Source organism: Pan paniscus, chromosome 14, assembly GCF_029289425.2.
Source record: "Pan paniscus chromosome 14, NHGRI_mPanPan1-v2.0_pri, whole genome shotgun sequence".
Taxonomy (NCBI): Eukaryota; Metazoa; Chordata; class Mammalia; order Primates; family Hominidae; genus Pan; species Pan paniscus.
Genome location: NC_073263.2, coordinates 91,476,369 through 91,543,670, shown reverse-complemented (window position 1 = coordinate 91,543,670; position 67,302 = coordinate 91,476,369). Strand labels below are relative to the sequence as shown.

At 34.4% G+C, this 67,302-nt stretch overlaps 1 pseudogene; it reads right to left on the bottom strand.

Moving 5' to 3' along the window:
• Positions 1–13,880: 13,880 nt before the first annotated feature.
• On the bottom strand, positions 13,881–20,520 carry LOC100972255 (peroxisome assembly protein 12-like; annotated as a pseudogene).
• Between the last annotated feature and the right edge of the window lie 46,782 nt (positions 20,521–67,302).

Here is a 67,302-nt window from a genome sequence, read left to right as displayed (position 1 = left end):
AAAGACTTGGTAGATCTTAGAGACTTTTCAGTTAGCAAAAGAGATGGAATCAATGAAATTTAGCCATCCTGATATGAAGTGATGTATTCCCAAAAGTTATTAACAAACAGAGGATTAATACTTTAAAAAAATTCCTGTGCTGAAATGAGACTCCACAACTTTAAAGGAGATAACTGAATTATGAACAGTAATAATAAATATAGAACTAATCTAGATAGTGGTGAAACTTTTCATTGTGGTCATTAAAAGGGAAAAAGTATAACAAATTATGAAATAAAAAGGAAAAAGGAAAAAGTCATTATCAATTGATTCTTTTGCTTTCAAGCCATAATAGCAACTCTGGTCACTTAAAGAATATACAACATTTCTTGTAAGCTATAGGGAATCAGCTTCAATAGTAAGGCAAGAAACAGGAAATAACCTATTCTATGATGAAGGCACAGCACTAAAATGAGTAAATCCTAAGATACTCACCTTGGGAAAACTCCCCCTCCCCCCAACACACATATATGTTTTAAAGGCATCAGCCACATAAAAATTACTAGCAAAGGCTTATAAACTCAAGCTATTCACTTAAAAATCAATAATTCAGAGTTGATATTAGTAATTTCTCTGGTATACCACCCATTCCAGATCTCAGATTGGTCAAGGAATCTTGCTTCTTCTAGGGATCCAGATTTCCCCCTAGAGACTGGAACCCTTCATTAATGAGCCTCCATGAGACCCCGTGCAATAGTCTTCTGCTTACCTTTACTATTGGGAACGTATGACCAGGACATACTTCGCTATTATTTATAATTTGTTTATTTTTATTTATTTATTTTTTTTTTGAGGCAGAGTCTTGCTCTGTTGCGCAGGCTGGAGTACAGTGGTGCGTCATGGCTGACTGCAACCTCTGCCTCCCGGGTTCAAGTGATTCTCCTGCATCAGCCTCCCGAGAAGCTGGGATTGCAGGTGCATGCCACCACATCTGGCTAATATTTGTATTTTTAGTAGAGACTGGATTTCACCATGTTGGCCAGACTGGTCTTGAGCTCCTGACCTCAGGTGTTCCACCCTCCTCTGCCTCCCAAAGTGCTGGGATTACAGGCATGAGCAACTGCGCCTGGCCTATTTGTAAAATTTTAAGAAGTTCTGCCCAACTTAAACGATGAGAAACAGTGGATATAAGGAATGAAGAATACAGGAAAGGAGAAAACCAAGTTGTAATTATTTTCCAATAATCTGTTTGCAGTTTATGCTGCTATGTAATATTATATAGTGATTTTACTTTTGTTTTTTAAAGAAGACTTACAGTTTCAGGACAATCTATTCCAATAGCTATGATATAAAATCTTAATTATTCCTTTATAATGAACAGTTTGTAGTGTTTATAGGCTTTTTTTTACATAGTCCATTGATTTATCTCTGTTTTGTGGAAATCAACATTATATTGCTTACGTTACTGTAACTCCATAGGTCCTCACACTATCTATTGGTGGGTTCAATTGTTATTCTTTTTATTTCTAAAAATTGTGTTTAGTTTTTACATACATAGTACTTTATTTGAAATTTTAAATCCTTTCATAAAATTCAAAATAAACATCCACAAACCTATCATTTAGATTTTGATCTGAGTTCAGTTACATCGAACTTCATATATAAGTTCCATTTTTTTAAGTACATTGCCATAATGACAGAATTTGGAACTCTCATTCACATTCATATACAAATGAACATTTATTTGTTACATATTCCTTGAATTGGTCTTTGTAAACTTCAAAATTTTCTTCAAAAAGTTGATTTTGTCAAAGCTAATTTCATATTTTTTGTTTCATTGTTTCCTATTATATTGCCCACCCTGATCATTCTGATATGATTGAAATAGATAAGTATTCTTTATATCAATATTTATTACATGTTGTCACCATATGGAACATTTTATTAATTAATAGCATACTTCAGTATTATAAGAAAGATTGTTAGTAATCGCTTTTCTAAGTTTAAAAATCAACCTAATTTTTCATTTTTTAAGGGACACATTTCTGAACCCTAATGGATTAACTAGCTGGCCTCTCAAGTTGCCTTTCAATGTTAATAATTAATTGTAGCTTGGAAAATGCTCATGTGTAATGTGAAATACAGACTACAAAAAGTAATTATTGGATAATGTGTATAAGCTGCATAAAAGCAACAGAATAAAAATTTTATACGCAGGAGAGTTACACAGATGCACACACACACACAAGCATGTGTGCTTCTGTGCATACCACACAGAATTCTGCAAAGGAAGGACAAGAAGAAAATAAAAAGAAATATGAAAAGTATTTTAACTTACATGTCAAAGTAAATTTTTTTTTTCTAATAACATCTATTCTCAAAATATTCTTAATGTGTGGACCTCGAAAATTTGAGACAGGTCTCAGTTACTTTACACAGTTTATTTTGTCAAGGTTGAGGATGCCTGCCTGTGACACAGTCTCAGAGGGTCCTGATGACATGTGCCCAAGGTGGTCAGAGCACAGTTTGGTTTTATACATTACAAGGAGACATGAGACATCAATCAACACATGTAAAATGAACATTTGTTCGGCCTCAAAAGGCAGGAAAACTGGAAGCAAAAGCCAGACAAATGCAAGTAACTCGAAGTGGGGGGTCCCAGATAGGTGAGAGACAAATGGCTGTACTCTTTTGAGTTTCTAATTAGCCTTTCCAAAGAAGGTAATCAGATATAAATTTATCTCAATGAAGAGAGGGATGACTTTAAATAAAATGGGAGACAGGTTTGTCCTAAACAATTTCCAGTTTGAATTTTCCCTTTAATTTAATGATTTTGAGGGCCCAAGATATTTTCTTTTCACAAATGTGTATCTCTTTACTTGTCAATACCCCCAAATAAACTCCATGCCATTGTAGCTTGCTTTGGTGAATAAGCACAAAGAGGCTTACTTGGATTCGGAAGTCAGACGCACCTGTGTTCCAGCCTTGGCTGTACAACTTACTCGCTGTGTGTCCTTAGCTTCTCTGACACGTATGTGTAGTGCCTGGCTCATGAGATTACCAAGAGCAGAAAGGGAAATTATGAGAGCTAATTGCTTAGCACAGAACCTGCCCAAGGTAGTAAATGGTTTTTGTGTCCATTATGCCTGGCAGCTTAATGAGTCTAGGATATTGACTGGTTGTCTTCAGCTTCACTCTTGGTTTCATTTCCTCAAGCCCCAAAAGGGTGGCACAAAAGAGGCACATTCTGAACTCAGAGTGCTGAAGAAGAAATTAATTGAAAGGACAGGAAAACATGGAAAAACATATGTTCTTGTAAACCAGAAATATAATTCTAAACTCCCAACTGACTGAACGTGAAATCTCCTTTGCAAAAATTATAACTGAGGGAATTTTGATAGAGACATCTAACATGGCTGACTCCATCTTGTCTCTAGATTCATAGGCTGGCTGTCTTTGCTCATTCCTAAGCATGAGCTAAGCTAGCTTTGTGGGAAAAAAAAATAGTTTATAGTTTAAATAATAGCCCTTCCCCAAACCTAAACTCTTCTTGTAAAACTAATGAAAGACCACCAAGTTAGGATGAGAGGGCCTGGAATTTTAGATAATTATCTAAATTATTCTTGAGGTCATAAGATTTTTAACTTCCCCAATTACTCTTGAAGATAACATCTATTATTGTATAGATAATACTATCGTAAAACCTAAGATTAGCCTTTTGAGATGTCTTTTCATGTTTTTGCATTTCTGACAACCAGATGGCTCCATGTGGCCTGTTGTGGCCCCCACCCAGGAAGTGACTCAGCACAAGAGAACAGCTTCGACATCCTATGAGGGTCATTTCAAAACCAACTAATCAGTGCTCCCAACTCACTGGCCCCCTGCCCACCAAATTATCCTTAAAAACTCCAGGCCCCAAATTCTCAAGGAGACTGATTTGAGTAATAATAAAACTTGTGTCTCCTGTGCAGCCAGCTCTGAGTGAATTAAACTTTATCTCTTGCAAATCAAAATGTATCTGACAAGTCTCAATCAATTTAGTAAGTTTATTTTTCCAAGTTTGAGGATGCACTGTGACACAGCCTCAGAAGCTGCTGATGACATATGCCCAAGGTCATCAGGGTACAGCTTGCTTTTATACATTTTAAGGACACATAATACAGCAATCAGTACATGCAAGATTTACAATGGCAGAACAACTTGAGGTGCTGGCTTCCAAGTCATAGGCAAATTTGAACATATTCTGATTGGCAATTGGTTGAAACAGTTATTATTTATAGAAAGAAATGTCTGGGTTATGATAAAGGGTTGTGGAGACCTATGTTTTATTATGTAGACGAAGTCTCTAAGTAGCAAGCTTTTTAGAGAGAATAGACTGTGTTTCTCATCAGACTTAAGGTCTGTGTTGATTTTAATGCTGAAGGGTTATAATAAGGCATATCCAAACCCTACTTCCTGTCATGGCCTGAACTAGTTTTTCAGCTTAAATTTTATGGTGACCTGGCTGAGGAGGAATCCATCCAGATGGTTGTGGGGGGCCCTCAGAAATTTATTTTTGGTGTACACTCTATTGCAATTCCACTGTCTCGAGAAATTGGCTCTGTCTAGGCAGCAGACAAGGAGAACCCATTGGGCAGTTACAAACTGACCCCCACCCCGGGCCAAGGGAAACCTGAAAAATTGAATTCACAACCAAGATGGGAAGAGAGGTCAGGCGTGCCTCATTATACCACCACCCTTTTGGAATTTAGGCACAACTGACCAACATTAACCTTAAAACAGAGATAATAAGGCTGAAAAGACAGATACTTTGTAGTAATAAGACACCAAAATCAAACCTGATTCTGCCATAGCATTATAAATAAGATAGATAGCAGACCCTGAAGGAAATCAAAATACATTTTGAAATGGCCCTTCAAAGCCATATTTTGTGGAAGAAACTTGCATCTGTAGAGAATCTCCTTACTTTTCTAGGTCTTTCCCAGATCTAGGAGAGATTAAATGAAAGTCTGATAACTTTAAGGTTAGAAAAGAGACATTTACCATATTATCTAGGGCTGCTACACAGAGGCTTCATCTACTTAACAAGAACCTTGGCTTTCACAACCTTCCTTATCTTAAGTATTCACTTCAAGTCTTTAGACAGAGCTTAACTCTTTCAACCAATTACCAATTACAGAATCTTCAAATTCACCTATGACCTCTAAACCCTGCATTGAGATGTCCTGCCTTTACAGACTGAACTAATGTATACCTCTATTTAATGTGATTCCTGGTTCATTGTGCCTAACTCCAAAAGAGATGTATTGACTTATGTCTTTGCCTGTAACTTCTGACTCCCTAAAATGTATGAAAGAAAACTATAACCCAACGACCTTGGGCACACCTTCTCAGGACTTCCTAAGACTAGTTTTTGGGACATGGTAACTCATATTGGTTTATAATAAACCTCTCTAAATATTTCACAGAGCCTGACTTTTTCATCAACATTCCTCCAAGTCTCCCTAAATACACTGGTGTCTCTGTCCTTGGTAGTCCTCCCACCTGCTAATTCCCACATTGGTCATCTCAGTAATGCTTAGGTTTATTAAAAGGTGTCAACTCAATGGAATATTTCTGACCAATGTCTACTTTTCTACTGTATATTAAATGTGTTTAGAGTTATGGTGGATTCTTAGGCAGAGCATGGGTGAGGTACACATGCAGGTATACAAAAAGATTACCTACAATAGTCTTGCTGGCCTTCCACTCGACGAATGTTTCACCATTAAATTCAGCCCTTTGAGGCAACCCATATCTTCCTAAAATCGTTTCTGCACTGTGTTCTAGCCAATCACATGCCAGCATTGAAACCATCCCCACAGGGTTAACAAAAATTGCATGCTGGGTTCTGGACAGAGGTATAGTTATAATTAACCATTAGTCAGGCTGAACTTTGGCCGATTTCCTCATTGCTAAAAGTCACATAGCAATAAATACCATTGCCATCCCAATTGTTCCTATAAATAAAATTTCTGACACTAAGGTCATAAGACTGTTAAAGAATTGATTTTCATCTTCATTGTTCCTAAAGACAGGATCTCTGACATTAGAATCAAAACAAAGGCTTTTGTGTAAGGATTGCTTAAGATGTTTCTCAGACTGTGAATTGCAGCAATCACTTTGAAGACCTCTATAGAGGGATGGGATTAGCATGAGAACACAGCTTCTGCATCTCCCTATCCCATGAACTCACCCTGCACTCTTCCTTCTACTAATCAATGATCTCTACACTTCAGCCTACTCCCAAACCCTTAGAAATTCTAACTCTGAATTCCTTGGGGAGGTGGATTTGAGGTTTCCTCCCATCTCCTAGTTTGGTGATCCTACAATTACACCTCTTTCTCTTCTGTAACCCAGTGTCTCAGCTTATTAACTTGCTGTGTGCAACAGGAAATGAACGTATTATGGTTAAAATATTATCAGTTTATTATGGACCCACTCTAATCTCATACCTAGGAATGAGGTCTGGGGAAAATGGATTTAAAAATAGACAAATTCAAAACCAGGGCCACTGGTTGATAGTGAGAAGTCTGAGTAGATTCAAAAGCAGGAAGATGAAGAACTCAGACAGCCCACTCAGATCCCTGATAATTATGAACAGCTGCCCTGCCTTTTATTGCTTCCACTTTAAAGCAGCTCTGAGAATCAACTCTTTTTTACCTGATAACTCCATCATCTTAGTTTTAGAGGCAACAGGGAAAAAAATGGTTCACTGAATGGGATCTGGGATTATCTTAAACAACAGTTCCAAGGTAGAATATTCATATTAATTGAACAGTGGGATCTGAAAGAAATTACCTGATGCGATGCTATCTTCTGTACCTACAATCATGTGAAGTGGTGATTAAGGGAGTTGCTGAAGTAGTGTAGAGGGAAAAAGACTAGCACATAAAAAGCTTTCAGCAAATGGGAGACATGTTTACTCTACCCTTTAATTGTAGTCCCATTTTCAAGAATTTCCTCAATTCCTTAGCCTTCTTCCAAAATCCTTTATTGGAAAAAATAAGGCATTCTCACTTTACGTATTTTCATGAAAATATCACATGCAACATTCTCATTCATTCATTCATTCATTCATTCATTTATACTTGAAGATTTTGAATAGCAAATGGGAGAACTATTCCCCTAATTATCACAAAGTTTTCTTTAGTTCTTTCTCTGTAGTACCTACTTACCACTTGGGAGTATTAATCTTTCAATGCCCCTTCGTTAATGTTATTTTCCCAATCCTTGGTCTCCGGTCTGTTGGGTAGAAACCTCCAATTGCTACTTAAGATTCTCTTGGGGAATTAGGATGGCAACATGAATTAGCACTAAGTATTCCCTCATCTTTGCAGGCTGATAACTCAGAAAACCTCCAGGGGCAGCAAGTCCCGTCTCACTGTACCTTGAATTTATTTGGCCCTGGTCCCTTAATTGATAACGCTCCTCCATATTGAGTGAGGCTAATGGAATACACCATGTAATCAGCCAACTTCTCTCAACATCTTGAGGTGGGGAGGCAGTAGACTTGAGCATTACAAGTTACAGATGAATCATAACAAATACCCAACACCAGATTCACGACACAAGCTTGAGAAGGGTGTTTTGTAGCCACCTGCAGATGAGCTTGAATTAGATGGATTCAGCTTAAAAGCAAAACCCTAAATGTAACCTGATCTTGCTACCATCTGCCTCATTCCCTCACAAACTCACCACCACCCAGAACAGCATTTCTGAGAATTCCTAGCAGGAGTGACACTCATTATGGGGACACCTTTGTTTGTGGGCACAAGTAAGCAAGCTGGTAGAAATGGTTCATAGCCTAATGGGAGACATTCTCAAAGGAGACAAGAAAGAATAATGAATGAGCTGTAAATGAAGTTTTATATGCTATTGGAGAGCAGAAGTGGTGTGAATGCTTTGTGCTAAGAAGCCCCTCAGGCAAGAAGTGCTGCCTCATATAACCCAAGAAATTTATGAAATCCTGGGGAAAGAACTATGCCCAACCACACAGCATTGCATATCTAAAGGCAGGACAGACTGCAACATACATTTTTTTTCCATTTTAAAGTTGAGATATAATTCACATACCATAAAATTAAGTATTTTTAATCATACATTTCAGTGAATGTAGTATGTTCACAAGATTGCATAACCATCACCAAATGCCAGAACATTTTTATCAACCTAAAAGAAACTCCACACCCTTAAGTACTCACTGGCAAGTACTAATGTATTTTCTATTGCTAAGGATTTGCTTGTGCTGGACATTAATATAATTGAATTCACATAATTTGTGACCTTTTGTTTCTGGTTGTTTTATTTAGCACAATATTTTTAAAGTTCATCCATATTATGTACTTCCAACTCTGTTATGGCTCAATAATATTCTACTTCATGGATATAGAATTTTGTTTATCCATTCATTAGTTGATAGATATCTGGGTTATTTCCACCTTTTGACTATTATCAATAATGCTGCTATAAATATTTGTGTACAAGCTTTTGTGTTAGCATATAATTTTTCAGTATTGCTTCACTCTCCTTTTCTGATGCCAGTCTTTGCATATACTGAAGGCATTTAATTTAGTTTAGTTGCTTCTGATTACTATTCCCCCACATTTTCTGATTATACAGTATTAAGAGACACATGACCCATGCCATGTCAAACTGAGTCTTCACTGGAATTTTCTGAAGGACTACTCATAAAGACTGGGCTTATTAAACCTGTAGAATATGAATCTGAAACTATGTAGTAACCACATTTTCAACTGAATGGAGAAATCTGATCCAATAAATCAAAATCAAAGTTAATTCAAATTTTATGATTGTTCAATTTGATTGCCTAAATTCAGTCACATCTGACTAGACTTCCTAATTGTGTGTGTCAGTAATTTTCATCTTGGTTGGTATTACAAGGAAAAGAAGAAAGTCCATGAAACATTGCTATTGTATAAACCTAAAAATGCCAGAATGTCTTGAATGAGCATGGTGAGCCAAAGACCACAAGGAGATCTTACATGGGACATTTTTCTGTATTACACCCATTGCAAATAACTGTGCTGGGCAAACGCAGCAAAGTTGGTAAGAATAATCATAAGGTGGTTCATATTTAAATAAGGGGCACAGAATTAGGTTTAGTCAGTCCCAAGAATCAATGTAAAGTAGGGTCAGGTGCAGTGGCCCATGCCTGTAATCCCAACATTTTGGGAGGCCTAGGCAGGTAGATTGCTTGAGCTCCGGAGTTTGAGATCAACTGAGGCAACATAGCAAAACCCTGTCTCTACTAAAAATATGAAACCTAGCCGGGTGTGGTGGTGTGAGCCTGTGGTACCACCTACTCAAGAGGCTGAGATGGGAGAATTGCTTAAATCTCAGAGGTAGAGGTTGCAGTGAGCTGTGACTGTGCCACTGCACTCCAGCTTGGGTGACAGAGTGAGACCCTGTCTCAAAACAAAAACAAAAACAAAGTAATAATTAAATGCAGAACTAAAACTTCATAATATGACTGCCTTTTTTTTAAACATAGATATCTTCATTCTCATAAGCTCTTAGATATGCTGTCTAAAAAGCAAATCTGTATTAAACTCTTCTTTTATTTACAGAAAAATTAGATATAGACCTAAAATAACTCTGATATTTGTCATTTTAATACTCAATAATTGAGGAATACAGACTATATTCTTAGTGAATGCATTAAAAAGAAAAAAGAATCCATCATGATAACACTTACGATAGTTCAAAAGAGAAGAAAGAATGAGAAAAATCACAGTAAAAGCAGACCATAGAACAGAGACTACAAAGGTCAAACTTTCACACAATACCAACACATATCTTCAAAAATATTCAAGAGATTGAAATTTAAGGGATTGGATTGGAATTTTATAATTAGTTATGAAAAAGACATTTAGAATATTGAGAAAGATACTGTAAGGGGTGACAAATAACTAGTTTTATGATTCAAAGTGCTTATAAAGCATCAGGCAGAAACAGTGAAGATAAATCTACTCAGGAATTAACCCAGTAGAATTTGTAAATTTCAAGAATGAAAGAAAAATATTTCCAAGTGAAGTGATAAGGTTATCGGGAGGTTGGCAAGTAGCTTAGAATGTGTGTTACAACTGAGTTTATCAGGATAAGAAGAATAAGTGTGCAAGAAGGAGAAAATATAGCACAGATGTCAGAGCTTGAGCAGATTAAGCATATCCCCATTAAGGCAGAGTCAGGATACTCTAATACCTCATTAAGCGAGGAGTCACTGTGCTCTAAAGACTAAGTATAGGATTTGTACAGGAAAGAGGGTAAGGGTGAACCAGTGCATAGGGTTAAGGTCCAAACAAGTTAATGTGGCTGCCTCCTCGTAACTGGCGTGAACTCAAGAAGTAAAAATAGATGTAAATTCCTGTGAGTAACTATGAATGAACATTTGTTGTGATATATTTTCCATTTCTTGCCCCCGAGAAAGTCTGGGAAGAGTAACATTCCCCAAACAATGAAACAGCTAGCTTCTAGATTTTGGTTTTCCAGTATCAACTTCCACTAAAATGAACCTCAACTCCTTGGAAAATTTTTAAATTCCAGACTTGGAGCAGGAGAAGTACAATATAATCCTGAATTTTAGAATGAAAAAATATAATTTGGTACCAAAACATAAGAAATAAGTTCAAAGAATGATTCAAATAATGATATGGGACTTGTCAAAAAGACACAAAATCCAGTTAAAGGAGGTTTTCACTGGCAAAATCTGGAATAATTTGAGCAGGAAAATAAATAACAATAATGATGGATTATAACACACTGAAAAAAATAAGAAACTATGAGTCTATACTGATAAGAATAAATCAATGCCTTGTAATTTTCATGTGGAAGATGTTTACACAGTTTCACAATGCCTTAACATTAAATTCTAATTACTTACAAAAGAAGAGAGAATGGTTTTATGGTGGAGATGTCTGGAAGGTACTAATAAATCAAATAACGGATACTAACATAATCAGTAATAGGGCAAAAATATTTGATGCCACCGGAGGGTAGGCAATGAGAGCACAGTGGCACATCTCTAATGTTCCTGCCAAGTATTCCAACCCCAATTAAACCATGAGGAAACATCATACAAAGCCAACATAATGGGCACTGTATAATAAAATTGGTCTGTAGTTTTCAAAATTGATAAGTCCACGAAATTAAAGTCTGGGAAATTTTCAGATTGAAGAACACTACAAACATGACAACTAAATGCAACCGTTTATTCTAAACTGGGTAATTATGTTATAGCAGGTATTATTGATATATTTTTTGTTTGTTTGTTTGTGACAGGGTCACCCTGTCAACTCAGGCTTGATCAAGGTTCACCGTAGCTTTGACTTCCTGGGCTCAAGGGATCCTCCTGTCTCAGCCTACCAAGTAGCTGGGACTACAGATGTGCCATCACATCTAGCTAATTTATTTTTATTTTTTGTAGAGATTGGGTCTTGCTATGTTGCCCAGGCTGGTCCCAAACTCTTGGACTCAAGCAATCCTCCTGCCTCAGCCTCCCAAACTGCTGGGATTCCAGGTGTAAGCCACCATGCCCAACCTGAATCCTGAAAGTGTTCTGAAGGTTAGATGAGAGTAATGTATCAATGTCAATTTCCTGAGTTTGATGGCTTAGTAGTGTTATGTAAGAAAATACCCGTTTTTGGAAAATATATCTAAGTGTTTGGGAGTGATTTTGTATCAGTCAGAGTTCTCCAGAGAAATAGAATCACTAGAATTAACTAGGAGATACATAGTAGAATTTGTTTCTCAGGGAAATCTCATTTTGCTCTAAGGCCTTCTGATTAGACGAGATCAAAGAAGATTAAACGGAGTAAGTGCCTTTATGTAAAGGCAAGTGACTGCAGGTATGAGCCACATCTATAAACTACCTTTATCACAATACCCCTGCTAATTTGCATGCTTTCCCTACATTGTGAACTCTCCCATGAGTCAAATTGACAAACGTGCTCCTTTCATTCTTTTGTAATATCCCTGTATCATTGAATATTTTATATTATAGGATGACTGGCATTTATCTCTAATACATTCTGTGCTTCTTATGGGAGCTAATGTTTAATCTTTCAAGTAGGTACCCCTAACACAGCATCAGACACATAGGAACTGTTTTTAATAATTATGTAATAAATGGATGTTTATAGATATGTGCAAAATAGTCTGTAAATGGCTGTACATGTCTTTGTCAGTAACTGAATTTTCATAATTTCATTTTAAACATGCATAAAAAATATTAAATATTATCAAGACATGGTTGATGAACTAAGGGATCATAATTTCAGGACACTGAGTTGCATAACCATTTTGGGTTAGTAAGTTTTGCTTAAGTCAGGGATATGTAATTAAATGATAAATAATACAATATTGAACTAAGTTGTAAAATATTAGTTTAGAGATATAAATCAGCAGTAACTGGGTTACTTCAAATCATCATATAAAAACCCATATGAACAGTACACAGTCATCATTTTACAATATTTCTATGAGACAAGATGATTAGAAATGCTGTTCTAGACATTTTCATGTGTTATGGATATTACACATTAATAATTTTATCAGTATTATGCCTATAAGGGTTAAATAATTTGGTTGTAATATTGTTTTGTTGCCTTACAACTTGCATAGCCTTGGGGTTAAATCAACATAATCTTAACATCACTGCCAAATCACTATTGCAGTTTTTTTATTACACTCTTGCTATGTTTCAAGAATGATTTCAGTCTTTTATATCTAATTTTATAATATACTTGCAAGGTAGTTATTTCTGTTAATTATTTTTAGATGGAATGATTGATTGTCACAGAAGTTAATTAGTTGCCTTAACTTCTAATTATTGATATTGCTGCAGCCAGGAATAGAATGCATGCCTGTAAAACCGCAATCAAGTCTATTTCCTGGACACTACGCTTTGATTTTGTCTTTGTTTTACCCATAAAATGGATTTACCTACATTAAAAAAATTATATAAAGTAGTTTACTGATAAAGATGTGAGAATTATAGAATCTTAGAAACACAAAGGATTATGACAGATTCTCATTTTAAAGAAATTGAGGCTTATAGAAGCTTTACAAGCTAAGTGGCAGAAATTCCTGGACTAAAATATTTTTGCATTACTTGGAAATTCTAAGGGGCAAACAAATTCCATTTGAACATACTTAATGCCAAATATCTTAGCCCACAACCCACACCATTTTGTAATCATTAAATATGTGTTGTATTGATTATTTACCAATTGCCTCTCAGCAACAGTTCCACCCTGAATTCTCTGCTCTTTCATGGTAGGAACTGAGTTCGAGTACCCTATTCTCAGACTATTTTGCTGGTTAGTGTGCCGAGGTTCTGTCCTCACAAAGCATTGTTCAGAAATTTGAAGGCAAGGAGAAGGAATAAAAGGCCTTATTTCTTCTTGGTTTTAGGTCTGTCAGCATTTCCCTAGCTTCCAGGTTTGTTTGGTGTTTCTTCACTGTGTTTTGCAATTCAATTATCAGATACGTTGAACTTCATCAGAGAGACCACAGTGTGAGCCAGCTCTGCCTCTTCAGTGGGCTGAATCCAGGACATAGGACAATGGGACCCTTTCTCCAAACACTAATATTTGGTGACCTCACTTTCTCATTTCTGTTGCTGCTCAGTGGATGGTGGCTGCTTACTGTTTCAATCATCTATCTTGCTTTCTGCTTTCAAACAAAAGTCGAACCAATTCCCTGTATTCCAGTCACTAAAAGGCAAACAACTGTGATTATCTTGTACTAATACAATAATTTGACCAGAAATATTTCATTCGAAATCTGAAATCCAGTAATTATTTTGTTCCTTCGTAAAGTATTTTATGTAATTTTGTTTTTCAGTTCTCAGGGGAGTAGAATTTAATCAGATGTACTTCTGTTGGATAACCTGTAATGGGACAAGCTTGGTGACTCCTCATATAATGAAACACACAGCTGTAATGAAACACATAGCTAAAAGTGGCAAGAACAGTATCATTCACCTGGGTTTTACAACACAAGGGGCACACAGTCTGCATTTTGGGTAAGAGGGGACAATCAGAGTTATAGTCTAGGTGGACAGGTGGTGGTGGAGTAGGCGGGGCAGTCAATGACTTGATGGTTTCTTGGTTTTCAGATGAGCACCACCAGTCAAGGAACTGCAAGAAGAATGCACTGACAGAAAGGCCAGTAGACAGGGAAAAGGCAACATCCCTCACAGCTTTCTTCAGAGCTGACTTTATCTTCTCACTAACACTTCTGGCTGGTTGCTGTATCATGCTGGCTTCAGCTGGTCTATGCTCCAGAGCTTGTATATCCTCAACTGTCAGTTGACCTAGCTGAACTCCAGCCAGCTTCAGCAGTGGTGAGTGATGCTGAGATTTTCCTAGGATGTATCGAAGTTGTACAAGAAACCATCCTTCCTAGGCCATGTTAACAAATGGGTAGGCTGCCAGGAAGGGTCTGTAAAATCATTTCCAGTTGGAAGAAGGGGGATGAATAGAATATTCATCCTCTTCTCTCAGCTAGAAACCAGCTTCTCCAGCTTCACTTTCAGATAGAAAAGAAGAACCAGGGACATAATTGATTTCCAAAGCTGCTCCTTTAGGAGACCAGCACTAGCCAATCTGTGACACTTGTGAGTGTCCCCCATTACTATTCTCTTCAAGCCACAAAAGTTTTCAGAAAATGAGGCACTGGTTCTAGACAGATAATACTGCTGGAGCAGAAGACGTAGCACAGTAAAGATTTCATCAAACCACCTCCACAAGAAGCCATAGTGGGTGGGATGTGATTCTGCAAGAACCTTGAACACATGCTGACGAGCAAGTCTCACTGCTGTCATTAAACTGTCTTGTGCTACCACCGCAAAGATGGATGGCTGGTCAACAGCCACAGAAGCAGTCGTGATGTGAGCCTGTGTTCAGCCATAGTTTCCTGTGGGTACTGGCTTTCACTTTTCCCACAAACTCGTGAGCATGAACGTTTTGGGGAGGAAGGGTATCAAAATGGTGCTCAGTCTTAAAGGTAAACTTTCTGCATGGTATCCAAAACTCCAAACTCAATGAACTGGGAAAAAAAAAAGATCTGTTCTCGAGGCAGACGGAGTCTCAAGGAGGTTAAGAACAAAGTTGACTCGGACGTGGGTGGAAGTGGTATGTGGTAAGGAGGTAAGTTATCAAATGCTGCATCTCAGGGCAGAACGTGGCTGTGTGGGACATGTATCAGGGAAGGAGCACGATCCTCTGGACCTGCAAACCAGGAATCCCACCCCCACCACCAAAAATGAGAGCTCAAAAGCCAGCGGATTCTGAGGATTCAGAAGTGCCAGTGTGAGTCCCAGACACAAGGACTGGCTCCAGCTGTCTGCTTTGAGTATCCCCGCCAGTGCCCACTCTTGCTCACTGACCCCAGATGAGGAACAAATAATATATACATATGAAAACATGTTTTATATATAAGTATATATAACATATATAACATGTTATATATTTTATTATATATATGCATGTTATATATAACATATATAACATTATATATATATTATTTATATATGCATGTTATATATTTCTATATTATATATTATTTATATATAACATGTTATACTTTTTATATATATATAAATATATAAAAAACATTTTTTGAGACAAAGTCTTGCTCTATCATTCAGGCTAGAGTCCAGTGGCGCAAGCTTGGCTCACTGCAACCTCTGCCTCCTGGACTCAAACAATTCTCATGCCTCAGCCTCCCAAGTAGCTAGGACTACAGGTTTGCACAACTACACCTGGCTAATTTTTGTATTTTTAGTAGAGACGGGGTTTGGCCATGTTGCCCAGGCTGGTCTTGAACTCCTGACCTCAAGTGATCCGCCCACCTCAGCCTCCCAAAGTGCTGGGATTACAGGTGTGAGCCATCGTGCATGGCCAATATTTATATATTATATGGAGTGGGTTTTCTTCTTTCTCAAGCAAAAAGAGATATTTTGACTTTTTTGCATTTAAATGAGGCAAATAACAAAGTATCATAGAGCCACAGTAATATAAATCTCACCAAGCAAATAGTTATGATATTTTAAACATTTCTGGTCGCATGTTCATCAGTGCTCACATCGCAGACACCAGCTAATCCTGACTGTTCCTTGTGTTACCGCTGCTGTTCATGCTTTCCTCTCCCAGTTGGAGTGCCCTTTCTTTTCATCCTCTTGTACACTTTGACCCTTCTCAAACTCAAAGGAAGTTAGCCTGAGGCTTGAACATGAAGCTTCACCTTTCATATTATACTTTTCAGAAATGTAAAGATACTTTATTACATTTTCCTGAAGAGTGACTGTTTCTCCTTTAATTGTATATATTTCAGTATTTATCACAATTTTTATAAAGATGGGGTACAAATTATAAGTACAAAACCCATTTAGTCATATATTTTAATTCCTGAATTCATTTAGCTTCGCCTTTCATGTATTATTTTGAATAACACAAAGATAATATTGCAAAATATGGTAAAAAGCAATGTGGCCTTTTATATCATCAACAATGCTTGCATTCAAAATACAACAACAGTGTCTTCTACTAAATACAAGTATGAAAGCAATCAACCAATTAAAGCCAACTTATAACTGAATAATAATTTAAGATTTTTAGCTCATAGTTCAATTTATTTACCTCTTCTATAAATATAACAAAAAGTTGAGTTTGTCACAAAATACATTGCTAAATTAAAATGTGGGGATTTTCTTTTCAGCATTGAAAAATTTTAGTAGATTAGAAAACTAATCTAAACTACCTGAAGGTGTTCTATGTCTGCAAAAACTAAAAGAAAGCCTTATGCAAACTATCACAAGAAAATAGTACTCAAATTTTAAGCAAAATAATACCCAATTTTTATTTTTTTACTAACTTACATTGATTTTAATTTTCTGTTTACAATATATATATATAGACTTTCAGCAAAACCTACAGCATATCTTTTTTGGACTAGTGTATTTTCTTTCCATCCAGATGAGTTGCTTTTAGCTCTACCCATCTCTAATATGTTACCAAGATATTTTAATAGTTGTTAGATTATGTAATATTTAGAAAATATTTTTCTCCCAGATGAAGACTAAATTTCCCCATTAAGAATATGAACTTCAAAAATATATTTAACTTGTTACTTTTTCTCTTTTTCTCTATATGTAGTTTTTCCCATTTTTCACCCTCAGGAAATGTTTATTAAGCTTCCAGTATTGTTACCTTTGTACATGCAACAGATATTGGTAGTTACGCATCATGTACAGTCTAGGCACTGACATTACAGTGATAAATGAAAGATACTACCCCCATGTTTGGCTTACAAAATTTGGGAAGCTAGATAGAAAACATGAATATACTGTTGATCATGTAATTTTAATTGTGATTATTTCAGAGAACACATGCAAAAAGTCCTGATGCGGCAGGGCGCGGTGGCTCACGCCTATAATCCCAGCACTTTGGGAGGCCGAGGTAGGTGGATCATCTGAGGTCAGGAGTTTGAGACCAGCCTGACCAATATGGTGAAACCCCATCTCTACTAAAAATACAAAAATTAGGGATGGGCGTGGTGGCTCACACCTGTAATCCCAGCTCTTTGGGAGGCCAAGGCAGGCGGATCACGAGGTCAGGAGATCGAGACCATCCTGGCTAACATTTAGTAGAATCCCCATCTCTACTAAAAATACAAAAAATTAGCTGGGTGCCTGTAGTCCCAGCTACTTGGGAGGCTGAGGCAGGAGAATGGCGTAAACCCAAGAGGTGGAGCTTGTAGTGAGCTGAGATCACGCCACTGCACTCCAGCCTGGGCGACAGAGCAAGATTCTATCTCAAAAAAAAAAAAAAGAAAGAAAGAAAAGAAAAGAAAATTAGCCAGGCATGGTGGTGTGTACCTCTAATCCCAGCTACTCGGGAAGCTGAGACAGGAGAATTGTTTGAACTCAAGAGGTGGAGGTTGCAGTGAGCCAAGATTGCGCCGCTGCACTCCAGAGCGACAGAGTGAGAATCTGTCTCAAAAAAAAAAAAGTCCTTTTCCTTGAGTCACATTTCAGGTACCCAAAACATAGTCCATAAATATTATAAGACAAATGATTTTAAAAGGCAAAGTGCTGTTTGATTCCAAAGACTACAGAACTGAATCTTTTCTGCTCAGACAGAAAAGAAAACATCATCCCCCTATAGAAACAAGACAAATATACAAAATTAAAGAACAGTCCGGGAGATAAATTATATCAAAACGATAGCAAAATGTGAACAAAAGACATTTCCCAAGAATCAGTTCCACATGAATTAGTCTGAAAGTAATTCCTCTGGCATTTATAAGATGAAGAGCTCTATTCAAGTTCAAGGGCTGAGGAACTGCTTGTTCCAAAAATTGACGTATCTGAGTTGTAATTCTATGGCAGAGAAGAATTTGTATGGGTGGAAAGGACATTTCTGGGTGTATTTCAGGCCGGTGAAATACAAGAAGGGGAAATCAAAGATAAATTGACAAAATAAACTTAAACAATATAACTGAGAGGTAGCAAAGGGATAATTTTTCACTTTGCTGCTCCTGCTGAAAGTGGCATTTCTTAAGAAATAAGAATTACCTGTAGAATAAAAAAAATAAGCAGTTCTATATAGCAGTCAATATGTTTCTTACAAAAGCATGGGAAGCAAATTTCTTCCATCAGAAAAGCTCTGAAATAAGCAGCAAATGTGAAGATACTTCAGTAAAGAAGAAACAGACCTCTTGCATTTGTATATATGAGGTAATAGAAGTAACAAAATACATAGCAAAACTTACGAAAAAAACATTTGTAAAAGTCCTGGCCTATAAACTCTCAATAGGGATAAAAGGAAAACTGTAACATTGAAAATAATTGACTTTGATGCAAGACTAGTGGAGAAACCAGGAGAGATACAAAACAGAGTAAACAAATAATGGGCAGCAAGGAATGTAGCAGAAATTTTCCAAACTACACTTAATTTATAAAACATGTGAAGACTGTTTTTTATTACACTGTTATTATATCTGATTATGTAAGCTGTTAGTGTCAAGCTGTTTAACTGTATATGCTGTATTTCAAGTTTGTCATAATCCTCAGTGAAAAATAGTGGTTTTATAAAGTCTCAAATTTTAAAAATACTGACTTTTTAAAGGAGCTATACCTAAGCAGGTAGATTAAGTAACCATTGCTAAAATATTTCTAGTTAAATAATGTACACAGCAGCATTTTGAAGAAGAAAATTATATATAACAGAAGGCAGATATACATTGCGGTAGAAACACACATGTTTATCCTAAGTGTTCCATTTGGAAACTTCTTTAATTTTTTTGAGCCTTAATATCTTCAAAGAAGAAGTATTTAAAATTGATAATGCATATTTAATAGTTTGAGGATCATATATAGTATTTTTTACCTTGAAACTAGCATAAGTTGTTATTGAAGTATGATATTGAGTATATAGAAAAATCAGAAAGGTAATAATAGCAAATGTTATTAAGAAGCAACAGAACTCACATAAGTTTCTGACTTTTGAACTGAATTGCATAAAAGTTAATAGTGTGCAAAGCAGCATAAAAGAGAATTGTGATTTGTATTATTTTAAGCCACTGCTTCTTAGGGACAAATTTGCATTTTGATTCAGTCTCTCAAACAAATGTAGCAATATGTAATAAATACATAAATAAACAAAAAATAAATAAATAAAAGCAACAACAAGTTTAGGCTCATTTCTAAGCCCAGGGACAAACCTAAAAATTCCTCTAATATAATTTTTGCCAGGCCTTCTATCCTAGTCCTGCTCTTTCATGTGACCTAGGTTATGAACTCAGCATATGTCCAAATTTTTAACTTTTCTCTATTTTTGGAGTACAGTTTTGCTAATGAAGCTCGGGGGCAAAAAGAGCTTAAATATGCATTATTTGGGATATTAAGATTTTCAAAAATTTTTTACAATTATCATTAAAGGTTATTTTAAAAATATAGTGTCTACCTATTGTTAAAGTAGCCTCTCCAGGATTACCTATTGAACTATAAACCGAAAGAAGAAAAAAATTTCAGTCTCCAATACTTAATTTTTATTCCTACAATTTTGCTCTTCCAAAATTTTGCTTGTGTTTATATACTTCTATATTTAAGTCATATATAATTCATATAGGCCTTAAGGGAAAACTGCTCTATTATAATAAAAGCAAAGTCCATAAAAACTAATTAGAAAATAATTACCAAGAAGACAAAGAAATGAGTAATATTTCAAGCTTTGAAAAATGTCCCTTCTATATTAGTCTTCCACTTTGTCTTAGTAAGCTCAGGCTATTATAATAACATACTAGAATCTGGGTGGCTTAAACAACAAACTTTTTTTTCTCATATTTCTGGACATTGGAAGTTAGAGTGTCAGCAGTGTCAAGGTTCTTGGTGAGGACCCAGTTCTGGTTTATAAAACTTCTTCCTGTGTCCTCAAATGGCAGAAAGAGCCAGTTTACTCTCTGGTTTCCTTTCATAAGGGCATTAATTCCATTCACGAATACTCCACTCTCATGACTTGATCACTTCCTAAGAACCTCACCTCCAAATACTATCATACTGGGATTAGGGTTTCAACATATGAATTTGGGGAGACGGGGGTACATTCAGTCCATTGCAACTTGGTTGTAAGTATGTGTTGCAAAATTCAATATTTAATGTTGATTTACTACAAGATTAAAATTTTGGAGTCATTTCCTTTTTTATATGAAGTGCACTCTAATTTTATAAACTTGGGAATTTGTCTTCAGTCATATTCCATTGAAGAAACAGGTAAGCCCATCTTAAAAAAATCTTCCATCCTACTTTGTAAAGAATTACCCATTTTGATAATAAATTGAACAAGTGTTTTAATTTTAGAATGTTAAATTTATCTCTATTGCCAAAGAGAAGTTATTATAATTTAAACATAAGACGACATTATCAAAAAAGATTTGATAAAAATTTGGACAAACAGCATACATATAAAAATAAAAATATCATTTCTTAATTTATGTAACAGCCAAAGTAACTATATTTGTTTTGGCACATCAGCAAATTCAGAACCATGGCAATGCCAAATGTCTGAACATTTTATAAAGAATATCTTATATATTCCATATATTATCTATAATTAATATTATTATTAATACTATTAATGATAATATATTATTATATATTACATATCTTATATAGATACCAAATATAAAATATCTAAACATTTTATAAAGAATACCTTATATTCACTGTTAGGCTAAAAAGTGAAAAATAATTTCGCCAGGTTTAAGAGCTTTTTTGTTTCTAATTTTTGTTTGTTTGTTTTATAAATAACCAATTTTACATTTATTTCAGGTTATCTTATCTATTCTGATTTACTGTTGAGACTACACATTCCTATTTGGTGTAATAATGTTTTAATTATTTTAGTGGCAACTGGTAAAAACCTTTTTTTTCAAATATGTTTCTTGATTACTATTTTTTACATGGTATGTATGAGTTTAATATGTATGCATTTAAGCTTCAAAAGCTACAACTGGGATTTAGCTTAAAATTTCTAACTATGGCTGGGCTCAGTGGTTCTCTCCTGTAATCCTAGCACTTTGGGAGGCCGAGGTGAGCAGATCACAAGCTCAGGAGATTGAGACCATCTTGGCCAACATGGTGAAACCCCGTCTCTACTAAAATACAAAAAATTAGCCGGGCATGGTGGTGTGTGCCTGTAATCCCAGCTACTCGGGTGGCTGAGGCAGGGGAATAGCTTGAACCCGGGAGGCGTAGGTTGCAGTGAGCTGAGATGGTGCCACTGCACTCCAGCCTGGAGACAGAGCAAGACTCCGTCTCAAAAAAAAAAAAAAAAAAAAAAAAATCTAACCATGACAATTTGTAAACATATTGTTTCTACCATTTTCAGAATTTCCTCTCAGAAATAATGTCTCTTACTCATTATTAAATTGATATATTATAATCCTTGGTAAGTTTTGGTATTATCAATCACCTCTATCAAATACATTTTTTCTTTGGCTGTTTCTGAAGTGTTCTATTTTGGTTATTTAGTGATAAATATACTTTTAAAAGAGTTCTCTTCATTTTAACTACGTCATAAAGCTCTGTATTTTGGCTTATTTTTGTCAAATCATGCAATTGGAAATGTATTACTTCTATGGGCATTCCAATGGATTTCCATATCATGTATATTTTATGATCATTATATATCTATGACCATTCTCTTTCATTTCATGTTTTAACATAATCACCTTAGCATTTCATATTTTAATTGAATTAATATTGATATATTTTAATGTTTATTTTTTCAATTTCCAAGGATTTTAAAAAATATATGTTGCATTTTATCAAATGCTTTTTAATCCCATTTTTAAATTTTCTAATTTTTGTATTTTATGATAGACCACATTTATATAATCCTTAAATATAATTATTACTTGTATTTCTATGAAAAATTTATGTGAGAAATATATTGGCTTTGTAAAGCTTCTGCCAATACACTACTAAATTATTTTAAATATCTGATTAATTTTTATCTATATGGATAATAAAAACTAGTATTTTTTAAAGTGACTACTATACAGCAAGTACTTTCTAGAAAATCAGACAAGGAGCTACACAAATAATTATTAACAAGACAAGCACTGGTTTACATTATGAATTAGAGTTGGCCAGGTGTGGTGGCTCACATCTGTAATTCTAGCACCTTTCCAGCATGCCTGTAATTCCCAGGCAGGTGGATTGGGGAAACATGGTGAAACCACATCTTTAAAAAAAGAAATAAAAAATGTACCCAGGCATGGTGGCATGTGCCTGTAGTCGCCGCCACCCTGGGAGCCTGAGGCGAAAGGATCACATGAGCCCAGGAGGTCCCAGGAGGTCAAGGCTGTAGTTGGCTGTTATTGCACCACTGCACTTCAGCCTAGGTGACAGAGCAAGACAAGAAAAGAAAGAAAGAGAGAGAGAGAGGGAGAGAGAGAGAGAGAAATAAAGAAAGAAAGAGAAAGAAAGAAAGAAAGAAAGAAAGAAAGAAAGAAAGAAAGAAAGAAAGAAAGAAAGAACGAAAGGAAGGAGGGAGGGAGGGAGGGAAAGAGAGAGAGAAAAGAAAGGAAGAGAGAGAAAGGAAGAAAAGAAAGAAAGAAACAAAGAAGGAAGGAAGGAAGGAAGGAAAGAAAGAAAGAAAGAAAGAAAGAAAAAGAAAGAAAGAAAGAAAGAAAGAGAAAGAAAGAAAGAGAAAGAAAGAAAACAGGAAAAGCAGGAAAAGCAATTTAGAGTTTAGAAGAATGGAGTTAACCAGACTTCAAATGATTGGGGAAGAATCATTGATTCTTCCAACGACATGTCTTCCAGTGATTCTGCCAATGATATGTGGCAAGTGTTACATATTCTAAACTGAGCCCCTAGGTTTTCTTTAGAGCATTAGGAAAGAAAAGGTAAATTTGTTTTGTTTTTATTTATTTTTAAGGTAAAGAATAGAGAAGAAAATATACTTGGAAGGAAACGTGAGAAGTTTCCTATCATTTTTCTTCCCATTTTTTAGTGGAAGGAGTGGATAAAAATACCTCCTCACACTGACATATCCTCTTTGAATCTGGGTACAGTGGACACTGTCTATTTCACATACGATTAGCCTGAGGTTTTGCTATCTACCTGAGATGGCTAAACAGGAGAGAGAAAATACTTCATTGGGAGCTAGCTACACGTACATAAATTTGGATTGTACCAGATATGTGCTATGCAAAAAGGGAGCCAAGCTGAGACCATTTAAAATGCTCCTTAGAAATACTATCTGGAGGAATTACATAATGTCAACAACAGGGTGGACATCTGGAAGTCCAGGCACTAAGAAATTCATAAGCAGTCAGCCCAAGTGAATGCATTGCCTCAGTCTGGAAAACTAAATTTAGACATTCTTTGAGCTGGCATGTCTTAAAGTTAAGAAACTTTAAATGTACCTTAATATAGAGTAATCTTTGGCCAGATTCCAAGCCCCAAGAGATCCAAAATCAAATCATTATGCAACCAAGCAAGTGAAAATGTTTTTGCCCTTTAAACATATTTTCTAACTTCCTCCCAGCTGTTTTCCCTGGGAGGTCAAACGCCATGATTAATAAGCAAAGGAGAAAAGTAGGAGAGCAATGTGGGGGATGAAAAAGTCTACCAAATGTCCATTTCCAAATTGGATCTCCAGCCTCATATAAGGCCAAGTCAGTGAAATGAGGAATCTTTAAATGAAACTTCGAGTTTCACTATTACACAGGATAATTTAATTTTTGATTACATAATCTTTTGTGAGACTGAAAGTAACTGCAGAAACGGCTATGTTGTCATTTTGTTGAGTAACTACTAAAGTCACAAGAAATTCCTTTAATTTCATACAACAGAAGAAGAATTAGCCCCTCAGAATGGGTTTAATCAAGAAGAGGTTTGTTTATCTTGCATCAATATGGAGTCCCACTCTAACTCTTGACTTAGAATACAGTGGAAAATATGGCATAGTATTTCTAATACACCAAGACCGATATATTGCATAATTATAATATGCTTCAGCAATAAAAAGAGGTGTCTGGGACTCAGATACCTTATAATTTTTTTTTAAGATGGAGTCTCACTCTGTTGCCAGGCTGGAGTACAGTGGCACGACCTCGGCTCACTGCAACCTCTGCCTCCCGGGTTCAAGCGATTCTTCTGCCTCAGCCTCCTGAGTATCTGGGACTATGGGCACCTGCCACCACGCTCAGCTAATTTTTTTTTTTTTTTTTTGTATTTTATTAGAGATGGGGTTTCACCATGTTGGCCAGAATGATCTCAATCTCCTGATCTCGTGATGCGCCCGCCTTGGCCTCCCAAAGTGCTGAGATTACAGGTATGAGCCACTGTGCCCGGCCCATTTACCTTTACTTTAAAATATATATATACAGTATTTTCTTGCTTAATTGCACCATAGTAAATATAGTCATTCTTTTTTTAATGGAAGTTTGGATGACGTCTTTTTTCTTTCTAATGTTACAAACAAGGCAGCCATGAATATTTATGTACACATCTCTTGTTGAAAATGTTAAGTTTTATTTAGAATGCCTGACATATGCTTTTTCTTATTAAAAATATTAACACATTTTGTTTTAAATTTATTTATTCTATAAAAAATGTGATTAGACCAGTTTTACACTACTATATATAATTTTTAAATGTATAAGTTTCAGAACACATGATTTTTTGTTCTCATAGTGGTCTTTTTTCCTGTGTCATTTATTTAGTTCTAAAAATAAATTTATTTTGTGTGCTTTTTATTGTTTAGACTATATTGTTCTGCTTTTATTTCCTCAGAAATTATCATTATACAAAATGTTTTTATTTTTATCATTGCTACATGTGTAAAACACACATTTAAGATTAACTGTTCTTCTCAAACAAGAGGAGTATTTTTTTATTTTCTCCTCGATAGTATAAGGATATCTTTAGGTTTTTGGAATTTCCAAATACCTTTCAATACAATTTGAAGTGTTAGATAACTATCATGTTTACTAAATGTTAGACACTCCATATCTTCTTTCCTAAGACAAGTGATTTAAAGTGTACTTTATCATTTTCACTTTATCATTTGTTTGGATGTATTTATCTCTTGGTTGCAAGTTACTTAACACTTTGTATGTGTGTGCAACAGGAAGAAGAAATGAAAGTGATCAAGAACAGTACATTTTCTGACTTTCTGTTTATTTGGAAATGCCTTGTGTTTGATTTTCTACATGGGTGACTATTCCCCTGAGTATAACATTCTTACTTTAGAATTCTTTTAGTATTCAAAAGATGCTATCACATTGCTGTCTGACATTTAATGTGAGTGAGTCTAGCCTGATTTAATTTCTTGGCAAATAAAGGAAATATGGGTCAATGCTAATAAAATACTGTAGTTAATTTTAATGGTTTTTTTCTGAGATTTATTTAGATGTTATACATTATGTGTTAAACTAGATGAATTGGCTTTTCTTTCTTCCAAAAAATACATTAATATAATGCTCAAATATCATTACTTACTTTTTTCCTTTTTTATTGTTTGGCCTGAATACATACGCAAAGTTCAGTAAAATAGTATTTTATTGCCAAAGAAAAATAAAAAGCACTAGATGCAAACAACATTATTTTCTTCTTCATATATATAACCAAACTTTTATTAAGAAAAATTTTATTCAACTATATTTAGGTTATTTCTTCTAGTCTGAGAATTAAGTTTTTATGACATGTATTCTTCCAATCAATAAAAATTATACAGATTGTTTGATTTTTTACATGTATTATTATATAAGTATTATTTTCTTTTATTATTATTTCTGTTCTTATTAAACTATCTTGTGAAGATTTGCCTTTTTTAACACTATTTTACTCTTCTAAAATTTCACATTTATTTTCAACTTCCTTCAATGACTATTTTGACCTATTTAATTTTCAATTCTACTTCTATTGTTCCTTTGATTGGACAATATATTATTTGTTTTTGCATTTATTATCATGCCTCTATAAAATAAATATCAAAAGACTTATTATTCAGCTGTTTGTTTGTAATTTACCTTCTTGTATTTTTAAAATAACAATTCTTGTCGATGTATTGATCCTGTTACAATAAGACATTTTGTCACCTCCCTATGAATATACCAAGAAATGTTTTTAAAATATTTTTATACAGTTTTATGGTAAATTGTATGATTATAGCATGATCTCATTTTCATTATTGTGACAATCATCCCTTCCTGGAGCCTTACTTCATCTCCCTTTGTCTGTTTTATCTCTTTTTTCTGTTTATTCATTGATATTAGTATTTGTAACAATCAAAGGCAATATTGACCAAGAGATAAAATCTTTGAATTGTTCTTGATAATGCTCACATTAATTTTATTCTAGTAAATTTATTTGCCAGAAGGGGAGCAAGGGGAGGAGTTTGCTGTGAAAACGTGTTAATCTTCATTATTCAACCTCACAGTTTAAATATCTATACACTAATTTAGTGAATATTTTCAGAGGATTTATCCACTGATGACTTAGACACATTAAATTTTAAATGCTGGACCACTTTTTAAAATGAACTTCCTATGTTACAATGCTCAGCTGGTATCAAATGTATCTTGTTCCCAGTAATATTGATGCTAGGAAAGGTAATGTTTGAATGGTTATTAAAAAAAAAGGATGTTTTTGTGGATTGGTGAGTATAGGAGTAGATCACTAACAACTTTTCAACTGCCCTCTGGCTAATTTAGAAGCTCCTTGAATTAAAAATTGGATAAATGCCTACTTATTTGTTGAATGAAGATAACATGATTCATGGTTTATTCTGTTCAGGCTGCTATAGCAAAATATTATGAACCAGGTGGATTAAAAATAACAGAAATTTATTTCTCATAGCTGTGAAGTCTGGCAAGTCTAAGATCAAGGTCCTGACAGATTCAATGTCTGGGAGTATGATGAGAGTTCTGGCTCACTGAGAGCCATCATTTCGCTATGTCACCACTGGTAGTGTCAACAAAAAGAGGCAAACTCTGTAAAACATTTGAAGAGGTTTATTCTGAGCCAATCATGAGTGACTAATGGCTCATGAAACAGCCCCAGAAAATCCTGAGAACATGTTCCCAAGGTGGTAGGGTTACTGCTTGGTTTTATACATTTTAGGGAGACATAAGACCTCAATCAATATATATAGGATGTACATTGGTTCTGTCAAGAAAGGTGGGATAATTATAAGCAGGAGCTTCCAAATCACAGGTAGATTCAAAGATTTTCTGATTGGCAATTGACAATTGATTGAAAGAGATTTTATCTAAAGATCAAGAATCAATAGAAGGGAGTGTCTGGGATTAAGACAAAGGGTCATGGAGACCAGGGTTCTTATTATGCAGATAAAGCTTCTAGGTAGCAGGCTTCAGAGAGAATAGATTGTAAATGTAAATGTTTCTTATCAGACTTAAAATGGTGCTAGACTCTTAGGTAATTCTCTCCTGGGTTTGAACAAAGACCTGAAAAGGGCAGGTGATTTTCTACATAATGTAGATCTTCCCAACATACAGCTTTGCAGGGCCATTTCAAAGTATGTCAAAAATATACATATATTGGGTTAAAATACTTCAGTTTCTTTCAGGGCCTGCTATTTGCCATGTTGGTGTCTTATTGCTACAAAGAATCTACTTTGTTAGTCCTAAGGTCTCTGTTTTAATGTTAATGCTAGTCAACTGTGCCTGAAATCTAAAGAGAGGGAAATATAATGAGGCGTGTCCAAATATTCATTCCCATTATGATCTGAATTAGTGTTTCAGGTTTACTTTAGAATGTCCTTCAAGAAAAAGTGTCCGTTCAGTTGACTGGGGGACTCAGAATTTTGTTTTTGGTTTATAGTAGAAGGGGTGAGGAAGCTCTCTGAATCCTCTTTTATAAGGGCTCTGCAATTATAACATAATCACCTCCCAAAGGCCCCACCTTCTAATATCATACCTTGAAGGTTACAACTTCAACATATGAATTTGGGGTTGGGGTTGGGCTTGGGGTTAAGGGGCACAAATATTCACACTATGGCAGCTCAGGACAAAACAAAGGAGATGTAAATGTTTTCCAGGACTGTAACACAACAGTGCTACAGAGGACAAGTCATATGCTGGTTAACAGTTTTGCTAATTGTTTCATTTTCATGTCCATTATGGGTCTTCCAGCCAGATTTCATTAATAGTTCGCCGTTTTCTTTCTTTTCTTTTTTTTTTTTTTTGGAGACAGAATCCTGCTCTGTCGGCCAGGCTGGAGTGCAGTGGTGTGATCTCGACTCACTGCAACCTCTGTCTCCTGGGTTCAAGCGATTCTCCTGCCTCAGCCTACAGAGTAGCTGGGACTATAGGCACGTGCCACCATGCATGGCTATTTTTTTTTTGTATTTTTAGTAGAGATGGGGTTTCACCGTGTTAGCCAGGATGGTCTCGATCTCCTGACCTCATGATTCGCCCACCTTGTCCTCCCAAAGTGCTGGGATTACAGGCATGAGCCACCGCGCCTGGCCTGGAGTTATTTTTTTAATATTGTGCATTGTATATTTTTTTCTGTTTTCATAGATTTATTTAGGAGAGTGTATGACATGATGAAACAGTGAGACGGTACTTGGTAGAGCTTAGTAGAGGCCACCTTAAATAGCAATCTCATTCCTTCTAGTTTTTCAGTCAAAGAAGAAAAAGTACAAATGAAATATTTGCTTGCACTAATCAAAACACACAGCAAAAATTCTGAGCAAAAGTGTCTCTGAAAAATTAGAGAACATTTAAATTTATTTCCCAAGTGAAAGAATAAATTCGATAGTATAAGAATAGTAATTAGTATTTGTTTACACAGACACACATGTCAGAAGCATGTGAACCAGAGCAACTCCATCTTAAATAGGAGCTGGGTAAAATGAGGCTGAAACCTACTGGGCCGAATTCCCAGATGGCTAAGGCATTCTAAGTCACAGGATGAGACAGGAGGTCAACACAAAATACAGGTCATAAAAACCCTGCTGATAAAGCAGGTTGCAGGAAGGAGCTGGCAAAAACCCACCAAAACCAAAATGGTGACGAAAGTGACCTCTGGTCGTCCTCACTGCTACACTCCCATCAGTATCATGACAGTTTACAAATGTCATGACAACATCAGGAAGTTACTCTATATGGTCTAAAAAGGGGAGGCATAAATAATCCACCCCTTGTTTAGCATATCATCAAGAAATTACCATAAAAATGGGCAATCAACAGCCCTCCAGGCTGCTCTGACTATGGAGTAGCTATTCTTTGATTCCTTTACTTTCTTAAAAAACTAGCTTTCACTTTGCAATGTGGACTCCCCCAGAATTCTTTCTTGAGCGATATCCAAGAACCCTCTTTTGGGGTCTGGATCAGGATGCCTTTCCTGTAACACACAAACCACCACCATCAACAACAAAGCATTCCTTCTTTATAAAGATACACTTCCAGGCATATACCTCCCTTGGTGTGGATATTTTTATATTTGGGTTGTCTGCTGTAGCTAAAGTAATAATAATTAAGAAGTTCCAAAACAAAGAAATGATAAGGACTCAAGGTGATGGATACCAGAAATGCCTGACTTGGTCATAACATATTCTATGCATGTAGAGAGCTCTTACATGTACCCCAGAAATATGTAACACATTACGTATCAATAACAGAAAAATATGTAAAATAAAATAATTTTTTAAAAAGCAGTTACATATAAAATAAGACCCTATTGATTTTTGTTATTGTTTTATGAATTAGAAAAACAAAGACCAACATCAGCTTATAGTCACATAACTAACTAGGAATAAATTAGAAAAAAAAATGTTTTTTTTTTGTCACAGATATCAAGTTATTCATTGAACAACTATAATGTAAGAAGACTGTAATTACCAAACATTCCTGGGGTTGTGGCAACCATACGGCCCTTATTTGACACGCAGACATTTTAGCTAACTCCTCTTTTTAAAATCCAGTAAATGTATTTAATGCTACAGTGTTATTAAATGAATATTAGAGCTTACAATCAACTGGATCTTAGAATCACAGAAAATTTCATTTGCTCAATGAACTATCAATAGGAACTAAAAGTATAAAATTAGAAACTTAAATTCCAAGCTAAATTTCAGCTTTGACCCACCTAACTGGCAGCTCAGAAACAAGGACCGCACTGCTGCTGCCAGAGCAAGCTCACATCCAGCTGGCACTTCGTGAGAGCTCCTTCCTGCCGGGCACGTGTGAGTTCAGTGCGGGCAAGAGACTTTTATGCACATTCTGTCATTCAAAAGGGAAATGATGCCAACCCCAGATGCAGCATGTCCTGAATGAATGATCTGTAAAATACAATAATAAAAGCTTATAGTTTGAGTAATTTTATACTTTTCATTGTGGTCTGGTCAGATTTTAGTCGGCTTTAAAATCAAAAGGTCACTCAGTCACTCTAATGTGATCATTTTGAATATGGAAATTTGTTATTTACACGCTGTACCTCAAATCAAAGAAAAAGCACGCCTCAATATCACACGTAGGAAAAACTAGAAAATTGTTCCTTTTCCATTTTGCCACCCTGCTCAGTTTTCCTCATAAATGGTTCCAGCTTGGAAAACAAGAGCTTCCCCTCTCAGACAGATGCAGCAGCGGGAGGAAGGGCTTTGGTCTTAAACTAGAAGCTGCAGCTGAAACTCTCCCCGTCTAATCCTGCTGTGTGTATGGCTCACACCATCTTTCCTGAGTGGGGAAAACCGCTGGCACTGAATAGCTGAAAGGTTCGCTGAAATCTGTGCTTCAAGAACGAGTTAAAGACAATACAACAAAACACATAGACACTGAAGGGGTTCAACTAATGTCCATCACTTATTCTGCTAATGTCAGTGCCTTTCAATAAACTTCTCAACATCTGAAAAAAAAAAAAAAAAAAAAAAAAAAATAGGAACTAAAAATAGGTAAGTAATTATTCTTCAGTGTAAGAAAGTTTTGGTCTACTTGAAAAAATATATGCATGTATTATATTCAGATTCTTTATAGATATGTTTGATATATGTGTATATATACTTTTATGTATATTATATTTATGTATTTGTGTATATATGCATACATAAAAAATAAGGAAAGAATAAAACCTAAAAAAATACAATATTAAAATGAATTCTTCAAAATGCTATCTATATTTTAAAGGAAATCTTTTTTACTGAGAAAAATATCCTGGTAAAACATTAGTCTATGTTCTAAAAATTCAAACTAAATCACTAAAGCTACATGTTGTGTTAAAATAAAATAAGTAGTCTCTTTCTCTGAGTTTTATTAGACTGAGTTGAGATTGGTAACAATTCACAAATTGAGAAAATGTTATTATTTCAAAAATTGATGATTATTCGTCCAATAAATAATGTGATATAAATTCATTATTACTCCTCAAAATTTCATAAGACTATGAAGTACTTCATGACTGTCTTTAGATATCATTTCTTCTGCTCCTTCAAAAGAATTTCCACCAAGATGCAATCAGTATTTGTCAAATTATCAATCATTTTATCATTCCAATGCTTGTAAACCTTTAAGCATTATATCTAATCTCACTTAAATTATTCAGAAAAATACTTAACTGTGAAGAAACTATAGATATTACACTATATGTTTGTTGACAAATATTACATTGTTGACAACTTAATTTTTATTATCTAATGTTTGCTCTGTAAGCTCATTTTAACTTTATAAAAATTTATGTAGGAAATGTTATTGGCTATTTAAAGTTGTATTTACTTTCTCTTATTTTAAACTTAAAGTTAGTACTTTTCTCTAAAGTATCATTTTTAACAAAATATCTATTAAGCATGGAATCAAAATATGTGTACACATGTACACTGATTTATCACCAAAATTTTTAGCACTTCCTCTCTCCACCATCCAGACAATATGGTAGTCAATAAGAAAAAAAATTGAAGAAACATAAAATATAGGCCATAATATTATTAAAATTAAGATGACTGGCAAATGTCAGTTAGTGTAATTAAAAGCCTAATTTACACTCAATATGAATAATATTTATCAGATTATTTATTCATTTAGCAAACTACATTATTGAATTTGACATGTGTTATGTACCAGGACAATATTGTATATTATAAAACCTATTCATTAGTTGTCTCTTTAAGAACAGATTATTCTGTTTTCAGGATCGTTCTACTAATCAAAGTATTATGCTGGAGAGCAGAAAGAATGCATATGTCATTTGCAAATAAATGATTAGCAATTCTCAATTCCCCACAATAGAAAAGTAGTTAATATTATCACATAGTTATTATACTGTGCAAGGAAAGAGTGACTCCATCTGGGACAATCATCAGCATCTTTGCAACTATTTACACAAATTCAGTAAAAAAGTAGAGGACTTCCAACATTTTCCTTTAGAGAGATATAATGACTGGCATTATCACCGACTGAGATATCTTTTTTCAAATGATTATTGATCTAGTTTGGATCTGTGTCCCTATCCAAATCTCATGTTGAATTGTAATCTCAGTGTAGGAGGTGGGGCATGGTAAGAGGTGATTGGATCATAGGGGCAGCTTTCCTTCTTTGGGGCTAATCTGGTGATAGAGTTCTTGTGAGATCTGGTTGTTTAAAAGTGTGCGACACCTTCCCTCTCACTCTTCCTCCTGCTTCGACCACATAAACGCTTGCCTGCTTTCCCTTTGACTTCTGCCATGAGTAAACGCTCCCTGAGGCCTCCTCAGCCATGCTTCCTGTACAACCTTCAAAATCATAAGCGAGTTAAACTTTGTTTTTAATTATAAATTACCCAGTCTCAGGCATTTCTTTATAGCAATGCAAAATCAAACTAATACAACAATAGTTTACTACGTAATCCATATTTACTTATGTTCCCATTGTTAACTATGGTTTCCAAGATGATGGAACTAGACAATAAAATATAAATTTTTAATTTTAAAATTATGAATTTCTCTGATGAAATATTTTCTTCCCTTCAGTATATAGTTATCAGAGAAATAATCACATAATTGGCATTATTTCAAAGATGTACAATGGAACAAGTGTGATTGTAATATTTAATGAGGAAAACCAAGTCACCATCTAATTTTTGACTCTTTAAGGAAAGTCAATTTTTAAAAATGCAAATTCCAATATCCGAAATCGTATTTATTTTTATTTTTGTGCTTATTTTTCCATATTATATGCTTTAAAGATTTTGTTAACTTTCTAACTAGAGTATTACTTCTTTTAGAATAATTCTTTCCATGCAATATTAAACCTAAATTAAAAAGAATAATTCTTGTTTGAACACGTTATATTATTTAAATATAGATATATTGGTTCTTGCACTTACTGGCTTTTGCTTCATTAATACATATCAAAGTAATATGTAAAATTCATATATTATTGTATCAGCTTAATAAATTATACAGCAGAACACTTTTAATGACACAAATCCATTAATCTATATCCACATCTGCAGTATTTTTTACCTAGTAACTTCTCTGTATTTTCTTACATTTTGAATATATAAAAATCCAGAGCATCGTTTTCACAAAGTAAACATTGCATCTATATTTTTGGATGCTGCGTTTCACTCTTAAGTGGTCAAAAATAGTGTTTTATTTTAATCAAGGAAAATAAAACCTAGATAGACAAGGTAAATATCTAGGTAAATTAAGACACAGCCATAAACATAAAACTTAAGGCCAAACTACTAAAAAAATTCCAGTTAGCAGGTCTGGGATGTAAAAAATACAATTTAGATATGTGATAAAATATGTTCATCAAATGAAATTAATAAATGATCATTATGTTATGCTAACTAATAATGGCTTATGAATTATATTTACCACATGGAAGAAGAAATAGAAAATGTGTTAATTCTAACTGTATTCAGAGCTGCACCACTGCAAACATTCAATAAACATCTTTCACATCACACATGTAAGGCAATGTCTGGAGTTGGAAGACATAAAGTTTGTAGCTGTGCACAGTGCCCTTCTATACCAAGGATTTTGGTGCAGGAGATCACACCTGTGAGTGCAAATGTAATCTAAATTCCTCAATTTTGCAAACACCCATTCTTCCCCAAAGTATTGGTTTAAGATTTAGCAATACATTTAATCACCACAAATTAGTTCATTCATTTGCAAAATGGAAATGCAATTAGTGTAGTATTACAAGTATTCTTGTAAAAGTTAAATAATACCTACCAAACTGATTCAGCCTATATAAATAATTGAAAGCATAACTGTTGTTACCACTAAATTAATTAAATTAATTTCATATAATTCTTATTCAATAACATAAGCCAAAAGTTTTCATTGCAAAATGAACCACTATGCTTTATAGAGTGATAACAATTTTAAAACGTATTTTAAAATACTACTAGGTGCTCACAATAAAGAAAATATTACTTTAGAGACCCCAAACAAATGATTGATGTGCAAGCTGAAGAAAAACACATTAAATCATAAATATTATTTTATTTCTTTAAATATTGAAGAGTGTGGCTCTTTTGGAAAAGAGAATGTTAACAGATTCTTGAAATGTTATCACCAAATCATGTCTAAACAATGTAAAATCAGTCCAGAGTGTTTCAGAGCAAACCTCTAAAAGTAATGATGTGTAATTCCTGTATAGCATACACAGGTTACTCCAGGGAAATCTCATTTCTCTTTATCACAAAAGAAAGAATTCAGAAAAATAATTGTCAGAGTCAGTAAGATAACCTGAAGCTATAACAGAAAGGTGGTTAACAGAGGGAAAAACTTTTAAAAAAGAAGAAAAAAACACTGATAAGAATATATATAAAAGAATGCAAATGGCCCATTATTAAGAGGACATAAGGGTTTCTAAGTAACCCTGATGTATTTTCACTGGCAAAATTGCATTTTATATGTCAAAATGCTGTGATCAATTATTTTTACCGTACAACTAAATAGAGTTAAAGGTACACCAAGAGACATGGACACTCTTTCTTCAGAGTGAATTTCACTGGTTATGTCACACAATTTTATATTTAGAACCAACCAACTCAATTACATATCTCAATTTCAGATTTATCTGTCTTAGTAGTTAAATGTATTAGTTCATTTTCACTCTTCTATGAAGAAATACATAAGACTGGGTAATTTATAAAGGAAGGAGGTGTAATTGACTCACAGTTCCACATGGCAGCAGAGGCCTCAGGAAGCTTACAGTCACAGTGGAAGGGGAAGGAAACGTGTCCTTCTTCACATGGTGGCAGGAGATAAAATTGCCAAGTAAAGTGTGAGAAGCCCCTTATAAAACCATCAGATCTTGTGAGAATCCACTTACTATCACCAGAACAGCATGAGGGTAACTGCCCTTATGATTACCTCCCACAAGGTCACTCCCATGACACATGGGGATTATGGGAACTACAATTCAAGATGAGATTTGGGTAGGGACACAACCAAACCATATCATTAAACATATTTCTATTTCTGTATCTATTTTACTCCTTTATACTTCAGCATTCAGGAAATTTAAGAGAAATTTGACTGATTCAGAAAATACTTATTCAATTTTTATTCATTTATTTTACAGACATTTATTGAGCCTTCATTGTGCTAGGCACAGCTTTAGACCCTAGGAATATGCTGATGAGGAAAACATACTCTTTCATTAAGTTTACTTTCTATTGAGGGAGTTTGAAAGTAATCAAGATAAATATATTAAATATGCAACATGTTATATGGCCACAAAAGCAAAAGAGAAAAGTAAAGCAGGAAAAGGAAAATAAGAAATGTTGAAAAGGTTTTGCAATAGCTTCAAATTTGGATCCTGAGCTACTGAAAGATCATTTTTACCATTTACCAAAATGAGAAAGACTATGAAAAGACAAGGCATGTGGGGAATATCAGAAGCTCAGTTCTAGGTGCATTGTTTTTGATGTTTGTTTATTATTCCTTAAGATTCAAGATTCTGTGGTTCCTGGGACAGATCTAGGCCAGAAACGCAAACTTGTGAAATATTAGTATATGTATGTATTTAATATGGAAAAGCAGGAAGCTGTATGACATCACTGAAGGAGTAAATATGGATAGAAAGAGACTCAGTCCAAGGATTGAGCCCTAACACACTCCAGTATTAAGAGGTTAGAATATTTAGATGAAGAGAATCCAGAAAAGCATAATGAGGTACATTGTTTAAAATAGGAGGAAAACAGGATGAGTGTGGTGAACTAAAAACCAAGTGAAGAAAGTGTTCCAATGAAAGTTAAATGTGCTAAATGTTCTTGGTATTAAAGACAGATGAATATTGACAAATAATAATAGGATTCAGCAACATGGATATAATTACAAAACATGACAGGAAAAGTCTTGTGGTTGGCTGGAATAGGTGGAGGGGGTTCAAAGATTTCAAAATGTTAAATGAAATGAGTGAATGAGGCCAGCTTAATCAGTTGAGGTTAATCAAACCAGCTTTCACACAAGTCACAGACACAACCATCACTTCTTTTTCCCAAGAGGTTCTCAGGAGGTTTAGTATTTATATATTTTCCTAAAAAGAGGGGAGAATGCAGTGAGACAAATCATTACATATTTGTGAGATTTTAGTAAGTGCCCAGTGAATCTATATTTTACATAAGATAAAGTGAACATCTGAAGAAAAAGGAAATAGAATAAGAAAACAATTATGCAGATTTCTGGGTAGGGGTGAAGGAACAATTGATCTCATCTTACCTTTGTTTTGCACTAGAAATATAAACTAATAATGGACGTCTATCAGTGTGGAAGCCAACAGACTTTGGTTTTAGGAGTTAGACATCTATTGCCGATCTAGAGTTTCAATTTACGTGACCTTGTTTTATGGGAAGATACACATTTTGAAGGTTTTGAGGCTGGTAAAGAATTTACTTATGAGTGTTTTTGTGGTGAGTAGTCATCAGGAAATGTCTGAGGTTTTTGCCTTACTGTGGGGTCTGTCTAATGTATAATGGGTTTTGTTTGTTTGTTTTTTGGAGACAGGATATCAGCAGAGTGCAGTGGCATGACCATGGCTCACTGCAGCTTCTGCCTCCTGAGCTCCAGCAATCCTCCCACCTCAGCTTCCCGAGTAGCTGGGACCACAGGCACATGCCACCACACCCAGCTAATTTTGGTATTATTTGCAGAGAAGGGGTTTTGCCATGTTGCCCAGGCTGGTCTCAAACTCCTGGGCTGAAGCCATCTAACCACTTTGGCCTCCCAAAGTGCTGGGATTACAGGCATGAGCCACCACTGTATAATGTTTTGACACCAGATTGTAAAGTAAAAGTTATTTATGTTATTCATCAGGGAAGAGGATGGCAGCATAGGGTGATTCAGTCTCCAAGCTTAACTTTCCCTTTGGCATAAGGAGTTTTGGTGTCCTGAGATTGTATTTTCCAAGAGAAATTGGAAGCAGTTTTAATAGACAAATCTTTACAGAGTCTTGTGCAAAGCGAAGGACTGTAATCATAAAAGGATGGAAAGACAATAGTGCATCATTGTTTATTTTTTTATTTTTTGGTTGAGACAGAAATTATGGCACATTTATATGTTTATGGAAACAATCCAGAATGGGAATATTTGATGTTAGAGAAGAAAAAAAGGGATAGTATTGTAAGAGTAAATACAAATCTGAAGAAAAATAATAATAATTTTCCTTTCTGTAAGAAGGAAAAGAAACTACTTCCCCTTTCTTTTTTCTTAGAGCAGTTTCTTTAGAGAGCTGGTCATTACAAATTCTTTTTCTGCTTCTTTGATATGTATGTAAATCATTGTAAATGCCAAATAAACATCTTGCTGATTTTATGGCCCAGGGATGTTTTTCTCAAGGACCTGGGAGGTATATCTTTGAAATGCAACCATCAAGGAATATAGAGCCTCTATCTCCAGTTTCTCTGGGCGTGTAGGAGCCTAACTTTAGTGGGTACCTCACTCCAAGTTGCAAAACTACTATCCATCATAAATGTATTGTTTACTTTTCCTTTAAATAAAGCCAATTAGCTGAGACAGTCACCACAAGTACCAGGTGAATTTAGGATGAACAATGTGTAACAAATGTCGCTGTCATGTCCTCTTGAAAACAAGTATATCTTGTGCACATGTATGTAAAGAGTTGTATCTGCTTGGCTTAACAAAGCATAAGAGTTCTTTCTGCCTTTGTATTCTCTTTAGCAGGCTGCCTATGATGTGCATCACATTCTGATTTAGGTTTATTCAGTAATAAAACTTTTCTTTCTATTCTTTTGTGGGGGTGTTTCTGGGTTGGCAGGAAATTTTGTTTTTAATGATATTTTCCTGACAACATTTATTGAGTCAGTACAGGGATTGGTTTCAGCTAGGAGCTCAGGTAGTTCATCTTTGGAACAGAACAGAAGGTACAGTACATGGTTACAGAAAAGAAAAGTGTGTAGGAATGGTGATGGAAACCCTTTTGATTGTTCCTCTTTTCTCATTGAAAAAAGGAAGTGATATCAACAATAAGAGATACGATGTGGTTCGTTGTTTGAAGTGCAAAAGGAATCTAAGATCACAAATTCTCACCTAGTAGAGTGATAAAGGTGACGGAATATAAAATTTTTTCTAGGCATTGCTAAAGGCCAGAGAAGAGTACTGCTGATTAATTTAAACTTAAACCAGTCAGGATAAAGGTATTTTTCTCCATATATCTTGAAGCACACTAGTTCTTGCACTAACTTGGGGAAGAGTTATTGGGCTAAATTTTAAGACAAGTAAGCCTGAAAAACAATGAAAAAAAACAGGAAATAATTAAGACTTTTAAGTAAGTGAATAATTCTAGTGACTGATCATAGAATTTACCTGATACATACATTTCAGATAGTCAAAACATATTATTAATTGCCTACAAGAGACAAGAATAAAACATAAACAACAGAATAAAACATGAAGAACAGAATATCCCTTATGTTCCATGAGAGAGAGCACTGTGAATTTATGTAAACACATTAGTAAATGAGCATTTATTAGAAGTATTAAGTGCAGGGAACAATGTAAAATGGAAGGCTATCTTAGAGATAAAGCTGAAAATGGTCTTTGATCTTAATGATCAGGGTAGGCCTGACTGCAGGGGGTGCATTTGAAGTGAGACCTGAACCCAGAAGGCTACACTTGAAAGATTCCAGGGAATCATATCTGCCCTCCCTGCCAGCCAAATTGGCAGTGAGAACAAAGGTAGAATGAGCTTGACATATTTAGGGTGATCAAGTGTTTATAGCATAATCAGTGAGGGTTAGCTGGTGTAGGACCAGGGGATTGGAGGGGTTGGGGGGAACCAGATCAGGGAAGAGACTAGGTAGGATCTTATTCAGAATACAGTGGAAAGACTGGATAAATGTAATCAGGAGACAGATGCCTTTAAAAATGTACCCCTTAACAATATCACTGTGGCAGTTATATGGTAAATGGCTGTCAGAGGCTGGAGTAGAGGAAGAAAGACATGAACAGGATTCTTATGCAGCGCAGGTAGGAAATAATCCTGTCTCAGACTAGGGCTTTAGGAGTACAGGTGATAAAAGTAACCACATTCAGGAGGTTTCCTGGAGAGTGGGCCGTCAAGTATTCGTAACGAATAGGTAAATATGGGTAAAATAAATCAGGGGATGAATCTAAGGTGAAAAATAAGTCTTGCCTTCAGGAGCTGGGTGTGGGTTAGTGGTATTTCCCTGAGCTCAGCAACAATTGGGATGAAAGCCAATTAGACCCCCAAAATGATTTCATGTGACTTCTTTCAATTTTATTCTTAGGCAAACATTTTTTTTTTCTGTGCTCCTTGTCAAACGCTCACCCCTGATTGCTACTCTTGAGTATTTTCTTAAAAGTTGTAGGAGCCTCTGTATAGCATCTAAGAAAATATTAAATGTACAAGAAAATTAAACACCTAGAAGAAGTCCTCACCTGATGGATAATGGTTGGAGTGGGCAAGTATCCCAACCTCTTGTCCTTCAGATGAACAGTCATAAGAGGCATTTTCTTTCAAAGGTTCTGGTAAAATTGAGCACCCAGTGACCCATGTGAGCAATCTCACTAATATACTCTGTATTGCCTTTCCCCCTCTCTGTCTCACCCTCTGTTCCCTCACTCTTCCTTCATGGTGTCATCTTCCAAATAAACTAGCTGTAATTAAATCCTTGTCGTAGGTTCTGCTTTCAGGTTAAGCCAAACTAAATCCTATTGTTGCAGGACTTTTCCTTATGTCAGCTAAAGATGGGGTCCTTGTCCATTCCACGGCCACAAAGATTTAGGTTTGCAGACGGTTTGAAGGGTAAGGCAGAGTTTTATTGGGTGAAAAAGAAGAAAAGGGGGAAACAGGGACTCTCACAAAGCCAGAGTCCCTGCTAGAGCACTTCCCACCCGCCATTCAAATCTCAGGTTCCACAAAGGAAGGGAAGGAGCCTGGCTCCTGCCAGCTGCAAAGGGTGTCAACTTCTGTGGCTCCGCCCCCGTGTGCAGGCTGCTTGGAGTTTCTCCAGGGACCCTTTCCCATCTTGGTGTCTCAACATACTTTTATTCAAGAAAAAAATTCCAATTTAAAAAAAAAAAAGTCCAGGGATTCAAATGAGAGGGAGAAAGATAAAAGAAAATCAAATGAGCCTCAGAAAAGGAATTCGATATGGAAAATCTGGGACCTAGAACTGTGTGTTTAGCCTGAGTATACAACCAATATGAAGGAAAACATCCTTTTTTAGATATGCGGCACTTCAGGATATGCACTTTTTTATAATCTTTCTGAAATATGGATGCATTCAGCAAAACATCAACAAAAATTAATTAAAAACTATGATTAAAAAAGAGCATCAGTGTGCTCTGGTGATATTTAGGGTCTGGTTGCGATTGCTTACAACTGTAGAGTAATTGAGATATCTTAGTAGCAGTACAAGATACACATTTGAAGATCTACTTAGAGGAAATTCAAAGATCAAAGATATCTGCCTATATTTAGTGAGGCTCAATCTGTGGTCAAGTGTCCATTTTTCTTAAGACCTGAGGTAAAAACATCGTGGGAGAAAAAAAAAAATAAGCTTTTGAGACTTTGCTTTTTAGTATCTTCTGGTAGTAACAAAAAATTAAGTATTTTTTTTTCAGATACTATTCCAATATACAGTGCATATTGCCATATCGATTTGAAAGATACAATACAAATTACAAGGTAAATGCTAAATAGAAATAATAAGCTGGGGGTGGTAACTCATGCCTGTAATCCCAGCCCTCTGGAAGGCTGAGCCCAGGAGTTCAAGGCTGAAGTGAGCTATGATTGCACCACTGCACTCCAGCCTGGGCAACATAAGGAAACTGTTTCAAAAAAAAAAAAAGAAAGAAAGAAAAAAGAAAAGAGGAAAGAAATAGTCATCCTTTTTATTATTAATTTCAAAATAGCAATGTACTATAATATGAACTCTGCTTTGGATAGTTCTGCTACCCAGTATTAAATTTAAAAACAAATTCCCAAAGTAGATTGAGTCACACCTAACTTTATAGTGCAAAAGAGTTTTTACATATGAAAATATATTTCTTCTTTGATATCTTCTTTATCCATAGGCAACCTACTGCCCAATAGGCTGAGAATGCAGCTCTGTGCTTCTTAACAGTTAGGAAAATTTTTTTGACAAGTAAATTGCAAAAAAGTATCTTAAGATAATTTATATTCTGTTTTTGTTTGTTTGTTTGTTCCCCAATTATAAAATGTTAGAGGAGAATGGGGCTGAAAAAAGAGGGAATACAGTGATGGAGGCAGACAAGGGGAGAAGAGGGAAGCCAGGTGGAACATGAGGATCCAGAAGGAAAAGAAAAGGAAGGAAGAGAAAGGGAAGGGAGAGGAAGAGAAAGGAGAAAGACTGTTAGTTTAAGATGTCCTCAGATTGAAAGGAAATTTTCCAGAAACACCCAGAGATATTTAGAATTCTTCCCTAATTTTCAGCTTCTCTCTGAAGGCCTGGCAGGACTGCAAAGTGTTCACGTGGTACAAGGGAGGGTTCTCAAATGCTGGATTTTGCCAAACAATTTGGTAACCCGTGTGGAACAGCAGAAGACCTGAAGAAAACTCAAGGGCTTTAATAAAGGTGATAATATCTGTAACTCTTCAACTAACGACTGAAGGGACATTCAGACACTTAGGACCCAAGAAATCAAGTTCTATCCTCAAGGCTAAAGAAGACTAATGATAGTGAAGATAAAATGCCCCATCCCCCTGTTGGGAATAAATGTTTAAAATCAAGATCTACTTGTTTTATCAAAAATACATAGATGAGGCAACCTAGAAAGACCTCTTCTCTGGAAAAGAATTTTTAAAAACAATTAGCTGGGTATGGTGGCATCTACCTGTAATTCCAGTGTTTTGGGAGGCGGACGAAGGAGGATTGTTTGAGGCCAGGAGGTCGAGACCAGCTCAGGCAACAAAGCAAGACTCCAAGTCTACAAAAAATAAAAAATAAAACAAATTAGCCAGGCATGGTGGTGTGTGCCAGCTCTTTGGGAGGCTGAGACAGGAGGATAGCTGGAGCCCAGGAGTGTAAGGCTGCACCAGATAGTATCACTCCACTGCACTCCAGAATGCACCTTAAAAAAAATAACCAAATAAATAGGTAGATGAAATATGTTTGTATGTTGTGTTTATAAGCTAAAATTCAGGCCAGTTTAACTAATTGCCTCTTTTCTGGGCATTTAGGCATAGGAATGAAAATAAAGTGAAATCCAGGATATATGAGCCTAAAAGTGATTTTAATTTGAGTAGAAATTAGGCCAATGTGCTTTAACCTCTTCTGTGACAACAGTTCCAAATGGAGTTAAAGGCTGCTAACTGAACCATGTGTGCAGGTAGTGACTAAAATGTTTTAGTAACGATACAAGAAGTGCAGCAAAATGACAGTAGGTGTGCATTTTACCTTGTCCTTTATAGGTTTTTATTTATTTTAATTTAAACACATTTAGGAAGATATGTTGGTTCTCAGTTCTTCTAGAAGCATATGCCGAGGTGAATATTTGAATGGAAGTAGTTTATTTCAGTAGTGATCCAAGAAACACTGACGAGGAATAAGGAAGTGAGACAAGGAAGGACAAAAAACCAACATTATCGCATTAGCAGACAAGCTACTGCAGTGGGTAATTGGAGCTTAATCTTTCAGGAGAACTGTGACAGCAGATATACAACTAGCACTTCAGTTGTTCCTCCCACAGGACAAGGGAGCTGGGATGTCAGTGCTTGGCCCTCCATCAGTCATTGACTGAGGGCCGCTCCTGGGATACCTTAATGTGAGCACATCTGGTTGGCTCTGTATGTGCTGAAAATTGAGCCCCAATAGCCAGAGAAAGCCCTCAGGCAAAAACAATGAACACTGACATTTGGAAGTCCAGCTCAAATACACTGAAGTGATAACTGTGAAGAATTAAGGAGAGCATAGGCTATATTTTGTGTCATAGATGCACCAATGTTTATTTTTCGATGCCTGCCTGCTTGATTTATTTACATATACACTACCTGCATGGCCTTAATACACCTTTAAATTCATAACTTTTGACGCCGCAACTCCTTGAGAGTTGTGATTACAAATTTCTCACTTGTAAAACAATGCTAAAATGATGTTTTGTAGGAATTTTGAAGGGAAAATCAAATTCAAATGAACTTGTGTTAAATTACCATTCTGTAAGCATTTGCAGGCAATCCAAACTTCATTTGTGTGGAGGAAGAAATGTCTCAGAAATTTTCAAAACGTTAATAAGTAATTGATGAAAACAATTACTTATTTAGAAAACATATAAAAAACTTTTTTTTTCATTTTTGACATTATGAGGTTATTTGTTTAATTAACAAATTGGAAAGTTTTTATATTCTATATTTCATCTTAAGGGTTTTATACAACTTGTGTAATTGAACTAAAATTATAGGTCATTCAGAAAGTTAATAGGAGAAAGAAAGAAGTAATTCAAATTTAGTAGTCCTTGCTTCTATGGTTAATTGATTTGGAACTTTGTAGAGCAATAGACTAGGGAATAGTTCTCAAGTCCTATGCTCATTCTAGTGCCATCTAATACAATTAATACTTAGAGAAGTGAAAGAAAATTGGGTCAAATCATTTATTTATTAAAATCTTAAAAACAAACCAAAAAATCAAATCAAATGAACAAAATGTACAATATGAATCAGTGCTAAATATATCGACTATTACCTATTTTTAAAAGTCCATTATTTACCAAGCATGTACTTATTCAAAACCCACACATGCTTACATTATTGATCTGAAGAATGTTGTACACATTTGTGATATCAAGAGAGACAGAGTCTAGTGTCTTCTTTGGCTAGGCCATCTAAATGCAAATTCCAGGCATGTATCTTAAAAATCCATGTGTGATGTAATCATTTCTTTCTAGGGTTTTAAAAATATAACCCCAGTTACCTACATATTAATTTGTGCTGGTGTGTATGTAAGTGAATACTAGAAATTTCAACATTTGGATTACAAATAATGGCTACAATGATAGTATTTTAAGCCTCACTGCTTCCAAAAATAGCTTGATAAGAAATTAAGATGATCATTTAAAGCTAAAAGATTTGATTGTAATTTCTGATCTTAACCTTGATCAAGGAAGATAAAAGAATGCCACACACTTTCATTGTATGTTGTTCTACAACATTTATTGAAATACATTGCAAAGAAAACATAATTAGAAACAAGTAATTCATTTTACAATATTAAACTAAAAAAGAAAAGTCACTGAATTTTAGAATTTGAGTAGATTTTAGAAATAATGCTTTTTGGAATTACTATTTTTGCAAGTGAAAAAAGTGACCCTTCGTTTTATTGATATACCAAGCTAAAATAGTTAAAATCAGTAGCAGTGCTGACATTTGAGCACAGGAATGTGTCCTTTCTCCAGAGCTTATGCACAATATGTCATTACTTCATTAAGAATGACAAGGAATCTACTCTTCTGCAAATACCTTTAATTATGTTTTTCACCTACGAGTATCAATATCTCTGTATACCCCTAACTATGCAGTGCTGGTGATCTAGCATCTACAGCCCTGATTACAGTCCTATTGTAAATGGAGCAGAATATGTTAAATGTTTATTGGGAACACAGCAGGGATTTTAGCTCTTTGTGGATGTGTATGCTCTAGATTATAAATAAATCCCTGCATAGCACAACACAGCAACATAACAGCACTCAGCCCTCTCAGTGACCTTAAATGAAAAGCCCCAGGCATCTCTACCCAGTCACTTACTCATTCCATTTGATAGCATTCTGGCTGATAGAATGAAAGAGGAAAAAGCTTTATCTGTATACTCCACGAAAATATTATAAATGAAAAGCAGAGAAAACATGACTGTACTGGGAGTGAAATAATAGTGAATGATCCTTCCACTGAAAATCATGAATGAACAATTCTCCTAGAGAATTATTCATTAGACTAAATGTCAAAGATGCTAATATATGCTAATATATATTATATGGAGCCAGTTATATCCCAAATTCAAGTTTCTCTCTGAGTTTGTTAATCATCTCTTAAACATATATTAATCAGTTGAGGGTTTAATTTTTTTTTTTGTTTTAAATTTAGTTTATTTGAGTACTGGGCAGTGACTTTTGTACTACACAGTTATTGCATTCTATATGACTAAGTAAATACATTCTATACCCATAATAGTACCTTAAATGTATTAGTATAACAAGTGATAAAATATATGACTTAAAGATAGTTACTTTGAAACATGCACATATTACAAAGGTAATTAAATTTACTTGCACTTACAAAAATATTCTCAATTGTGTGTACAAAGCTAACTTCATAATCTCATTTGAATTTTAAAAATACATTATAAGTAGTCATAATCCTCAAACATTGTGTTATATCTCAACAAAAGAATCATATTGCAATGTTTGATTTGAGAGGAGCTTGCCAGTAGCTGCAAGACATACATTTTACCTAAACCTTGTTCATTAAATACCAGTGAATATGTAAATATTTCACATACATTTTCTCTTAACATATCAAAGTCAGCACCTGCAAAATGAAGTTAAACCTTATGAAATGTAATTCGGAGTATTATAATAGAATGGCATTAGGTGAAATATGTGAGAGCATTTTGAAAATGAAAACTAGTCTGTAAATATTACCTCTAGCTAAATGCTGAAGTCATAGATAGTTAAAAAAAAAAATTCAAAGTGTGCAAAGCCCAGTAAGCAAACCCTCATTGAGAAAGATGCTTTTCAGGAAAGTAGATAAATTAATATTTTTGGTTAATCATTTATCTCCAATTCTAGTAGGATCATTGTGCTCCTGAGCTCTGGATATCTTATTTTGTGTCTCTAAGTCTACTCACTTCCAGTTCATTGATCTTGCTAGAATTTTAGGCCATAAATGAACGTAAGCGACCATTATCACTCTTTTGATATGACCTTGATTTTAATATGTTTTTGCTAACACATGGAATAAAACAGAGATATTTTTAAAATCTGAGTCATTTTAATATTCTTCCAGAGTCTGAAGGGATTTTAAATGTCATAAGTCACAAGTTTTCCATTTCTATAGGTGCAGAAACTACAATTTTAAGTGATTTCCTCTATATTTGGTTAATAGGTAATAGCAGGAGCAGGTTAGAAAAAAAGAGAACCATCCAAGAAATAAGATGGATGGTAGCATTAGAAAACAGGTTAAATTTCAGGATCTGCCATTTATTGGGTCTGTGATTTACAGTCTCAGTAATTTATTATCACTCACCCTCAGATCTTAGATTTGAGAAACTATATAAATTAAAAATGCATCAAATTAAGAGAATTTTATTGCTCATCCGATGCTATGGAAACACCGTAATTTAAAATTCATTTAGAAGATTCTTTGGATGTTTACTTGTAAAGGGAAATGTTATATATTCAACTTAAATAAAGTAATTTATACAGCTGATGAGCATTTTATATTAGCTTATTTAAACTTAAACAAAAATATTCCTAGAGATCTTTTGATTTTCCCTAGATATTCTACTTTCAGAAATAACAATTTTTCTTGAGGCCAAAGCAGTCCCATTAAGCCTAAAATATAGACTTTCATGTGAATAATAAAGAAACCTAATCATTTCACCCCAGAAAACCCTAGAGACTTCAGTTGTCAATTGACCAAATAACCAGAGATTTCTCAAAAAATTACATAAAATATAGCAAGTCTATTTTGTTATATAAACAATACAAGATGTGAACACATATTTTATACTTGTTTTTAATTAAAATTAATGTTGAAAGAATTCTTGGATTAAAAGTATTTGTCATTATTTTATTTTTTTTTCAATTCTCAGATTATATTGCTGTTTTACAATAGTCCAAAGTAGATAACTTAACATTTTAATCCTTCTAATATCTATGTGGTAGATATTGTACTTCTATCAATAAAATTGTTCACTCGTTCTACAGCTTGTATTTTCTCAAGTAAGGGGGGAAATGGATTGCAATAATTATTTTAAAATAGTGTTTCATCAACTCTCATGCAAAATTCTCAGCGTCCTCAAATTTCTCTCCATATAATTGTCAGTTTCCAGAACATTATTTTTAATGTGATGTCCTCTGAGCTATCTCTTGAAGTTGGCAATTTGAATATCCTGCATTTGTAGCCCAGACGGGATGTCTATCTGCAGAGCACCTGTAACTATGAAGTTTCTTTTAGGTTACTGATAGTGAAGTAAAGCTTTGAATACCTTTTATCATTTCAGTTGAAATCACTGTGATGTAAGCACTGACAAATCTGCTCATGGAACTGCTAAAAATGTTGTTGAAAGTCCTTTTAGTATTTGTTTGTATTTCTGTTGAAGAATTATTTCTTCTAGATGTGAATACGAGCCCCGAGGGACATGTGATGATACCCTGAGTGACAGACATTCTACCCAAAAATGGCCCCTATTTTCAAGAACATTTACTGAATACAGAGAGCCTGTGTTAAATATGAGAACATACTAAATTCCTCACATTGAAAACCTTTTGATTATTCATTTGCTTAATATTCATCATGCACCCACTACAGAATTTAAAGATTACAGCTGGACAATATACTCACAAAATAACTAGAGCATAACATGATAAGGAGGGAGGGATGGCTAACATTATGCATGTAGAGTCAAGTGCCTGAGCTGTATAACTATGGACAAGTTATTTAGATTCACTAAATATCATTATCCACATCTGTACTGATGAGATGTATCATGACAATTAGTTCATATAGTTGAGATTGGGATTTAATGAAATTTTGCATATGAAACCCTTGGTGAAAGTGAAGATGGTACATATAATATGTTCGCTATTATTTTGTTTATTATTCTCATTAATGTTTAAATCAAGAAAGTGATATTTCATTTGAATTCAAAAAAAGATAATTTTCATATATAGAGTAATTGAAAGCACAAGGAACAGCATTGATTAAACAATGTATGACAGAAAAATAAATACAAACTTAAAAAGGAATTCAACTCCCTGTTTCAGTTTTTGCTAATCATTCCAAAGGTCCTTCAAAATGAATACACGGAAAGGAGAAGAATCATAATTTCAGAGGAATACATATATATATAATAAAAATATATATGTCATATATAATATATATGTCATATATAAATATATAATATATATTATATATAAGTATATATAGATATTATATAATATATATTTATTATCTCTCACCCTCATATCTTACATGTGAAAAACTATATAAATAAAATTGCATCAAATTAAAAGAATTTTATTGCTCCTCCCATACTATGGAAGCACCATAATTTAAGATTCATTTAGAAGATTCTTTGTTTACTTGTAAAAGGAAATGTTATATATTCAACTTATATATATATTTATTATATATGATATATCTATATATCATATATTTATAATATATCATATAATGTATAATTATAATATATATAACTAAATCTCTTGATTTATTTAACCTTATAATTCAGGTATAAATTATCATCTCCAAATCAGAATGAGCTAGAAAACAATAAGGCACAGATTTCAAATTTATCCAAACCACTAGGAAACCTTGGATTTTAAATGAGATCACAGCAATTATGCATAGAAAGATTGTTCATTGAAAAGGCACATTGCTTCTGCTGGCTGTATTCCAGCAGACATGCCTAATGGGAGTAATGTGGCTTTCACAGATTCGGAAAATCAAGATTTTCTTAGTTTGTATAAACATTGAAACTTTTCCAGGACAATACAAAATAAATGTGCATATGACATGATACGAAATACAACATTACAGTCCAAATTGCTTTCAGAACACCACTAAAAATAACTGTTTTTAGGCCTAACATATTGGCTTACATCTATAATTCCAGCATTTTCAGAAGTTGAGGCAGGAGGATCGTTTGAGCCCAGGAGTTCATGACCAGCCTGGGCAACACAGTGACACCTTCTCTCTCCAAAAAAAAAAACAAAAAAAAAAACAAAAAATTTTTAAATTAACCAGAGCCAGGTGCAGTGGCTCGCACCTATAATCTCAGCACTCTGGGAGGCCAAGGCAAGGCAATTGCTTGAACTCAGGATGAGTACTTCGTGGCACATGCCTGTGGTTCCAGCTACTCGGGAGATTGAAGTGGGAGAATTGTTTGAACCTGGGAGTTCGAGGCTAAGTGAGCTATGATCATGCCACTGCACTGCAACCTGGGCAACAGAGCAAGACACCATCTCAAAATAAATAAATAAATAAACAGACAAACAAAAAAATAAATAACTATCCAGATGCAGTAGCACACATATGTATTCCTAGCTCCTCAAAAGGCTGAGATGGAAGGACTGCTTGAGCCTGGGCGTTCAAGGCTGCAGTGAGCTGTGATCATGCTACTGAGCTGCAGCCTGGGGAATAGAGTGAGATCCCATGTCAAAAATATTCGAAAACAAAAACAGAAAATAATTCTGCTATTACAAGCAAATAAATAGTTTTATGTAGGATCTTTTCTATGCAAAACTTTTTGGTGCAATATTGCTGTGATTTGGTGCAATATGCTATGATTCTGAACTCAAAATAAATTATGGCATATTTCCATTTGCGGAATTGCACACTTAAACAATATTATATAGCTATCAATTTAGCTTACAAAGAGCTGCCAGATAGAATTTACATAATGTTTCCAGAGACAACCTTGTCAGTTAATTCTGGCAAGCAAACCAATTAGGTAACAAAGATGGACAGTTCAGCCAAAGAAGAGAAAAATGATTTTTCCCATGGCAGAATACTCATCTTAGCAAAGAAAGTATATAGAAAACTTGATGTCAGAAATATTACAAAGTTAATGATTTATCCTTTTTTAACTCACATTCAAATGTTCTAGAAAGTCATCTTTAATATTACTTAAATTAGGAAACCAATTAAGTTTTTAAATGTATGTAAAATGTACTTTTAAATAATACTTAAAAATTAAAATAATTTGCATTCCTTAGTAAATACATAGAAATGAATAAAACTGGAAGAACTAGAGAGAAGCACAGCCCAAGATAACAAAGCTTTAATTTTTCTATAGTTTATTTAATTGATAAAATGTATACATAGTTTCATACATATTAATGTATGGCTGGCCAATAAAACATAGAAAATCAATACTTTCCAGAAAGATATGTATTCTGGTGGAGAATGAGAAATATGTCAATAAATACAAACATGCACACACACACACACATGTGCAGATCCATACCAAAATATATACCACATATTCCACATATTTTATGCAAATATATCTGGCAAATATGTGGTATATACTTTTGACAAATATATCTTATCAGCCAAAAGTATACACCACATATTCTAGGCAAATATATCTGACAAGATTGGCTAATTTTAGGCAAATCTACTCAATAAAACTGTAGTTTTGATAGAATTTCCAAAATAAAAATAGAACAATTTTGTTGTTAATTTAAAATTTTTCTGAAAACAAAATAAGAATATGCCTTACACCTAACACAACACACAATAATACTTTCAAAATGTCATTAGTTCTTCTTGGCATTCAGGCTCCCAACTGATCATGTTCAGCAATGCAAATAAATAAGGACAATTATCCTTCATTACACATGTTCTTGAAAGTTCTAATCTAGTGGAATAAAAGCCTTGTACTTAAAATATATATCTGCGTGCCTTCATTCATAATTACAGGGAGATACATGTTATTTCTATTTTGAGTTCAATGTTTCACTGCACAAATAGAAACATCAATGCATATGAAAGCTATCATAATAGAAACTCATTTAAATATAAGATGGTTCCAGAAAGTTAAAAATGTCATGAGGAGAAAGACGAGGAAAAGATCAAGCTTAAATTCCTTTTCACTGAATTTGAGTAAGCTCATATTATTCCTCTGATTGTAATTATATATTATTGTCTGTAATGTATCACAATTTCCAGTAGGATTACTTTTTTTTCCATGTTACGTTTGTGTGAATTATACTGTTTCTGAACTTTGATTTTTACCTTCCTTAAATTATAATCAGAAAGAGTGGACTTACATCATGAAATATTCATATTTACATTGGGCAGCATCATTGGATGAGCAGATGAGCTCATATTTACTGGTCTCCTTCAAACCCAGTTTTGTTTTGTAAACAAAATCTAAAAGTAACTGGAAAGTAGCATATCATTCTGGTTAAAGGTCTGGTAATTGGAGTCAGACAAACCTACTTTCCAAAGTTTGCTGTGATCCTTAATGGCTATATAGAATTTTTCAATGTAATTGAATTTGCCAAGATTTATCACTTCATAAACTGTTCCTTATATGAAAATATTGGGATAATGATAACTATTTCCATTTAATAATCTTGAGAAAAAAGAACAAAGATGGAAGCATATCACATCCTGATCTCAAAATATATTACAAACCTACAGTAATGAAACAGTATGGCACTGACACACACACACACACACACACACACACACACACACACACACACAAAGACAGACATAAAAACCAACGGGACAAAATGGAGGTCCAGAAATAAATTCATGCACATAATGTCAATTGCTCTTAGACAAAGATGCCAGGAACACACAATGGGGAAATGACACTCTCTTCATTAAATGATGTTTGGCAAACTAGATATCTACATGCAAAAGAATAAGTCCAGACCCTTATCGCACCCCATACACAAAATTCAACACCAAATGGAATAAAGACTTAAACTTAAGACCTGCAACTGTAAAACTCCCACAAAGAAATATGGAGAAAGAGCTTTATGACATTGGTCTTGGCAACTGTTTCTTGGATATGACACCAAAAGCTCAGGCAACAAAAGGAAAATAGCAAGTGAGACTACATCATACTAAAAAGATTCTATACAGTAGTAAACCATCAACAGAATGAAAAGGCACCCTATGGAATAGGAGAAAATATTTCAAGCCAAATATCTGATAAGGAAGTTAGTTTTCAAACTATATAAAGAACCTCTACAACTAAGGAAAACAAAGAAACAACCTGATTAAAGATGGGAAAACGACATAAATTGGATATTTCTTAAAAGAAGACATACCAATGGCCAAAAGATATATGAAAAAATGCTCAACATCATTAATTATTGGGCAAAAGTAGTTGAAAACTATAGTACAATGAAATCACCTCACATATGCTAGGAAGGTTATTATGAAATAGAAAATGTAATAATTGGTGAGAATGTGAAGAAACTGGAATCCTTGTATGCTGTTGGTGGTAATGTAAAATGGTTTGGCAGCTATGGAACACAGTATGGATGTTCCCAGAAAAGTTAAAAATGAAACTACGGTATGATCCTGCCATCTTTCTCCCGGGTAAATATGCAAGGGAATAGGAATCAGGATCTCAAAGGGATATCTTCATGCCTATGTTTACTGCACCAATATTCACAATAGCCAAGACATGAAAACAGTCCAAGTGTCCATGGGCCAATGAATAAAAATGGATAAAGAAACTGTGGTATCTACACATCATGGAACATAATTCATCCTTAAAGAAAAAGGAAATCTATCCTTCCATTTGTAGCAACATAGTGGGACCTGGATGATATTATGCTAAGTGAATTCAGTCAGTCACAGAAGAAAAATGCTGAATGATTCCACTTATAGAAAATACATAAAATAGTTAAAATTATAGAAGCCAAAAATAGAATGTTGGTTTTCAGGGGCTGGGTGGTGGGAGAAATGGTGAGATGTTATTCAACCGGTATAAAGTTACAATTATATAACTGAGTACGATCCCAATATCTGTTGTAAAAAATAGTGCCTACAGTTAACCAAGGTGGTATTGTGTATTTCAAAATTTGCTAAGAGTGTAGATTTCATGTCGTGTTCCTACCATAGAAACAAAACAAAAAGACACAAGGAAACAAAAAGAAACGGGAATACTTTGGTAGGTGTCTGATATGTCTACTTCCTTGATTGTGGTGATGTCATCACAGCTGTTTGCATATGTCCAAACTCATCAATTTGTACACATTAAATAAGTACAGTTTTGGTATATCAATTATATCTCAATAGAGCTACTTTTTTTTTAAATGTGTGTATAAACGTAATCACCTTTTTCCATACTTAGAGAATGTATATTCAAGATTTAATGATCAGGGAGATGAAATGGCTCAGATTGAGGTAAGTGAGACAAAACCAGATACTAAATAAATAGAAATAATAATATATTAAATAAATAGAAAAGGCAAGCTGTGGGATGGAGGCTGGGCAGGACGATGAAAGTAAGAAGAAACACAAATTGAGAAAAGGACACAGTTGAAAACGGAGACTCAAACAATAGAAAAAAATCTAACTATTCATGTATATCAGATGTAGCAGGATTTAACAGAAATACGGCTCAAACTTTTGAGTTAGACAGATATGAGCTTTATTCAATTGACAATTCAATTATTTGATTCAATTCTTATTTGTGTAGATGTGGTAACCACTCAGTCCACTCAACTGTAAAACTGAAGAAATAATATTCTCTATGGTTCTTAACATATGATAATCATTGGTATAGATATTTTGTAGAGATACAGGCAAGGGAGGATCTAGAGTTTGTGGTTTCTGAAGCATATGCAATTTGTGGAGTCTTCTTAGAAAAAGAATTCAAAATTAATGTTACTAGCTTACATAAGAATAAAAGTTTAGCATGAGAAAGTAAATCACCACCAATTACAAATACCACAAAATTCATGTAGTTCAGAAAAATAACAAAACATTTTTATTAATAAACAGCTCAACACAACAGTAGAATATATTTTTTCTAAAATATTGGTGGCATATTTCATGACTACTTCAAAGGACAATGATTTCATAATATAATTTTCTATATAAATTACAGAAAACTAGTTTTCTCTTTCCTCTAGCATGCTTGTTAAAATTTGTTACATGTATTACTATTATTGTTATCAAAGGGAAGCATGTTTAGAAAGTGTTCAATTCAGGTTCACAGCTTAATACTGAAATCATTATCAAATATTCAGGCTTATTGTTAAATGTGGGAAAATTATTACCAGGTTTCTTCCACTTAGAATACAAAACAACAAGTCACTGCAAATTTTCATTTGGGGTGACTTTTTATATACTGGCTGAATTGATGCTACTAATTAGCCAGTTTGTCACTGATGCTCTGATAGTGTTATTTGTATTATGAATTGTCTATTATCTTTGTCAATGTCAGTATTTTGTGTCAAACAAACAAGAAACAAATCTTTGGCCAATGAGCTGACACAACACAATAATAAGCTGTAATATATAAAACGTGTGATCTCACACGCAGACGAACTCAATATTTGTTTTAATGATACCAACTTGTGCCCTATAAATACGAGGTTTCTGACAAATTCCACTTTATACAATGCCCCCACAAAGAAAAATATCTATTTTTTTTTCTTATCTGGCATATGATGCATTATAGTGTATATGCCTGACAGAACGTTTCTTCCTTTTTGATTAGACATCAATAAGAACCAATCTTTTGCATATTGTTTTATATTCCTGATGATTAGTATAATTCTTCACAGACTATCTTCTGGCTCCAAACATGTGGAATCTTGTTTCTTCTATTTAATTGACTCCTCATAACTGACGCTAGGCAGTTTGTTGTATCACGTTGATGTTGTGATATTTCTTCTAGCCCTATTTCTCATGCACAATAGCAATGGTCTAGGGATTGTGGGCAATATAATTACTTCTGAAAGCACTCCCAGATTAAACAGAGAGCAAAAATTTGATTTTCTGTGGAAGTGTCTGTGATACAGAAAAATATTTATTCCACAAAATCCAGATACTCCTTCTGAACCAGATCCTAAAATTATCTGGAAGCACTATAGCACCATCGACAGTAGGAAAGGTGGGACGGAGAACAAATAAGAGGGGTAACAAACTTGGTTTAAGCAAATGCAAATAAAATATTTTAAAACACAGAAATTGTTACAAAAACATAGGACCCTATATATTAGTCAGCTTAGTATTCCATAACAAAATATCACAGACTGGGTGACTTCACAGAAATTAATTTTCTCAAAGTTCTGGAAGCTGGAATTCCACTGACAGAGGTGCTAACAAATTCTGTTTCCGGTGAAGGCCTCTTTCCTGGTTTGCAGATGGCCGCAATCTCCTATGTCCTCATGTTGCCCTTTCCTCAGCGCGGCTGCATGAGGAGAGAGAGCTCTCTGCTGTCTCTTCTTATAACAACATTATTAGATCAGTGTCCAACCTTATGACCTCATTTAACCTTAGTTACTTTCCCATAGGTTCCGTCTCCAAATACAGTCACATTGATGGTTAGGGCTTCAGTGAATTTATGGGAAGTGAAGGTAGGGCACAATTCATTTTATGAAACCATTCTTAATACCTCTCCTAGGGTCTTGTAGGGAGTTTATGTAAATGAAAATCTTCAAATCTTAAACTTCTTCAGCTTGATCTAATGCCAGTGGTCACCCATGGGTTCTACCATTTCATGAGCATGCTGCTCATGCGCCTATCTTAATTAATTGTTATTAATAGTGCAATTTTAATTTTATTAAGCTTATAATTTTAAAAATGAAAACTCTAAAATGCATAATATTTAACATAGAAAATCTATTAGTCACTTTGCCTATATTAAAATCTATGTTTACATCTTTTTAAATACATACATATATATGCATTTCAAAAGTTATATTTACAAATAAACCAGTAAATTAGGTAATAAATTATTCAACTGTAAACATTCTTAGCTTAAAGTAATGGTCTCAGTCATGGTTTCATATATAAAGATGTAGTATTTTCTATATGTGCATAGATTACTTCAAAAATAATCAGATTGTATAAAGAAAATATAATTTTGTAAAAGTCCATAATCAAATCTAACAATAAAAATATTCGCTACACAACATACCAGAATCTCTGGGACGCAGTCAAAGCAGTGTGTAGAGGGAAATTTATAGCACTAAATGCCCACAAGAGAAAGCAGGAAAGATCCAAAATTGACACCCTAACATCACAAATAAAAGAACTAGAAAAGCAAGAGCAAACACATTCAAAAGCTAGCAGAAGGCAAGAAATAACCAAAATCAGAGCAGAACTGAAGGCAATAGAGACACAAAAAACCCTTCAAAAAATCAATGAATCCAGGAGCTGGTTTTTTGAAAGGATCAACAAAATTGATAGACCACTAGCAAGACTAATAAAGAAAAAAAAGAGAGAAGAATCAAATAGACACAATAAAAAATGATAAAGGGGATATCACCACTGATCCCACAGAAATACAAACTACCATCAGAGAATACTACAAACAACTCTATGCAAATAAACTAGAAAATCTAGAAGAAATGGATAAATTCCTCAACACATACACTCTCCCAAGACTAAACCAGGAAGAAGTTGAATCTCTGAATAGACCAATAACAGGAGCTGAAATTGTGGCAATAATCAATAGTTCACCAACCAAAAAGAGTCCAGGACCAGATGGATTCACAGCCGAATTCTACCAGAGGTACAAGGAGGAACTGGTACCATTCCTTCTGAAACTATTCCAATCAATAGAAAAAGAGGGAATCCTCCCTAACTCATTTTATGAGGCCAGCATCATTCTGATACCAAAGCCGGGCAGAGACACAACCAAAAAAGAGAATTTTAGACCAATATCCTTGATGAACATTGATGCAAAAATCCTCAATAAAATACTGGCAAAACGAATCCAGCAGCACATCAAAAAGCTTATCCACCATGATCAAGTGGGCTTCATCCCTGGGATGCAAGGCTGGTTCAATATACGCAAATCAATAAATGTAATCCAGCATATAAACAGAGCCAAAGACAAAAACCACATGATTACTCAATAGATGCAGAAAAAGCCTTTGACAAAATTCAACAACCCTTCATGCTAAAAACTCTCAATAAATTAGGTATTGATGGGACATATTTCAAAATAATAAGAGCTATCTATGACAAACCCACAGCCAATATCATACTGACTGGGCAAAAACTGGAAGCATTCCCTTTGAAAACTGGCACAAGACAGGGATGCCCTCTCTCACCTCTCCTATTCAACACAGTGTTGGAAGTTCTGGCCGGGGCAATTAGGCAGGAGAAGGAAATAAAGGGTATTCAATTAGGAAAAGAGGAAGTCAAATTGTCCCTGTTTGCAGACGACATGATTGTATATCTAGAAAACCCCATTGTCTCAGCCCAAAATCTCCTTAAGCTGATAAGCAACTTCAGCAAAGTCTCAGGATACAAAATCAATGTACAAAAATCACAAGCATTTTTATACACCAACAACAGACAAACAGAGAGCCAAATCATGAGTGAACTCCCATTCACAATTGCTTCAAAGAGAATAAAATACCTAGGAATCCAACTTACAAGGGATGTGAAGGACCTCTTCAAGGAGAACTACAAACCACTGCTCAAGGAAATAAAAGAGGATACAAAAAAATGGAAGAATATTCCATGCTCATGGGTAGGAAGAATCAATATCGTGAAAATGGCCATACTGCCCAAGGTAATTTATAGATTCAATGCCATCCCCATCAAGCTACCAATGACTTTCTTCACAGAATTGGAAAAAACTACTTTAAAGTTCATATGGAACCAAAAAAGAGCCCGCATCGCCAAGGCAATCCTAAGCCAAAAGAACAAAGCTGGAGGCATCACACTACCTGATTTCAAACTATACTACAAGGCTACAGTAACCAAAACAGCACGGTACTGGTACCAAAACAGAGATATAGATCAATGGAACAGAACAGAGCCCTCAGAAATAACGCCGCATATCTACAACTATCTGATCTTTGACAAACCTGAGAAAAACAAGCAATGGGGAAAGGATTCCCTATTTAATAAATGGTGCTGGGAAAACTGGCTAGCCATATGTAGAAAGCTGAAACTGGATCCCTTCCTTACCCCTTATACAAAAATCAATTCAAGATGGATTAAAGATTTAAACGTTAGACCTAAAACCATAAAAACCCTAGAAGAAAACCTAGGCATTACCATTCAGGACATAGGCATGGGCAAGGACTTCATGTCTAAAACACCAAAAGCAATGGCAACAAAAGACAAAATTGACAAATGGGATCTAATTAAACTAAAGAGCTTCTGCATAGCAAAAGAAACTACCATCAGAGTGAACAGGCAACCTACAAAATGGGAGAAAATTTTCGCAACCTACTCATCTGACAAAGGGCTAATATCCAGAATCTACAATGAACTCCAAGAAATTTACAAGAAAAAAACAAACAACCCCATCAAAAAGTGGGCGAAGGACATGAACAGACACTTCTCAAAAGAAGACATTTATGCAGCCAAAAAACACATGAAAAAATGCTCATCATCACTGGCCATCAGAGAAATGCAAATCAAAACCACACTGAGATACCATCTCACACCAGTTAGAATGGCAATCATTAAAAAGTCAGGAAACAACAGGTGCTGGAGAGGATGTGGAGAAATAGGAACACTTTTACACTGTTGGTGGGACTGTAAACTAGTTCAACCATTGTGGAAGTCAGTGTGGCGATTCCTCAGGGATCTAGAACTAGAAATACCATTTGACCCAGCCATCCCATTACTGGGTATATACCCAAAGGACTATAAATCATGCTGCTATAAAGACACATGCATACGTATGTTTATTGCGGCATTATTCACAATAGCAAAGACTTGGAACCAACCCAAATGTCCAACAATGACAGACTGGATTAAGAAAATGTGGCACATGTACACCATGGAATACTATGCAGCCATAAAAAACGATGAGTTCGTGTCCTTTGTAGGGACATGGATGAAATTGGAAATCATCATTCTCAGTAAACTATCGCAAGAACAAAAAACCAAACACCGCATATTCTCACTCATAGGTGGGAATTGAACAATGAGATCACATGGACACAGGAAGGGGAATATCACACTCTGGGGACTGTGGTGGGGTGGGGGGAGGGGGGAGGGATAGCATTGGGAGATATACCTAATGCTAGATGACGAGTTAGTGGGTGCAGCGCACCAGCATGGCACATGTATACATATGTAACTAACCTGCACAATGTGCACATGTACCCTAAAACTTAAAGTATAATAAAAAATAAAAAATAAAAAATAAAAAATAAAAAAAATAAAAAATAAAAGAAAAAGAAAAAGAAAAAAAGGTGGGGATTTAGGCAAATCTCACCTACCTGTAACCATAACCATTTGTAGCCACTGTTATGCATTAAAAGCAAAATAAAACAAAAAATAAATAAAAATAAAAATAAAAATAAAATATTCGCTAGTTTAATATTATTTTCAACTATCTGTAATATTTTGAAAAAGTTATTTTGATAGTTATAAATACAGAAAATTATTGTTATATATCTCTTATTTTAAATAAGTTATGCTTGGAGGAGTCTATAAACACGAATAAAAATAAGTATTCTGTAGCAAAAAATTTTTCTATAAATAGGTACGGAAATGAATATTTTTTTCCAGATCTAATTTTCAAATTATAAGTTCATTTATTGTTGCTATTAGTAATAATATTAGGGAACAATTTAAGCAAAGTCATTAGAAAAATTATCCAGCTCTCATAATAGAACTGTGAATAAATAAGAAATTAAATGACAAAATAAATAGAAGTGAGAAATTGAGAAAGCTGAAGATAACAAAGCAAAACAATAAAAGAACAAGTGCTTTAGACTTCTGTGCAGAAATCTTACGAAGTATGTAATTAGAATACCAAATCTATTTGGCATCTAACTGTCAATTAAAGTAAATAAAAGGGTAAGATTTAAAATTGAGTGTCTCCAATAAGTGTTTAATTTAGATTTAATATGATAGTAAAAGCTGAAAATGAAAAACAAAAATGCTTTCAATTAAAGAACTGACAGTTCATATTTAATTCAGATATTGTGACTAAATAGTAAAACAGCTGTTCTCTTAAATCTATTTTCTACAGATATCTGGAGAGGTTTATATTTAGAATGCTCAAAATTTTTTTAAAAGTGTAATTCATTTATAAATTTTTTCTGCCATAATTATTATTTAATGAATAAATATATTAAAATATATTACTAGATTTTGTTGGAGATATATGTGTGTAGATATGTGTATACATGTATACATGTATTTGTATGTACAGATACACAATTCCCCATTTTTTTATACATAGAATTTCAGGTTCTTCAACAAATGAGTTAATTTTTCTCTTTTCATCCTCTAGAGACACTTATTCATAAGTATTTTTTGTGTAAAGTGTATTCAGAAGGTCTTACACACTTTAAATAATTTAGTTCCTTCATTAAAAAGTCTATGCTCGGCCAGGCATGATGGCTCACACCTGTAATCCCAGCACTTTGTGAGGCTGAGGCGGGCAGATAACCTGAGGTTGGGAGTTCGAGACCAGCCTGATCAACATGGAGAAACCCTGTCTCTAATAAAAATACAAAATTAGCTAGGCGTAGTGGTGCATGTCTGTAATCCCAGCTACTCGGGAAGGTGAGGCAGGGGATCACTTGAACACTGCAAGGGGAGGTTGCAGTGAGTCAAGGTCGTGCCATTGCACTATAGCCTGGGCAACAAGAGCAAAACTCCATCTAAAAAAAAAAAAAGAAAGAAAGAAAAATATGCCAAAAAAAATTCTTCATGTTTTCAAATTGTAACTTGTTATACAGCATACTACTATCTAGTTGCCTACCCATGTGTGAATATTTATAGAAAATAGTTTATATTTCTCACTCTGTGTGTGTGTTTGTATATATCCAAATACATAGTTCTCCCATGTTAAATAACTATAGGGCTACTATAAGTAGCATCTGCCTATTTTAAAAATTACTATTTAAATAACAGTAAAAGAATCTGCTATTGGTATGGAGGATTGAGTGCTTCAACAAAGAAAAGCCCAAGGAGAAATGCCTTCTCTGTTTTAATCAAGGCTTTAAAGGAAATTAACATCATTACTTCTCATATTACTCTATAAAATAAAGATGAGAAAATACTTTCCAAATTATTTTATGAGGCCAGTATTACCCTGTCATCAAAGCCAGACAAAGACATCACAAGAAATAAAAACTACAGACCAGCATACCATATAAATATAGATACAACTATCTTCAACAAAACACTAGCAAACAAAATCCAGCAGCATATTAAAAGATTATACACTATGATCAAATAGAATTCACCACAATAATGCAACATAGGCACAAAATATGAAATCAATCAAGGTAATATCTGATATTAGTAAAATAAAGAAAAATAATTATCTCAATTGATTTTTAAAAATAGACAAAATATACACTTTAACATGAGAAAACATTCATCAAAGTAGAAATGGAAGAAAACTTTCTTTATCTTGTTAAAGTGTCTCCAAAATCCCACAGCTAACATTATACATAATATTGAAAAAAGCTTTCCCCACTAGATCAGGAATAAGACAAGAGTGTCCACACTTGCCAATTCTATTCCACATTATACTAGAAGTTCTAGCCACATAAATTGGACAAGAAAAATACATAAAATATATTCCTACTGGAATCAAAGAAGTAAAATTATCTCAATTCACATTTCATTTATGACTTTATTGATAGAAAACCTTAATAATACACATACACACAATTCTATAAGCCTTAATAAAGAAGTTCAGCAAAGTAGCAGATACAAGCTCAATATGAAAATCAGTTTAATTTCTGTACAATGATCATGAACAATCTATAAAAGAACAATTTCATTTATAATAACATAAGCAAGTGTGTAAGTATATAGTTAATGAAGGAAGTGTAAGATATAAAACATTGTGAGAAATTAAATAAGACCAACAAATGAAAAGTCATCTCTTATTCATTGATTGGAAGATATAATGTTGTTAAGATAGCAAGCCACTAAACTGACCTACAGATTCAATGCTATCCCTAATCAAAATTGCAACAGCCTTTTTGGCCTACAAACTGCTCTTGAAATGCATATAAAAATACAAGGGACCTGAATAGCCAAAACAGTTTCTAAAATAAAAACAAAATTGTAGGACTCAGATGTCTGATTTCCAAACCTAATACAAAGCTGCAGTAATTAAAGCAGTGTGGCACTGGCATAAGGATAAGCATATAAATTAATGGATTATAATTGAAAGTTCAGAAGTAAACACATCAGGGAGGTATGATTATTCAATAAGGGAAGAATAGTCTTTTCGACAAATGGTGCTGGGACAACTGGACATCTGCATGGAAATTAAAAACTGGACCACTACCACATACTATATACAAACGTTAGCTCAAATGGATGAAAGATTTAAATGTAATACATAAAAATCTTAGAAGAAAACGTAGGTGTAAAATTTTGTGATCTTGGATTAGGTAATGGCTTCTTAAATATGTCACCAAAAGAACAAAGATAAAAAGAATTAAATAAATTGGATGTCATCGCAATTAGAAAACAAAACAAAAACTTGTGTTACTTAGAGGACCCTATCAAAAAAGTAAAAATGGCCAACTTATAGAATGAGAGGAAATATTTGTAAATCATGTATCTAATAAGTTTTTAGTATCTAAAATATATTTTTACATCATGTGTACTAAAATAATAAAATCATTAAAAAGAAAATAATTTAACAGATATTTCTGCAAAGAAAACACACATATGACCAGTAGACACAGGAAAAGATATTCAACATCATTGGTCATTACAAAAATGCAAACAAAACTGCAATAAAAATACCACTTTACACCTACCAACATGACTATAACCAAACCAAATCTAACCAACCAAGCAACCAACAAAAAATATAAAAAATCTACTGTAGGCAAAGATGTGGAGAAACCGCAACCTTTATACCACTGCTAGTGGAAATGTACAATGCAAATGCCGCAGCTGCTGTGAAAAACTTTCTGTCAGTCCTTCAAAAATGTAGGCAGAACTTACAATATATCCATGCATTTCACTGCTAGTCTGATATCCTAGGGCACTGAAACCATGTTAACATGCAAAAAGTGGCATACACACTTTTAAGAGAATTTCACCAAGTTCTAATATTTACATGATTTGAGTCACAAAGGAAGAAGAGAAAAATAAAATTGTGGCCAACGTTTTCCAACTCTGGCAAAAGACATAAAGTTATAGATACAAGAAAATCCCCAAATGAGAGGAATTCAAAGAGAATCATCCTAGGCACATCATATTTAAACTTCTAAAAACAAAAAATAATAAGACAAATCTTGAAAATAGCCAGTAATTTTAATTACCACAAATGTAGAAACTATGGTGACCACAGAGAGAGGGACAACAGCTTTAAGAGACAGAAGAAAAAAATAAAAATAAAGACTTTCAACGGGTAATTCTGTATTCCTTTAAATCTCCTTCAAAAGTGAATTTAAAATAAAAACATGTTCAGAGAAAGAAAAAAATAAGAAAATTTGCTGTCACTAGACATGCGATACAAGAAATGCTAAGGGAAGCTTTTCACGCTGAAGGGAAATATACAGAAGGGGAAATCTGTCCACCAAAATAAGAAAATGAAGAGCATCAGAAATAGTAAATATAGTTTTAAATATACAATAATATTTTTAATATTTATTTAAAATTTACATGACTGTTTAAAGTAAACATTTTAACACTTTTTTTGTGGGAGTAAGATATATGTGGTAGCAATACATATGACACCTATAGTATAAAGGTTGATATGGTGGATAAATGAATTTACATCATTGAAGGTTATCAGTAAACATACTACATAAAAAGGTACACAATAAATATTAACCCCTAAGTAAATCCCTAAAAGATATAATGCAAAGAGGCTGAGCTGAAAGGTCAATAGAAAAGTTCAAAAGTTAAATTTTAGGGCTGGGCGTGGTGCCTCACGCCTGTAATCCCAGCACTTTGGGAGGCCGAGGCGGGTGGATTACAAGGTCAGGAGATCCAGACCATTCTGGCTAACAAGGTGAAACCCCGTCTCTACTAAAAAAAATCCAAAAAGTAGCCGAGCATGATGGCATGCTCTTATAGTCCCAGCTACTCCGGAGGCTGAGGCAGGAGAATTGCTTGAACCTGGGAGCAGAAGGTTGCAGTGAGCTGAGCTCGCGCCACTGCACTCCAATCTGGGTGAGAAAGGGAGGCTCCGTCTCAAAAAAAAACTACATAAATAAAAATAATAATTTTATAAGTGTCCTAATAATTTAAAAAAGCCAGAAGTGGGACAGAGAGGAACATAAAATAAAAAGAGCAGTCAGAAAAAAAAAAGCAGACCTAAATTCAACCATGTAAATATTTTCATTAAATGTTAGCAAACTAAGCACTTCTAATGAAAGGCAGGTATTATAAGAACTAATTTAAACATTTCATAATTCGCATTCATTTAAGCATTTCTTAGTCTTTGCACCACTTGAATATCCACCAGCTTCTTCATTGTGTCCTCTCATATTTGGTGGTCAGAACTGAGCCCTGAATTAAGAGGCACTGTAACTGAGCCAAAAACATTGAGTAAAAATTAACAGAGGATGTCAGCACTCGGGATGGGGAGGGAGCATGTTAATTTACAAGTGTTGACTCTCTCTGAAGAAATATATTAAAAGTTGTGTTTTTATTTGTTTTCATACTTACGTTTGTTTTTCCTCAAAATGTTTTCAACCAAAACAAAAAAGAAAACTGTTAAATAATAATATTATTCAGCTAAATTTCTTGACATAAATTGCTATGACTATAACTTGAATAACAAAAATTATTTCCTTTACTTTATCTGTCTAAATAAAGCCTATTATTTAGAGTATGTAGAGATTTTTTTTTTTTTTTTTTTTTTTTTGACGGAGTCTCGCTCTGTTGCCAGGCTGGAGTGCAGTGTTGCGACCTCGGCTCACTGCAAGCTCCGCCTCCCGGGTTCAAGCAATTCTCCTGCCTCAGCCTCCCGAGTAGCTAGGACTACAGGCGTGTGCCACAGGCCCAGCTAATTTTTGTATTTTTAGTAGAGACGGGGGTTTCACCATGTTGGCCAGGATGGTCTCGATCTTTTGATCTTGTGATCCACCCACCTCGGCCTCCCAAAGTGCTGGGATTACAGGCATGAACCACCGTGCCCCGCCAAGTGTATGTAGAGATTTTAAAAAATATTTTTCATCGAAGATTAAATAAAACATACACTAAAATCACATCATGTTGGTAAATAAAGTATTTCTGGGGAAAAAATATCCTATGCCTCCGACATTGATAAATTGTCAAGTGGAAGTGAATCTAGGAAGTGATTTACTACATCAATGATAATTTGATCACATCAGGAGATCGTTAAGTATGTATTCTGGTAGCTAAGAGGATTTGGCTCTTAAACTTGGAAGCCAATACTGTGATGACAAATAACAGACCTTGTATATCCAAGTTCCCACAGAGAATTCAATTGCTTTCTATTCATTTCTGAATAGTAACGGTATATTGAAAGTATTTTACTTAAATGAACAACCAAGTTGTGAATTCTATCACATGGTGACTTTGTACAGGGTTAAAGATGCACAATTTACACTGTAATAATTTCAAAAACTGGTCTATAAATATTCATTTTCAGTTAGCCACTATTCAGAGAATTAAGCTAGTCACTCTAAGAATGTGTTTGAAAAACTATTGCTGAATTTATTACTGAGTGATTAGTTATGTTATTAGAGGGGTGCTGAGTTTCAGTCATTGAAATTTAACACACTTCTGTAACCCATTGCTGAGAGTACTTCATTTCATTCCCATAGAAACTGATGCTTCTTTGACAAATAGGCTGTAAGTAGCTTTTGACAAATGAGTGTTAGAGTTTTAAGCCTTTGCTGTTGGTGGAAATTTTAAGCATAACAATATAGTTCAGATGATATTTTTCCCATCCTAAATTTTGTTTCATTGTAACTACTAAAAACTGTTTTATATGACAAATATTCCCAATAAAACAAGTTTTTAGAAATAAATACTTGGTATTTTATACTGCAAATGAAATGGTATAATACAATTGACAGGTAGATTGTAATAAAAGCAGGATGCCTTTTGTAAACTCTAGGGCAAAATAAAAGATATAAAAAGTTTTCAAATAATAAGCCAATAATGTAGGTAAAATGGAATCGTAAAAATTTAAATAATACAGTACAACCAGAAAATGAGGAAAAAGTAACAAAAACAATGGACCAACCAGTGAAATCACAAGAAAAACAACCAGTAAGGCCGTAGATATATTTTAATATATCAATAATGACATTAAATTAAAATGTTGGAAACATCCTGATTAGAAGACATTATTGGAAGGCATCCTGATTATTACCAGATTGGGTAAAAAATCAACATCCACTTATAAAGGGGGTCAATTTGGCAAGAGGATCTACAAATCCAAAATATTTATTCACTTAATAACATAGCTTC